Here is a 60948-nt window from a genome sequence, read left to right as displayed (position 1 = left end):
AGATCCGGCAGGGCGACGGCATGCCACACAGGACGCCCAGGTGCAGCAGGGCCTCGGGAAGGGTGGGGGCCATGCAGAGACCCCGGCGGCCGGGCAGGAAGGCCACTGGGCAGCATGATCCCGGGTGGAGGCTGCAGGACGCCAAGGTCGCCCAGGCCCGGAAGAAATCCCTGTGGCAGCTCTGCTCTCCCTGCAGGTTCTGCTTCCTGGTTCTGGCCCCGAGCCCGGGAGGTGACCTGCTGGTGTCCCCGCCCACCCTTCCCCCACTTGGTGTCCAGGCTCTTGGCCCCGCCTTCCCAACCCTTCCCCACAGAGCAGAGGTCACCTGAGCCCCCCCCACCGCACCCACCCAGCGTCCTCAGCCCCCCCGGGCCAGGGGACTCACCGTGGCCTGCCCACAGGGGTCTCAGGGCCCTTCTGGACCCAGCCCCGCCCAGCCTTTTGACGGGCACCCAGCCCCCAGCCCCCAGCCCCCACTGTCCCTGTGCTCACCTTGCCCGGGCATGTGGGGTGACACTGAGGAGGCACTGGCTTTCCCTGGGCCCCCTCTCCCAGGTGTTTGGCTTCGAGGCAGACCAGCAGGTGCAGTGCCCCCCAGCAGTGTGGGGAGGGACCCCCTCTGCTGAAGCTGGAGGGCCCCTCCCCCAGCCAGTCCCGGGCCCCTGGGACATCCTCAGCCCTCCACCAGCACCGAGCATCCTGATTTCGGCCAGTGGCTGGTTGCCATGGAAATGTCCTTGGGACGTGGTGTGGAGAGGGCAGGAGAGGGAGAGGGAAGCCCCTCCACTCCTGCGGAGCCGCTGTCCGCAGCCGGGACTCCCCTTCCCCGCCCACCAAGCCCAGGGACTGGGATGCCAGACTGGTCTCTCCCTCCCTGGAGAAGACCCTGCCTGGGCTGCTGCTGCTGTGCCTGGGCTGCGGCGCAGGTGGGGAGGGAGGGGCCGGGCAAATGAGCGAGTCGATTAATCCTGCTGCAGATGTGTGCGAGCTGGGGCACGCGGCCGCGCAGCCCTGCCTGGCTCCTCTCTGTGCTCAGGGCGCCGGCCCTCTGGGGATTCCTGGCTGTTCCAGACGCCGTCCAAGACGACGCACCTGGCAAACCTTGGGGGAAGCTGGCAGCATGGGGCTGGCTCAGCCCCGGCAAGGAGCTTGTGGCTCCACACCCCGGGCTCGGGCACAGCCGCCCGCCCAACACGGCGGTCCTCGGGCCAAGTCTGGGTTCTGGCAGCCGCCTGGAGATGGCGGGGGGCCTCGCCCGGAGCCCCGGTGCTGTGACCCACGAGCCTCCTCCCGGGAGTCTCCTGGTTCTCCCAGCCCCCCTGCTCTGGCTCCTGCACAAGTCCAAGGTGAACGTCCAGCAGGGAGCCTCCCTGCACCCCAACAGGAGTGGGAGACAGCACCCCATCGTCCCTGTGTGAGCCGGCCAGAGCCCCTTCCCTGCTGCCAGGCCAGGGTACCCACAACTCTGCCTCTGGGATGCGGCAGCTGCTGGCAGAGACGGCCGACGGACCGAGCACGCGTGGCCTAGCAGTGAATGGAGGGTGTGGACTCTGCTGTGGACTGCCCAGGGCCGGTGCCAGGACAGGAGGCAGAGTATGGAGCGGCGGCAGCTGGCCTGGCCTCGGGTGGCCCCGGCCCCGGAGAGGAGCAGCGGTCAGCAGGGCTGGCCTCCTCCCTCCCCTGCACTGGCCACTGACAGAGCCTAGCAGAGGGGTGCCCAGAAGAACCAGGGGGCAGCAGCCTGGCACTGCTAGGGCCTGGGCGCCGCTGAGGAGTGGGCAAGAGGGGGCCTCCCTGGACAGCTCCCCTGCCTGCAGACACAGGGCCAGCAGCCGAGCCCCCAGACTCTCCCCCCACCCCCGCCCTGGAGGGGCACCTCCAGCTGCCACAGGCCCGGCCTGAGGAGGCCAGGAGGCAGCCAGGTGCTGCCCCCAGAGCTGGCCTGTGCTGCCGTGCCCCCCCCTTCCTCCGCTCCAGAACTCAAAGTTGGAGGTTATGGGGGGGCCCACTCGTGTGGGACAGGCGGGGGAGGGGGGCGGGGAGAAGCGTCAGCCCAGCCCAAGCCCAGAGTAGGCCCAACCGGAAGAGGGGGAGGGTCCAGGGCCCGCCCCTGCTGGGGGAGCGCCTTGGTGGGGGACATACGTCCCTCGTCCCTGGTCCCTGTCTCGGGGCGTAGGCATGCGGAGGTGGACACTGGGGGTTTCTGCTGAGCGGGGATGCGGCCCTGCTTCAGACCAAAGACCCCTTGGCCGGCGCCCGGGGCGACCCCCGCAGGATGAGCCAGCCAGGGGGCTGGGGGGGGGGCCCGCGCGAGCTGGGGCGCCCTGCAGGACCGGGGCCAGGGGCTCCCCCTCTGCAGTTTGGCCTGCGGGGAAGACGGCGGGAGAGCGGGGATCCCCCGACAGCGCGAAGTGGCTGGACCACAGCTGACCCGGTCCTCCCCGCGCAACCGCCTCCTCCCCCGCGGCCTCGCTCTCTCCCCCTCCCCGCGCCGCAGGAGGCGGGCAGGTCCGGGCGGGGCCGAGCGCACAGCCCCTTGCTCGGCCCGCAGGACTAGCTGCAAGCCGGGCGAGGACCGAGCAGCCCGCGGGCGCCGGGGACATGAAGTTGGGCACGCGCGGGCCTCGGAGCGGGGGCGCGGTGGGTGCGGGAGCCGTGCGTGTCTAGAATCCGCTCGGTGCGCCATGGAGCTCCGGGCGCCGCCGCCGCTGTTGCTGCTGCTGCTGCTGCTGGGGGCCCGCCTCCTGCCCGGTAAGTTTCGGGGCGCTGGGTGGCCCCCGTTGTTGGGTGCCGGGCAGGCGGGCATCCCCGAAGAGGGGCTGGTAGGCTCCCAGCTGCGGTCCCGAGCTGCCGGGTCGCGCAGCCCGGAGGCACAGGCTGCCCTGAGGCGCGCGCTGAGCCGGCCAGGAAGGAGTTAACCTGCTCGGGTGTCTTCCAGAGCCGGTTTGGGTGGGTGGGAGGGGGGTCCGCCGGCCCTTTCAGGGGCTACAACTTGGTGGAGGTGGGGGCGCCTCTGCCCTGTGCCCTCCCGCCAGACCCCGCCTCCCACCTGCCCTGGTGTAGGGGCTTAGAAGAGTGGCCTCTGCAGCCTTCTGCCCCCCCAAGCTCACAGGCAGGGGAAGTTCCCGCTCCCTCCGCCGCCCCCTCCTTTCCGGTGCCCTGTATGGGTGCAGACAGGGGCTTCCTGGAGGGAGTTCTTCCCCCTGGAGCTCAGTGGGGAGTGGGGAGCATCTTACAGGTCACAGGGGCCGGGACGGAGGAGGGTGGGCTCTGTGCTGGGAGCTGAGAGCTGGCGACTGGGTCCGTGTGGTGGAGCAGGACCCCCAGGGAGAGGGGTTTCCCCTCCTCCCCAACCCCCAGGACCCCAGAGCTCGCGGGGAGATGGGCTGGGCTGCACCGCTGTCCAGGAGAGCCCCAGGGTGCGGGGCTGGTGCTCAGCTCTGCTCTTCAGGGGCCCCTCAGGCGTCGGGCACAGCCTCTCCCCTTCCTCCACCTGCCGGCCGGGCCCCGTCTCCCACGCGTCCCCTGGCCCCACTGGAGACAGCTGTCGCCTCTGCAGTCAGCTGGGAGACGCGCCCGGCCGGTGCTCACGGGTAAATCTGGTTTTATGGCGCCTCACCCAGGGGGCCACATAGGGCCCTGGGGTGCGGGGCCCTCAGGTGGCTGAGGGGGGCTGGCGAGAGGCTGGGGGCACAGCCCGGAGCTGAGCCGCCTCTGCCCGCTGTGCAGCCAGCGGCCGCGTGGAGACCCGGGCCCACGCAGAGGAGCGGCTGCTGAAGAAGCTCTTCGACGGCTACAACAAGTGGTCCCGGCCAGTGGCCAACATCTCAGACGTGGTCCTCGTCCACTTCGGCCTGTCCATCGCACAGCTCATTGACGTGGTAGGTGGGGTGGGCTCCGCGGGGCTGTGTGTCCGGCCCGTGCCTGGTGAGCCGCCAGCTCCGCCCACCTGACCACAGCGATGCACCTGCGTTTGTCTGGACGGCCCAGGCCCTGCCTCTCGCCCTTCTGCATCCAGGAACAGAGTGGCCGGGCTTTCAGCTGTCAGTCACGCTTACAGAAGCCGAGACCCGGAACGGCCTCTGTGGAGGGAGGGGGCAGCGCCGTGGCCTGTGAGTGACAGCCGTGTGCCGCTGCTGTGGCATCCGGGGCAGGACCGGGGCCCCACAAAGTCCCCATCCTCAGCCTGGTCCCTGGAGCGCGGGGTCTGGAGATTCTGCCTCAGTTTCTGTTTACCTGGGGCCTGTTTGCCTTCCTGGTGCGGAACTGGGGAGGATGCTAGGGTCTGGCAGGGGCCCCTCGGTCTGGACAGGAGCCCAGGGAGCCCCAGGTGTGGGAGAGAAGGGGGAGGAGGTGGCCCAGGGGACTGTGATGCCAGCAGCCCGTGCCCTGTGCTAGGAAGAGGTTCTGTCCAGAGCCTGCGTCCTGCCCTCCAGTGGGCACAGCAGCACAGACCTCGGCTGTCCCTGGTCACCTGCAAGGGGCGAGAGCTGTGGATGGGCCGGGCAGGGGCCGAGGAGACAGCCCCCATCTCCTGGTTGGCGGCAGCACAGCCGGCCTCGGGGGCTGGTTGCAGCTTGCCCAGAGCCAGGAAGAGGGGCAGGTAGGGACCCTGGGGGTCCAGCTGGGTGGGCTCCTCCCTGGGGTCCCGCTCACTCCAGCCCCTGACACCAAAGCCTGGCTTGCCAGACCGAGGGAAGGGGGACTTCCCAAAGGCTCCCCCACACCCCACAGGAACCCAGCCCGGGGCCTGCTGGGAGGGAGAGCTGCTGGCTCCAGGCTGCTGCTGCTTTGTTGGGTGGCCACCCTGTGGCTGAGGGGTAGGAGCGTCCCCGGGGCTGTGGGGGCCGTGGGTGACCCCAGGCTGTGCAGAGCCATGTGGCCTCCACCCTCAGCGTCCTGGAACTGCCGCGTGTGGCCACTGTGCGTGAGACACAGCAAGGTGCGCCAGCTGTGCCACCCGCTGAGGGCTGCAGAGCACAGCGCTGGCCGGCAGAAGCCTCAGGCCACGCGGGAGCCCCCTGGCTGCCGCCCTGAGCTCCTGAGAGCTCACCCCATTGCTCCCCACTCTGCCACAGCGCCCCCAGCTTGTCTAGGAGATGCCAAGGCCTGGACCCAATACCAGGCTCCAGGGAGGATCCTAGAGCAGCTCCCAGCCTGCCCTCTGCCCTGCAGTTGGCCCAGGACACCTGGGAACACACAGACACACGTGTGCACACACCTGCACATGCACACACACGCAAGGCCAGGCCCCGGTGCTAGGCCCCGGGTGGGGCAGTCACAGAGTCCGTGCCGGGGCTGTGTGTGCCCTGGGCTGCGTGTGCCCTGGGCTGCGTGTGGGTTCACACCCTCACCCCGGCTGCACCAGCGGCTTCCTGACCTGACGCTGTCCCCATGAAGTGTCCAGACAGCAGGTCAAGGGCAGGAGGGCCGGGCTGCGGCTGGACTCTGCAGCCCCCGTGGGGGGAGGGGGCTGCCCTGTCCCAGCTCCCTGGGGCGAGGCCGTATAGGCAGCAGGAGGGCACGGCTGTGCTGAGGGCGGCAGCCACGTGCTCTGCTCCATGTCCCCCCCACCCCCCGGCGTCCTGAGCAGCTGGGTGACCTGCCTGGGTGGCTCCACTGGAGAGCAGGACCCGAGGCCTCGCCCGCTTTCCCGTCCCCAGAGGCCTTTCCTGCTCGTCCCTGGCCTGGGGCTGGTATCGGGGCAGGGGGAGGGGCATTTTGTGCAGGATGCTGCCCAGGCCGCGTAGCTGGGCCCGTGGGCAGGGTGTGGGCACTAGGAAGTGGGCAGTCAGCACCCCCCCCCCGGTGAGAGGGGTGGGACTTCCTGTCCCTGCAGGACAGGCCATGCAGATGGGGGCCGGGGGTGGGGCCTTGCCGGGAGTGGCCCTGCAGTTGGCTGGTCTTCTGCTCACGACCCCAAGTGCCCGCCCGGGCTTGGTTGCCTCTGGAGACGAGCCGCTCACTCCATCCGGAGGTTCAGGCCCGTGGTCGAGGACATGCAGGACCAGCCTGAGCTCCTCCTCCTCTGTGTCCTAGGACGAGAAGAACCAGATGATGACTACAAACGTGTGGGTGAAGCAGGTGAGTGGGGGCTGCCCCGCCCCTCCCGCGGCCCCGCCCGGCCCCTGACCCTGTGTCCCCGCAGGAGTGGCATGATCACAAGCTGCGCTGGGACCCGGCTGACTACGAGAACGTCACCTCCATCCGCATCCCCTCCGAGCTCATCTGGCGGCCGGACATCGTCCTCTACAACAAGTGAGTCCACCCTGGCCGGCGAGCGGAGGCCGGGGGCCGGCTCCAGGGCTGCGGGCAGAGCCCACGGGGTCCGAGTGTGGACGCTCACCCTCGGCTCGGCTGGCCTCTGCCTCTGTCTTTCTCTCCTTGCAGTGGGGGGGTCAGGCCCCCTGCCCCATTGATGACCTCCAGCCCCAGGCTGGGAGGTTTTCACGACAAGTCAGGTGCCCCCGCTGAGCCTTGCCCGGGGTGGACCAAGAGGGCCCAGGAAGCACAGCCCTCGCTGCCTGACCCTCAGGGCTGCCCCTCCCCTCCCTGGGCCCCCAGGCCGAGGTCCCCCCAGGTGGGGACGCTCAAGCTGGGCTCCTCGGGGTCCCAGGACAACGAGCTGCCATCTGGCCCTGGAGGTTCCCATTGACCTGTGGCCTCCAGCTGTGAGCTCCGCACTCAGTGCAAATGCAGTCACCTCTGGCCCCAGCCATCTGCCCACAGCCCCTCAAAGCCCCCGGGGCACCTGCTTGACCTACAAACCTCCCTCTTTGCTGGAGTGCCAGGGGCCCCTCCCCCATCTTAATTGAGTCCTGGAATGGCTGGGAGAGCATCGCCTTCCCAGGATGCATTAGGGAGGCAGGTGGTGCCTTGCCCTCAGGGCGGGGTCTCTGACTCCGCCAGTGAGTGAAATGAGAGCCCCGGTGCCTCCCTGGGGGACACTCTCAGCCCCCAACCTCCCCCTATCCAGAGGTAGCACTGAGCCCCTGGGGAGAAGGGGGAGTCCTCTGGGTGGGACTGGGCCAATGAACAGCCCCCTGAGGCTGCCCCACAGATCCCCTGCCTGACCCCTGGGAGGCAGTGCGTTGGACCTAGCTTGTGTGGGACTGGGGTCAGCGCCGGGGCCCTCTCTGGGCAGGGAGGCCACGGTCTGGCCATAGCCAGCCAGCACACTGACAGGGTGATGGCCCTGCTGCTGGGTGGGGCGTCCTCTCAGCGGGAGGCCCTGCTGTCCACCTGGGGCTTCCCGAGGGTGGCCTTCAGCCTGCGGTGCTGGTGTGGGTCGGGACCTCAGGGCACTGAGATCTGGAGCAGCCCGTCCGGAGTGGGTCATGGAGGGTGGCTCAGGCCACACACCCGTGGTCCCTGTGCCTCCGGGTGCCACATGCTGGGGTGGGGACCTAGGACCAGAAGCTGTACCTGCTCTCCCCAGCGTGGCTGGGCTGCCTGGTCCCCTGCGCAGGGCGGGGTCATCTCACTGCTCCTCACAGAACTTCCCGGGACTGGGTGCTCTCGGCTCAGGATCGGGAACCACCGGGCAGCAGGAGTAACTGGGTGTCGCGCGCTGGCCACAGCCACCCCCCCCCACACACAGCATAGGAGTGACAGGGGAGGGGGCCCAGCCCTGGAGCAGGCCCCAGGCGGCCAGGGTCCAAGCCACAAGCCCAGGGGTGGGCGCCCTCGGCGAGGCAGGTGGGGTCTCCGCAGAAGCCCCCAGAGTGCACGCGGGAGGGTGAGTGGGGCTGGAGGACCCAGGCCTGGGGGCTGGGAGGTCGGCGGGGGTCTCTGGGCTCAGAGCTGGGCTGGAGGCGCTGAGCGGGTGAGGGATGGGGTCCGGGCTGCCGGGCAATCGAGAGGCACCAGTGCCCCCGCCCAGCAGCCCCGCAGCCTTGGCGGTGGACGTGGCTGAGCAGGTCCTCACAGCGTTTCCCGGCTGGACCAGGGCACCTGCCCAGGGGGGCTCGGTGGCAGCTGTGGCTCTGCCAGCCCGGGGTGCAGCACGGGCGCTGGGCTGAGAGAGGATGCCGCGGCAGGGGCTGGGCTGGGGGCCGTGGAGGGAGAGCCGTGGGGCCCAGCAGGGTCAGGCTCTGTGGGGGCCACTGGGCCTCGTCTCCAAGCTCTTGCACTGGAGATGCTGAGGCCGGACGCTGCTGTCCGGGTCATCCGCTCTGGCCTGCAGGCAGGAGGCCAAGCAGATGGGGACTGCAGCGGGCAGCTTGGGTTTCGTCCAGCCGGCTGTGGCCCTCATGTGGCCTGGGCGCCCACCCTGCATCTTGGCACGGGCACAAATGGAGAACTTGACCCCCGTCTCGAGGTGGCTGAGGCCCAGGTCCCTGCCCCAGAGGGGTGGCGGGGGAAGGACACGCCCGGTCTCTGGGAGGCCTCGTCACGTCCCGCTGTCGGCCGTGTGCTGTCCAGGGACCGTCTTCATGTCTGTGGCCCTTGGTGCGCACAGCTGGGCTGGGCAGCTGCCTGGTCACAGCTCCCTCGTCTCCCCCCACCCCTCCCCGCACTGGAACAGAATGGAGTCAGGCCACGGCTCCCCCATCACCCCGCCGCAGGCTGGCCAATGCCCTGCCCACACTGCTTGCTGGCCGTGTGCCTGGGGTGCTGGCACCTCTGTCTCCCTCCGTGCCAGGGATGCTCAGGGGCAGAAGCCAGGGCAGCCATTCCCAACACACCCAGCCAGGTGCAGGGGGCTTCCAGGCAGGCCTCGGCCCTGCCCCATCCCACAAATTACAGTAGTCACCCACAATAGCAAAGCCCTGGCTGCGTGGGCACACAGGCTCCCAGAGCCCCCCATCCTTCTCTGCTCCACGCCGGGGGCCCAGGTGAGGCTGAGAGGGGAGCACCCGTGTGGGCAGGAGCCAGGGACCTCACTCCCCTGTTTCCATTGTCCCGCCCAGTGCCGATGGAGACTTCGCGGTGACCCACCTGACCAAGGCCCACCTGTTCCACGACGGGCGGGTGCAGTGGACGCCCCCGGCCATCTACAAGAGCTCCTGCAGCATCGACGTCACTTTCTTCCCCTTCGACCAGCAGAACTGCACCATGAAGTTCGGCTCCTGGACCTACGACAAGGCCAAGATCGACCTGGTGCGCATGGACAGCCGTGTGGACCAGCTGGACCTGTGGGAGAGCGGTGAGTGGGTGATCGTGGACGCTGTGGGCACCTACAACACGCGCAAGTACGAGTGCTGCGCGGAGGTGTACCCCGACATCACCTACGCCTTCGTCATCCGCCGGCTGCCGCTCTTCTACACCGTCAACCTGCTGGTGCCCTGCCTGCTCATCTCCTGCCTCACCGTGCTGGTCTTCTACCTGCCGTCCGAGTGCGGCGAGAAGATCACGCTCTGCATCTCCGTGCTGCTCTCGCTCACCGTCTTCCTGCTGCTCATCACCGAGATCATCCCGTCCACCTCGCTGGTCGTCCCGCTCATCGGCGAGTACCTGCTCTTCACCATGGTCTTCGTCACCCTCTCCATCGTCATCACCGTGTTCGTGCTCAACGTGCACCACCGCTCGCCGCGCACGCACGCCATGCCCGCCTGGGTGCGCCGGGTCTTCCTGGACCTCGTGCCGCGCCTGCTCTGCATGAAGCGGCCGTCCACGGTCAAGGACCACTGCCGCCGGCTCATCGAGTCCATGCACAAGATGGCCGGCGCCCCGGGCTTCTGGCCCGAGCCTGCAGGGCCGCCCGGCCGGGGCCCCGCCCCAGCCCCGTCCTTCTACACGGCCCCCGCACCCCCGGCGGAGCCCCGGCCTGCTTGCCCGTCGCCCTCTGACAAGGTCCCCCTTCAGCGGCCCCCGGAGTTGGGGAAGCCCAGCCCCTGCCCCTCGCCTGGCCCCACCCCGGCCCCAGGCCCTGCCAGAGCCAGGTCCCTCAGTGTCCAGCACGCACCCCGCCCCAGCGAGGGGGCAGAGGGCGGCCTGCGGTGCCGGTCCCGGAGCATCCAGTGCTGTGTTCCCGGGGACAAAGCTGCCTCGCAGGCGGCCGGCTCCCCTGGCTCCCCTGCCTCCCCTGCCTCCCCAAAGGGCCTGCCGGCTGCACTCCCGTCCCCAGCCCCGCCCTCCCCGTGCACCTGCACCTGCACCTGCAGGAGGGAGCCGCCTCAGGTGCCCCCCAGCACCTCGCTCAAGGCCCCGCCCCCGCCCCTGCTGCTGTCCCCGGCCCTGGCGCGGGCTGTCGAGGGCGTCCAGTACATCGCTGGCCAGCTGCGGGCGGAAGACGCGGATTTCTCGGTGAGTCCGCCCCGCGGCTGTGGCTGGCGAGATCTCGGCTTCTGGGGAAGATTCCGGAAGCCTGGGCCACCGGGTTTGGGGCGCGCAGTGGCTTCTCTGACACGGTAACCCCGCCCGAGCCTCCGGGGCGGCTGCGGTCCCGGGCCGGGCCCAGGCTGGGCAGGGGAGGGGTCCAGAGTGGCAGGGTCGGTCCGGGCAGCTGCTGGCTACAGTGTTGCAGCACAGCATGAGGTCTTCCTGGGGGTGCCCTGGGCGCTCTGGCTGGGGCTGGGGACGCCTGGGTGATGGGTGAGGGTGGGGGTGCAGCCCTCTCCAGGCCCTTCTTACTGGGGGAGGGGCTGCGGTGAGAGAAGCTGGGACAGGATGGAACAACCTGTGAGGCCTGCTTGGAGGAAGAGGGCACCGCCCAGCCCCCACTCAGTCCCAAGAGGCCAAGCTGGGGGAGGGGCAGGATGCCGGCCAGCTGCCAGGTCCCTGGGGACGTGTGGGTCCCAGACAGGGTCCCGGGCCCGTCCGCTCAGGCTGTGTGTATTGATGGGACAGAGGCTGCAGGCCCCCATGCCCACTGGCACAGTGTCCCCCTCCTCACCTCACTCCTGGGAGCTACAGCACCAGCAGGCCAGCTCTCCCAGAGCCACCACTCGTCCTCCCTGTCCCATGTAGGGAGTCACACCTGGGGGGTCTCGGGGGTCCAGGGCTGGGTGTTAGACCCTGTGGAGCTGGGCCAGCCAGGCTGGGGAGGGGAGGTCCTCTCCTGGCCCACAGTGACCACGCCCGGAACCCCTGAGGCCACCGCTCCTGACCGTCCTGGGTGCTGTCCGAGGGCCCCGCCCCTCCATCAGGCTGGTGTCACACCTGAGACCGTGAGCGTCCGCCCCGCAGCTCTTCTGGTCCCCAGAGACAGAAAGGCCAGGAGGCTCTGGAAGGTCCCTTGTCCCTGAGATGGGGGCGGGGGGGAGCCAGCTCTGGGACACGTTTGCTGCAGCTCTGGGCACAGAAGCAGCTCCTGGCCGAGCCGTGCCGTGCTGTGCCGAGGCCAGTGGCCGGGCCGGGCGGCAGGTGCACGGAGCCTTGGGAGCAGAGCCCGGGCCTCCCCCTCTGGCTGCCCCCCATCTGCCAGCGGCTCCAGCTGCTTGACCTGGTTCTGACTGGGGAGGCAGAGCCGACTTCTCGGGAACCGGCCCGGAGACAGCAGGGTGGCTTTGGTCTCTGACCACGTGTCCTCCCCGGGGTGGGAGGACCTTGGGCACAGGGGGCAGGGACCAAGGAAACTGGGACAGGGCTCTGTGGGGGCTACACCCCAGCCTTTCCGGGAACAGGGGTCCTGAGGGGGTCCCTTTGTGCTCAGATTCCCATAAATAAACTAGCCATTCCCCTTAAAACCATCAGAATCCCAGCGGTCCGAGCAGCCCACAGACAGGGAGGCGGCCAGCCTGACCGCTCACATTCACGCACCTGCTGGCCCAGGGCATGCTGGGAGCTGCTCTGATAGAGCCTGGAGATTATTCCAGGCCCTCGCAGACAGCTGACCGTCCACAGGGACAGGCAGGGCGCTGGGCAGTGGCAGGACACCCGCACGCCTCAGCTGCAGAGGGCAGCGGCTGTGCTGAGAGTGACGCCTTCACCCCAGGCCTGGGCGGAGCTCGGTGCTGCAGGCACATCCCCCCCCCACCCCAAGCCTGAGCCTGAGCCGGTGCTGTCCGGAGATGCCACCATGGGGCGGAGCCTGGGGCTGACTGGGACTGGCCACGGCCACCCGGTCCTCCCTGCTGTGCGAGGGTTGAGTGGGTGGCAGTGGACGGCGACCACCCTGGGTCTGGAGGACAGTGTGGATGTTGGTCTGTCGGCTCTGGGGACCTCACCCACCGTGGGGTCCTCAGCGGCCAGGCCGTGTTGCCCAGCGAGCTCTTGGCCTCCTTCCTGGCCAGGGATTGCGGGCTCCAGTTTCTCACCTTGCAGATGGGCAGGTGGCCCCGGCCTCCACTGGGCCCCCAGCCTGGTAACGGGGGAGTAGATCTGTTCACAAGCCCGGGCCACAGCGTCCCCCAGCAGGCTCTCTCCTCTGCTTCCTTTGTTTGAGGATTTGTTTATTTGAAAGGCAGTCAGAGAGATGGAGAAAGAGAGACAGAGGGGCCTTCCACCCACTGGTTCACCCCCCAAATGGCTGCCACGGCCGGGGCTGGGAGCTCCATCCGGGCCTCCCGCAGGTGTAGCAGGGGCGCAAGCACCCGGGCCATCACCTGCTGCTTCACCAGCCTCAAACCCGTGGTCCTGCAGAACCCAGCACCGCTGCCAGCCCCTCTCTCACCTTCCCTTCCTCCCTCCAGGCAGGTGAGGTCAGGTGGGGACTCCACGCTAGGGTCCCAGGCTCCCGCGGTGACCTGTGGACCATGGGGGCCTCCCAGGGGAGCCCTGCTCTGTCTGAACCCCACAACTCCCCACACGAGTGCCCACGGCGCCCCGCCCGGCACCCGTGGCAGCTCCGCCCTCTCTGACTCTGGCTGGACAGGTTGCTGGCGCCTGCAGGTGCCCTGGGCGGCAGGCGGGAGGCGGGCCCGAGGCTGACGCGCCCCTGTCTGCAGGTGAAGGAAGACTGGAAGTACGTGGCCATGGTCGTCGACCGCATCTTCCTCTGGGTGTTCGTGGTCGTCTGCCTGCTGGGCACCGTGGGGCTCTTCCTGCCACCCTGGCTGGCCGGCATGATCTAGGCCCCCATGGAGGCAGGCGCCCCCATCGCCGGACGCCCACCTGCCCGCTCGCCCACGCCCGCTCCTGCGATGCTCGGCAGCCTCCGGGCGTGGCCGGGGAGGCCGGGCGGGCTGGTGAGTTCCACCCAGCAGGGTGGCATCACAGGTGACTGGGCCACCGCTGGCCTGCAGAGGGGACTTGCCAGGTCCTGACTGCCCCTGCCAGCCCCACACGCCCCCTCGGCCCCCTGGGACCCCACAGGCCTCCGAGGGGTTGAGGTCCTGGCCTCTGCTTCTCCCCTCCCCCCTCCCCAGTCCCAGGCCCATCCTTCTTCCCCCTAACCTGTCAGGAATGAGTTCCTGAGCTCGCCACGCTCTGCCCAGCGGCCCTGAAGGAATGGGGAGGCACCCGGAGGGACTCGGGCAGACCCCGCCCCGGCAGCCCCCAAGGATACTGAGATTTCATGACGTCCCGGGGTCTGGGGGCTGTGTAGCCCAGGTCCCAGGTTCTGCCTCCGGGCACAGCCTGGAGACCCTCTCTGGGGCTGTGGAGATGCAGGAAGGACTTCCTGTCTCACAGGCCAGGGGAGGCCAGGGCTGCCTTGAGCCCAGCTCATGGGAACAGTTGTGGGGTGGGGGCTGCAGATCTAGGGGTCCCTGATCCAGCGTCCTGCCTCGTCTGGGGTGGGGTGCACGTGGGTACCTGCTGCCTGGAGGGGAGGGGGGAGGGGGCCACGCCCCACCCCCAGACAGCATTTGGTGGGAGGAAACCCTCCCTGGGGCCACAGGAGTCTCCGGACCCTCACCAGCCGGGGCCGGGCTTGGGCTGAGCCTAAGGCCTTGGTGATCTCCTCCCTGGGTCAGCACCTGGCTCACAGGGCCCGAGAGGAGTGAGTGAACCTGAGTGACGGCTCGAGGCCTCCAGCACCAAGCCTGGCTGGTGCCGGTACAGTGATGCGGGCCTGCGTCAGCTGCGCCTGCCCACACACGCTCAGTGTCGCCAGCTCTTGGGAGGCAGAGGCCGAGCGTCCAGCTCCCTTGGGCACCGGGGACCCGCCTGCTGAGCTTGGACCTGCCCGCTCCTGGGAGCTGTCCAGGCATCGACGCGCTGCGGACCCTGGGCTCTCAGGGCAAGTTCACCCCAGGACCACGGGGTGAGACTGAGGACACCGGGCCTCAGAGGAGGGCGTGGACACAGACCCCAGACCCTAGTCCGTGCCACGTGGGCACATCAGCCGCCAGCCTCGGGAGGGGCCTCGCTGTGGGCGGGTGGCCGATGCCCCTTGCTGGTCAGGAGACTGTGCCGCGTGGACGCTGGCGGCCACCGCTGGGACCCTCGCTTCTGTCCCTTTCAGAAACAACAGCACCTAAAACAAAGCCATGGCCACCCCATTGTCCCCCCACCCCCCGTCCGTATCGTCCCCCCATCCCCCATCCCTATTGTCCCCCACCCCCCGTCCGTATCGTCTCCCCATCCCCCGTCCCTATTGTCCCCCCATCCCCCGTCCCTATTGTCCCCCATCCCCCATCCCTATCGTCTCCCCATCCCCTTGTCCCCATTGTCCCCCATCCCCCATCCCCATCGTCCCCCCATCCCCCATCCCTATTGTCCCCCACCCCCCGTCCGTATCGTCCCCCCATCCCCCATCCCTATTGTCCCCCCATCCCCTTGTCCCCATTGTCCCCCATCCCCCATCCCTATTGTCCCCCATCCCCCGTCCCCATCGTCCCCATCCCCGTCCCTATTGTCCCCATCCCCCGTCCCTATTGTCCCCCCACCCCCCATCCCTATTGTCCCCCATCCCCCCATCCCTATTGTCCCCCATCCCCCGTCCCCATTGTCCCCCATCCCCACCGTGCTGTCCACGGGCACCGCACAGGCCCTCGGTTGGCTGAGAACTGGCGACGCCGCACCCAGGCCGCCCCTGCAGGCCCCCGTGCATCCCCTCCCCCGGCTCCCAGATGCTCCTGTTCCAGGACCTTGAGTGGTGTCCGGGCCCTGTGCCCCACGCTGTGCCCGGTTCCTCTGCCCCAGGAAGGTGCTGTTAGCCCAGGGTTGGTGCCCGTGTCTATGCTGACCGCGTGGTCTCTGTCAGGACGCTGGCCTCAGGGGGCTGGTCTGTCCCTTGTCCACCTCACAACAGTGTTTCCCACCCTTTAGAGACTGGCTGGGGTGGGCGGGCGGCAGGAGCCTCCTGTGGGACCCCCAGGATGGCACACACAGCCCGGCCCGGCCCGTGGAAGCCCCGGGACAGGGTCCAGGCCCCCCACCCGTCCTGCCTCCTGTCCAGCCCCGCCCCCTGCTCCCTGGAGGCAATAAACCGTGTCAGGAGCTCGGCCTCTGGGGTCGTCACTGTCTCCCCAGAAACCGGGGGACACCCCCGGCAGTTGCCCGGGACTCGGCCAGTCTCCCTGCCGTCCACGTGGACCACGTCCTGGACACCAGGCCCTGGTGGCCGGCTCAGGTCCAGTGCCGAGCCTGCGGCGCTGCAGCACACGCTGTGTCCCTGCGGGTCACTCCCACGACGGCGGCTCCTCGCCATCTGGCTGACCCTGGGTCCATGGGTGGTGCCCCCATCGCAGGCTGCTGGCCCCGCTCTGAGCCGGGTCGGAAGCACTGTCCTTGGCACAGGGCCCAGCCGTGGACGCTGGCAGGGCCGGCAGGAGGAGCCCTGTGCACCCCCTCCTCCTGTGACAGCTGCTGCCGCCCTAATCCTGCTGACTCTTGCTGTCCACACGCAGACCACAGCGCCCACGCGGGGCCGTGCCTGCCCCTCCCCACCCCCGGCTGCACCGGCCGCCCTCATCTGCAGGGTGGACCCTACCAGGCTCTCACCCAGTGCTGCCCTGGCCAGGAGCCAGCCCCCGCTCTGCAGGGCTCCGCCTGTGCCTGGACTGACCCGCCCCCCAGGTGTGGACAGGACGCTGGGCAACATCAGTGCTTCTGGGGGCCCAGGCCTGGGCTCTGGGCTCCTGGAGGGGCGCAGGCGGCGGCTGCCTGGGCTGCCCAGGCGCAGGGAGCCATCAGCCCCGGCCCCTGCTGAACGGTGCGGCTCCCGTCCACACCGAGGACCTCTCAGTGTGGCCGCTGTCCCACAGCGGGTGGAGCCGCATGTGTCTGACCGCGTCCTGCAGGCACTGGTCCTGTGCTCTCCCTGCAACGCCGGTGCCTAGGCGAGCGTGTCGCCACTCAGCTCCCTCACCGCGGGGCCCCTCTGTCCCGGCCACATCCACTGCGGGGGGGGGGGGGGACCCTCTGCCCCGGCCACGCCCCTCACCGCGAGGTCCCCTCTGTCCCGGCCACGCCCCTCACCGCGGGGCCCCTCTGCCCTGGCCACGTCCCTCACCGCGGGGCCCCTCTGCCCTGGCCATGTCCCTCACCGTGGGGCCCTCTGCCCTGACTCAGCTCCCTCACCGGGGGCCCCCTCTGTCCCGGCCACGCCCCTCACCGCGGGGCCCCTCTGCCCTGACTCAGCTCCCTCACCGGGGGCCCCCTCTGTCCCGGCCACATCCACTGCGAGGTCCCTCTGTCCCGGCCACGCCCCTCACCGTGGGGCCCCTCTGTCCCGGCCACGCCCCTCACCATGGGGCCCCTCTGCCCTGGCCACGCCCCTCACCGCGGGGCCCCTCTGCCCTGGCCACGTCCCTCACCGCGAGGTCCCCTCTGTCCCGGCCACGTCCACTGTGGGGTCCTGTGTGATCCTCTTTCCCCAGGTCAGGTTCTTTGCTGTGGTCCCGTAGGTGACAGCTGCTCGCCTGCACCATTCAGGGGCCTTAGCCTGGCAGGTGTCTGGGGGTCGAGAAGGGTCTCCTGGACGTGCCCTCCCCCCACTGTGTGACCATGCATCTCTGCTGCTGGGGTGAGAGCTACCTGCACCTGTAGGGGTCACAGGTCTGTCCTGGGGTCACCACCGAGGGTCCTGCCCTGGGGCTGTGTTCTGGTTCCTTTGGAACCTTTGGTGCTCGGGGTAAGGCGGGGTCTTTGCTCACTCCTGTGTGGCTGTGAGGGGGGATGAGAGCCGAGCGCCCCCAGCCCTGTGCAGAGCCCTGGTGTCTCGCGGTTCTGGGGTCCATCCCGTGACACCAGAGCAGAAGCCTCGCGTGAGTAAAACGTGTGTCACTGCCTGTGTCACTGTGTGTCACTGTGTGTGTCACTGTGTCACTGTGTGTATCATTGTGTCACTGTGTCACTGTGTGTCACTCACTGCCTGTGTCACTGTGTGTCACTGCATGTGTCATTGTGATTGTGTGTCACTGTGTCACTGCGTGTGTCATTGTCACTGTGTCACTGTGTGTCACTGTGTGCCACTGCCTGTGTCACTGCGTGTGTCACTGTATGTGTCACTGTGTGTATCATTGTGTCACTGTGTGTGTCACTGTGTGTCACTACCTGTGTCACTGTGTGTCACTGCATGTCACTGCCTGTGTCACTGCATGTCACTGCCTGTGTCACTGTGTGTCACTGTGTGTATCATTGTGTCACTGTGTGTGTCACTGTGTGTCACTGCATGTCACTGTGTGTCACTGCATGTGTCACTGCGTGTATCATTGTGTCACTGCGTGTGTCACTGTGTGTCACTGTGTCACTGCTGTGTCACTGCATGTGTCATCGTGTCACTGTGTGTGTCACTGCATGTCACTGTGTGTCACTGTGTGTATCATTGTGTCACTGTGTGTCACTGTGTGTCACTGTGTCACTGCTGTGTCACTGCATGTGTCATTGTGTCACTGTGTGTGTCACTGTGTGTCACTGCATGTCACTGTGTGTCACTGTGTGTATCATTGTGTCACTGTGTGTGTCACTGCGTGTATCATTGTGTCACTGCGTGTGTCACTGTGTGTCACTGTGTGTCACTGCTGTGTCATTGTGTCACTGTGCTGGCAGGAGGCACGGGTGTGCCAAGGCCCTGGGCAGGGGTGGCCTGCGGGGATGGGGTGCCTCAGAGTCAGGATGACCTCCTGGGCCCTCCACCGCCCGCCATGGGAGACCACCTGCTGTGCTGGACAGAGCACGGCTTGAGGACCTGAGAAAGGGTCAGGGAATCTGGCGGGAGCAGCTCCTCCCTCACCGGCCACCCACTGCCTGCCCCCGAGGCGGGGTGTTGTGGAGGCCTCCTGGGGCGTAAGCGTCCACGGCGAGGGACACTGAGTGGCAGCTGTCAGTGGTTTATGAGGGCTTGGAGGCTCTACAGAGGGAAGGTCCCAGGTCTCCCCCATCCTCCCCTCAGCTTCTTCCCGAGGGCTCTTCCTGCCGGTGTCCAGCCCAGCCCAGGGCAGATGGCGTAGGGTCACTCGGGCGACACATGGAGGGTCCTGGCAGGACAGAGGGGCGGCAGGTGTGTCAGGGGCCCCGGGGGGAGTGCCCCACCCACCCAGGCCCCGCCCACCAGGCCCCACCCATGGCCCCCTCCATGGGTCCTGCCCATGGCCCCACCTACCCATGCTCTGGCTCCAGCACCCACTGGAAGATGGCGACCTATGGCCACTTGTGCCTGGGCCCAGCCCCTCTGGTGAGTCTGCCTGGGGCGTCACCCCTGACCCCGCCTCACTCTCCCACACACCCCAGGCTTCCCGGGCTCTCCATGCTGAAGCCCCCATCGCCCCTCCCCTGGGCCCCTGCACCTGGGTACATGTGAGCCCCACCCCTGCTGCCACCCCTCCATCCTGGACAGAATGGCCCTGGCTCCTGGCAGCCTCGTGGCTGGACGGGGCTCCCACAGCCACAGGCCATTCGGCTGGGCTGAGTCAGGCTCCCCTCCCGTCCCCAGCTCCCTGAGGCCAGTCAGGGAAGGGAAGGATTCAACAGGCCCCTGACAAACAGGAGACACAGCACATGACACAACACACGTGCTGCATACAACACATGATACATACAACACACATGCAATGATGCAATATATACAACATACATATGACATTCAGCAACACTACACACAACACATGGCACATGACACAACATACACATGACACAGAGCACTCACTACATACAGTACACAGCACACAGCACAGGACACAACATACATACAACACACAACATACATAGCACACAGCACACACTACATACAACACATAGCACATGACATAAACATACATTACAACATACACACTACATAGAACATGCTACATCACACTACACACAACATAACACTACATACAACACATCATACACACTACACAGAAACATGGCATACAGCACACATACAACATGCTACATCAAGCACACTACACACAACATAACACTACATACAACACATCATACACACTATATAGAACACATGGCATACAGCACACATACAACATACTACACACAGCACACAACACACAGCACACCATACACAACACACTACACACAACAGAAACGAGATACCACAACAAACCACATACAAACATATCAGGCACACAACAGACACAAACACACGACACAGACATTGCCCTGGCCCAGGGGTGCAACTCTGGTGAGGCCTGGCCACACCCCCCATCAGTCTCTGCGCTCTCCATCTGGCCTGTCTCTAGCTCCTGCTCCCTTGGCCGGCCCCTCCATCTGTCCACCTGTCAACCCCTCCATCACCCTCCCACCCATGTATCTGTTCATCTATCATCACCCATCATCCATCATCTGTCTGTCCCTCCGGGACGTCTATCCGTCCACCTGTCCATTCTTCCATCATGCATCCGCCATCCACCCATCCACTCATCCATCCGTCCGCCCGTCCGTCCATCCACTCGTCGACCGTCTGTCCCGGTGCCCATGGTGCCTGGGGACGAGCTGACAGGGTCATCTGCATGAGGGGAGGGAGGGAGCATGTGAGGAAGAGGCGGGGAGGGCAGCAGGGCAGCTGGGCTCTCGTGGTCAGGAGGGGCAGCTCCTGCTTCCTGGGGGTTGGGGAAGGGGCCCCTACAGGACCCCCGAGGCCCAGGCAGCCTCGACTCTCCCGTTGTGACCGACTGCGAGGCTGGGCAGTGTCTCAGCAGGGATCAGGCCCCGCCCAGCCCAGGACTGGGCAGCACCTGCTCTGGCACCTCTGTCCACAGAGTGGCGGCGGCCACGGGCACGGGCTGCAGGAAGCAGGGCCTCGCTGTGCACAGCAGGGGGCCCCAGGCGCCCAGGCCCCTCCGGCCTTGCCGTCTCCTCCAAGATGGGCATCGGGGGCCTGGCATTCTCCGGCAGGAAGGAGCTCAGCTTCAACACGTGTGCTGGGGGCGGGGATGCAGTCAGCCGGCCGGTGGGGACGCAGGGACATGGGGACAAGGGGAGGCTCCTGGGCCTCACTCACCCTGGATGGCTGACTCGCAGGCCTGGCTCACCAGCTGGAAGATGGCTGTGAGGGACTGGGGCTCCCCCTGCAGGAGACGGTGCTGCCTGTGGCTGAGCGAGGGCCCCTCCAGGGACCCCCAGGAAGCCCCCAACCCCTAGCCCAGCCTCACCCACCTTCTCTCCTCGCTCCCCTTTGGGACCTGGCAGCCCCTGGTGCAGGAGGCAAAGGGGGGGCCGAGTCAGAGACCCCCAGGCAGTGCCGGCAGCCACAGGCAGCTGAGGGTCCTGCCCATGCTAGGCCGGTGCCAACCGGAGTGACCGTGACCTGGACACCTGTGCCCCCCGCCTGCCCCAGGCCGGACACCACAGCAGGGAGTCCTGCGGGGTTTTCTGGGAAGCTGGCCAGATCAGCGACCCCCATCGTGGGCCCTGGAGCCAGGCCCATGCCGGCCCCTCCAGCTCCCTGGGGCCGGCAAAGCTGCAGGAGCCCCCGCCCTGGGGCTGCCAGGATGGGGTGGGGGCAGAACCAGCCCTGGCTCTGTGGAGTCTCACAAGCCCGACACGGAGCCCTGGCTGGGGCTCCGAACAGGCCTCTGTCTACAGCAGCTGGGGAGGGGACTTACCGTGGGCCCCACAGCCCCTGGGGGCCCTCGCTCCCCACTGGCGCCCCTGGCCCCCACTGAGCCCTGGAACCCCTGCAAAGGTGCAGAAGGGGCTTGGCTCCAGTCCTGGGGCCCCTCAGCTCCCCCTCCCTCCAGACACCCCTCCCTGTGGCAGGGCCCTCCCAGCCCCCAGCCTGGCCCAGGCCCCGCCTCCAGCTGCCCGGCACACTTTCTGCAGGGAGCCCCTCGTGCTCCAGTGACCCAAGTGTGACGAGTGGGGCTCCCCAGGGGCAGCCTGCTGGGTCGGGGCAACATCCCGGAGGCCCTGGCTGGCTCTCAGCTGCGCCCCGCCTCCCACTCCCCAGCCTTTGCACCAGGGACAGAAGAGGGTGGGGGCTGCAACCCCACAGCCAGCCTGGCCCCACCCAGCCAGGAGCCCAGGGGAGGGAGAAAAGGCATCGACCCTCAGACACGAGCAGGGCACTTCCGGGGCAGCCTGGACAGTGGTGGGCACAGCGTCCAATCTCTCCCTCCCAGGCTGGCCCCTGTGCAGCCCCAGGGAGCCCCAGGGAGCCCGTGGAGCCAGCACCTACCCGGGGGCCGGGGGGGCCAGGCAGACCAGCTGTGCCTTCCAGGCCTCTCATTCCCTGTGGGAGAAGAAGGCGTGAGCTGGGGCGGGTCCCCCACAGCTCCAGGGTGGCCGCCACTCTAGCCGACCCCATGATCCCATATGCCACACCACGCCCCCCCACGGTGACAGTGACGACGGACAGGGCCACCTCTCCCTGGCACTGGCCTCAGTCCCTTCCTGCCTGGCCAGGCCTTGGGGTGGGGGGCAGAGGAGGAAGCCCCTCCCCAAACCCAACCCCAGCCTCCACCTCCAGGACCCGTGGGGGCAGAGCCAGTACCTTCGGTCCCTGGAGGCCAACTCTCCCGGGGGGGCCCTGCAGTCCAGGGTGGCCCTGGAACAGGACAGAGGGGGCTGCCAGGAGGGGCCGGGGTCACTCTCAGAGGACAGTCCTGCCCAAGGCCCTCACCCAGCCCCGCACCTGTAAGCCGGGTAGTCCAGGGTCCCCCTTCTCTCCTTTGACCCCTGCTGGACCCTGGGGGTGGGGCAGAGATGGACGGGGCATCAGGGAGGGGGGAATGGCGGGGGAAGGGGTGGGGCCTAGGGAGGGAGGGGTCACGTACCACAGGCCCCTGGACAGTGCGGCCCTGTGTCCCCGGCGACCCCTGCTGACCTCCAGGGCCCTGAGGTCCAGTCTGTCCAGGTGGCCCCGGCTCTCCCTGGAGACACAGGTAGGGGAGGGCCTGAGCAGGCCCAGCCGCCGTGGCCCTCCTGTTCACCAGGAGCGCAGTGCCCGGCTCTGCTCTGGGAGGGTCCCACTGAGACCCGGCTGACGATGGTGGCAGAGGCTCCAGGCGAGGGCGGCTCTACCCAGCCCCTCTGGGAACAGCAAGAAACCCCCAGGGGCTCCAAGAGAGCGCAAACGCAGGGGGTGGGGGTGGAGCACATGAGGGGGACTCCGCAGGGACTCAGTGGGATGGGGGGGCTCCTCCCCTGCAGAGGCTGGTGGCCAGGGACAGGACGCCCTCCCCACAAGACAGGTGCAGGGCTGTGTGCAGAACTCTCCGGAAGCAGGAGCCCACCCAGGCCTGGGCCCCTTGGACATGACTCAGGGCCACGTGCCCAGCCAGGGTGAGAGGTGTCCAGGTCACCCCTTCCATTTGCCTGGTCTCTCAGGACCCCTGCCTGACTGTACCCCCCCACCATGCTCTGGACATGGGGTCCTTGGGTCCTTTCTCAGCAGGCGAGATCAGGCCCCACCCCTGGCTCCCCGAGGGTCACCCTGGGTCCTAAGAGGCAGGGCTGAGCCCCCAGTACCACCCAGCCCTGGGCCCCACCCCCCAGGGCCACGACATCCTGGCCCACCCTTCCCTCTCACTGCCCGGCTCACAGATCTCACAGTTCAGATCCCAGCTCCCTCTAGGCAAAGCCTGTGGACCCCCTGCTCAGTGAGGGGCTTTGCTGATGCCCACGACATGGTCCAGCTCGGAGAGGCCCCTCCCTGGAGGCCTGGGCGGAAGAGGCACCCAGGACGGGGAGGCCACCAGCTCAGTCCTGGAGACCAGCTGCTCCTGGGCCTCCCAACAGGGACACGGGGACATGCAGGATCCCACACAGGGCGGGGGTGGTGGTCAGCGCCCACACAGGGCGGGGGTGGTGGTCAGCGCCCTGTGCACGAAGCCAGGGTGGGGGAGGGAGGCCTGGCCACGGGAAGAGAAGGGCTGGGCGGAGACTAAGGGAGTGAGTCCCAGGGCTGGGCGGAGACCCAGGCAGCTGAGCCTTGGTGGGCGGGCCTGCCCCACTTCCACCAATGGCAGCTTTAGGTCAGGAGAGGTTCCTGGACTCACGGGAGGTCCTTGGGGCCCTGGGGGCCCTGGGGTCTTAGAGGAACAGGTGCAGGCAGAGGGGAGGGCCGGGCACGTCTGTCCATCCCTCTGGAAGGAAAGAGGTCATGCTCACTCGGTGGCCGCTGTCCCTGCTCTGCCGGACCCTGGAGCTCAGCCAGGCAGAGCTGGGTCCAGACCCTCCCTCGGGGAGGGGGTGTGGAGGGCCTTCCTCTCCCCCACTGCCCTCACAGCCCACAGCCAGGCCAGGCTCAGCACCAGGTGTGCCGGGCAGCCGGCGAGGGCCTCTGCACACAACGGCCCACAGCCAAGTCCTTCTGCGGCCTGGCCCTGCTGGCCTCTGCACCGTGTGGCTGGGTCCCCAGAGACCCAGCAGCTGCAGGGCCTGTCCTGTCCCCAGGAATCCCACCCCCAGCCAAAGCCACCTTCCCCAGGAGGCCCGCCCTGATCTCCCTGGGACCGGGGGTGGCCGTTCCCTTTGCAAACACCAGGCCCTGTGGCCAGGGCCACACTGCCACCTACCGCTGCGGGGAGCTCGCAGCACCGGTCCTCCTCGGCCCAGGTGTCGCTGCACACGACCTGCAGGCTCTGGAGCTGGAACTGGGAAGCGGCGGAGTCAGCTGGACGCAGCCCCACCCGTCAGGCCCAGCAGAGCCTGGCAAACGGAGGCCCAGGCTCACCGCGGCCGAGCTGCTCCGGGGGCCCCGGGCCTTGGCCAGCCTGCCCAGGGTGACGAAGCCATTGGCCGGTGGGCTTCCTGCCTCCCCGATGGGCCTCTCGGCCACCTTGCGACAGTCCACGTACAGCCTGACCCTCGAGCGGCCCACAGCCACGTGCACCTGACGAGACAGCACAGCGGGCTCCCAAGGCCAGGCCCCCACTGCCCCCGCACTCTGGGAAACCCCTCCCCAGGCCCTGCCCAGGGACCCCTGCTGCAGGGGCCTCCCAAAGAGAAGGGCGAGGACGCTGTGACCCAGAGCACGGCAAGGACCACAGGACAGAGGGCAGAGGGCAGCAGGGAGAGTGGGGAGAGCAGGTCCAGGGCCCCGGACAGGCCAGTTCCCAGGGCTGGGGTCGGGCGGGCGCTGCGGCCTTGGCAGGACCTTGTGGAAGCTCCCGAAGAAGATCTTCCTGACCTCCTGCAGGTCGAAGGTGACCTCCTGCAGGGCGGCCCGGGTGTCGTGGCTGAAGTAGGTCAGCGACTTCCTGCCGGCTTGGCGGGGGAGGGGCTGCAGTGAGTGCCCCGTGCGGGCAGCAGCCAGCCCAGGCCACACCCTAGCCCTCGGAGGAAGCCTGGGGGTGCCCCAGGCGTGGACAGCAGAGGGAGCGGCTTCCCCAAGGAAGCTGGAGGTGCCCCGGGCATGGATGGTGGCCCCCCCACCGCTGGGGTGGCGCTGACTCCCCTGGGGCTGCCCTGAGCTCCTCAGAGCATGGCCCCCCCCGCCCACCCGGAGGGGACCGGGGGCCCAAGGTCACCGTCCAGCAGCACCCCCAGGACTGGCTGCAGGTCCTCGGCCGTCATCTGCCACAGCGCAAAGGCCTCACGGGGCGTCTCGGGGAGCAGGCGCGCCAGGAACACGACCGTGTGCTCCGGAGGGAGGGCGGCCAGCTGGATGTCGCTGCGGGGCCGGCCGGGCCTGAGTGGCCAGCAGGGCAGCCCAGGCCCCCAGCCCTGCCGCCCGAGGCTGCTCTGCCGGCCATGGGGGACCCCCACACTCCCTGTCCAGCTGCGAACAGAGCTTGGAGCCCAGACTGGTGGGGTCACAGGGCAGGGGTCTCCCAGGACACACAGGGGGTCCCCATGAGTCTCACGGGGCAGGTCAGGCACCCTGGGGTGTCGGGAACTCAGCAGGAAGAGCTGGAGGCACCTGGCCCAGCACACAGCCTCCGCCTCCCCCCGAGGCCTGGCGGGGAGAGGGATGGGGCCAGGGGAGGAGAGCCTGCAGCCCCCTGCCCACAGAGGAACTCCCACCCCACTGCTACCAGACCGAAGGGCCAAGGAGAAGGAAGGGGGCAGGTGATGGAAACCTGGATCTGCCTCGATGTTCTCAGCGATGGGTCGGTGCCCAAGAGCAGGTGGCTCCAGCCACACCTGCCACACTTGCCACACCTACTACACCTGCCACACCTGCCACACCCACCATGCCCGCCACACCTGTGCTGCTGCCAGTCCAGTGGGGAGAAGAGGGACTGGGAGAGATTCCGGGCCCCTGAGCCTGGGGTGGGGTCCTGTGACCGAGCCCCACCTGGCCTGCAGGGTCACCTCTGACGCCTGCCCCCCGGCTGTTTACTGTCCTCGTCTAAACGTGGGCGTCTTCGCTGTGGAATTGCTGCGAGCCAGCGTGGCTCCCCTTTCTGGCCAATGCGCCCTGACAGCAGGTGCGACGTGGGGTTCGAGTTCTGGTTTACCACAGCCCTGCACCCAAGGGGCCCTCGGGGACGTGGAGCTGACAGGCTGCTCCATCCGGGGCAGAAGCAGAGTGGCCCACAGCAGGACGCGCTGTCCACCCCTCCTCCGGCCGCAGTGGGACGCACGCCAGGGTCTCCAGGGCCACTGGGCCCCAGGAGCCGCCGCCTGCCCCGCCTACCAGGGTGGGGTGTCTCCTCCCCACGCCCGTGCCCTGCCCACTGGGGGTCCCAGCGCCGTCCGCCATCGAACCTGGCCCTGCGGGTCAGCTGAGCATCCTTGAAGAGCGTGAAGGTTGGGGTCCCGCCCAGCGCCGAGGGCTCCATGGCCACGCCCCGGAGGGATGCGTACTCCTTCCCCACCAAGCCAAAGGCCACCATCAGGTCGAACCCTGTGGGACTCGGAGGGAATCCAGGGACCACCTGAGGGTGGGGGTGGGGGAGGCAGGGAGCAGGGAGCGTGGGGGAGGGGCGCCCTGGGGCTGGGGAGGGACCTGCTTCTGCCTGGCTCAGCACGGAAGGAAGGCCCCACCCCTCCAAGGCCCCTTTCCGGTTAGCAGCCCCTGGTCCCTGTGCGGGCTCAGAGCAGCTGCGGCCCCAGCAGACTCACGGGGCCCTCAGCATGGGCTCTGGCCACTCCTCCCTGTACCTGGGGCGGGCGCCGCCTCTGCTCAGGGAAGCCCCCCGCCCGCATCCCTGAAGCCAGGTGGTGTCCACTCTCAGCCTCTCCCTGGGGGTGGGGGCTCCCAGCCCTGAAGGGCAGGGCAGGACCTACCTGGCAGGAGGCCGTCTGTGTGCAGTGGGGGGCAGGCTGCTGGGGGGGCAGAGAGCAGGGTGAGTGGCAGGGGCTTGGGCTCCCCATCCTGTGCCCCACTGAGCCACCTTAGGGGGCTTCATGGCAATGCCCACTCCTCCCACAGCCCACGGTAGCCTCTGCGTTGTCCCTATCTGCTGCCCGCAAGGCCTGGAGTGGGGACACAGGGACGGGACGGTGCCCGGCCTGTGCCAGGGAACACAGCCCAGTAGGGTTGAGGCCGAGGCCAGGGACCCCTGGGTACTGCACCCTGGGAGGGTCGTCTGATGGCTGCCGGCTCTGGGGGACTGGGCCGCGTGGGAGGCCAGGGCTGGGGTCCCAGCGCCCACTCACCAGTGCGGCCCGTGGCTGCCACGGCCACACTGTCCCCTGCTGCGTAGACTGCTGAGACCAGGACCCGGTACTTGGTGGCGGCCAGCAGGTCCTTCAGGGTTGTGTTGCTCCTGGTCCCTGGCACAGAGATCTGGGGGCGGGGTCACCTGAGCACTGGGCCTTGATCCCACCTCAGAAGAGCTGTCACTCTGGGTGATGGGCGGCCCCACGCCTCTGGAGACTCACCGACCGCTCTGGCCCTGAGCCGGAGGCCGGCGCATAGGAGAGCCGGTAGTGGAGGACGTGGCCATGGGGTGGCGTCCAGCTGGCCTGCAGGCTGCTGGGGGTCTCGGAGGCCAGGGCCAGGCTGGAGGGGGGGCTCCTGCTCACTGCGGCTGAGGGAGCACACGCTGGGTGGGGCTTGGGGCCTCCAGGAAAGGCTAGAGGACCAGTCCAGCAGCCCCGACCCAGAGCCGGGGGCCTGGAAACTGCTGGCACCATGGGCTCCCCTGAGCCCAACTGCCCGAGAGGCCCCCACACAGTGGTGTGTCTCCCAGGACAGGGGTTTGGGCCCTGGCCCACCCCAGGCGCACTTGGGGGGGTCCCAGGCCTGTGGAGTGGGTGAGTGGGGTCCCCTCGGGGTAGGGGAGGGGTCACCTACAGGGGGTGTAGCGGAGGGACACGGGGTCACTGCGTGCGCCGTTCCTGTGGTAGGCCCGCATACTGATCTGGTGCTCCGTCTGCCCCCCCAGGCCCTGCAGGACGGCGGCAGCCAGGTTCCCTGGGACGGAGAGCTGGGGGAGAGGGCTCAGGGTTCACCTAGCGCACCCCGGGCCTCGCACACAGGTGTCCCCGACATGCATGACCCGGCTGGGTCCACACGGGGCCCTGGCCCTCGGGCTGGGCTGGGCCACCCCGGCCCGCTCCCACTCCACACCTCATGGGCCTTGCCCTCTCCCAGGGGTGTCCACTTGATCTGATAGACACGGACGCCAGACGAGGCTGCAGCCGCCCACGACAGCTGGACCGCACCCCCCGGCAGCTCCGTCACCGACAGCCGGCTGGGGCCAGGGGCCTTCTCTGGAACAGGGAGGGGCTCCGTCTCACACTTGTCTGGGCACCTGCTTCCTACTGCCGGCCCCACCCAGCACCAGCCCATCACTCACTCGTGGTCACGTGGCCGGTCAGTGTGGCAGAGCTGCCCCCAGGGTAGAGGCAGCTGACGTGGACGGTGTACCTGGTGGAGGAGCAGAGGGGCTCCAGAGTGGCTGAGGTGGCGTTCCCGGGGACCTCCACCTGCAGAGGGGACACAGGCAGCCCAGAGGGATAGAGAGCCAGGCCCTATAGCCAGGACAGGCCTGGGAGCCCACGTGCGCCCAGTGGGCAGGAGCTGGCACGGGATCAGCCCCACTGCACCCTGGGCCCAGGCCCGGGCTGCCTCTCCACACCAGGTGCCAGGTGTCCCTCACTATGGCCCCACTGACGGTGACCCCAATTTCTCTGCTCCCGCCTGCACCCCGCCTCAGACACCCACTGCACTTGGGCCCTGGAGGCCGAGCCTAGGGAGACCCCCGTGCAGGATGGAGGGGTTAGGGTGGCCGCAGGAGGGACTCAGGGGTGGGGCTGAAGGCACTGGGCCATGGGTGGACGCCAGGTCCCTCTGTGACCGCCCAGGACACTCGGGCCCCCGTGGGTCTGCTCTCACCTGGCCTGAATGGCCGCCCTCGCTGGAGACGTAGCTGATCCTGATAAGCCTTGGCGGGGCCTCCCAGGACACGCGTGCCCAGGACACGCGTGCTGAGTCGTGGCTCACGTCTGTGAAGCCCAAGTCCCTCAGGGCCGCCAGGGCAGCTGCGGAGCACGGCACGGCCTCAGGAGGGGTCTGGGCCCCAGCCCCGTGGACAGCTCAGGAACCAGAGCGGGGGGAGGGTGCAGGCAGCCTGGGGCGGGACACTCACGGGTCCTGGCGTGGACTGCCTGGGCCTCACTGGCCTCCACCCCACGCAGGCTCTGGACGGTCACCTCGTAGTCCCTGCCTGGCTCCAGGCCGTCCAGCAGCACCTGGGGCTGCGTCACCCGCACCTGGAGGGCACAGCACTGAGGCCACCGCTCCGCCCATCTGCCTGCCCCGCCCCCGCCCGCCCCGTACCTCTCTCGCGGCCTCCTCCTTGCCCTTGGGGGCGGTGGGTGAGCACCGCACCAGGTACTGGGTGGCCCCGGCCGAGGGTTGCCAGGTGAGGTGGAAGCTCCTGGGTGTCACTGCAGCCAGAGTCAGCGCCCGGGGCGGAGGCAGCGGTGCTGGGGGAGGGGCGACCACCGCAGGGGGCCCTGTTCAGATGACGGAAGGGCTCCACCGAGTCCGGGCTGGACACACGGGGGCGGGGCACAGACGCCCAAGTCGCTGGCCCAGCTTCCCCACGGCCTGAGCTTCCTGGGTCACCCCAAGGTCCTGTCTGAGGCCTTTCGCCCTGAGCGGGGGAGGGACGCGGCTTCCGGTGGCTTAAACGGCTGCGTCTGTGTGGACAGAGAGCTGGGGAGGGGTGGTCCCATCTACCTGTGGTCACCAGGCCCTGCAGGCCCTGGCCGACCCCGCCCTCGTGGACAGCACGCACGGAGACCAGATATTCAGTGCTGGGGGTCAGGTTGTGCAGCTCGGCCGAGGACGCAGGCCCCTCCACCACCACCTGGGACAGAGGGACAGAGCCAGGCAGGAAGTGACCGCTGGGGCCGGCAGGACACCTCGCCAGTGCACGGGTAGGGGACGGGGCACTGCCCTCCTTGTCCTGCCCCAGCACCCGACGCACCCCATCCTGTGCTGTGCTCACCCCCGCGCTGGCCCCCGCTGCTTCCACAACCGTGTTCTGGGGGCGTCTGCCTCCGTTCTCACCATGGACGCGGTCATTGGTGACCCCTGCCCAGCCTGGGCAGCCCCCGGCCCCTCTCACCTCCTTGGGGGCCCCGCCCCTGGAAGGCCGCCACACGATCAGGTACTTGAGGGGCGGCTGTGCGGCTGGAGTCCAGGACAAGAGGACGCTGGAGGAGGTCACCTGGGCCACGACCAGGCCACTGGGGCCGGGGAGCAGGTCCGGGGCCGTCTGTGGGACTGGTGTGGAGGCCGCAGTCAGGGGTCTCGGCCGAAGTCCACTACGAGCTCTGCTTGCGCCCCCTGGTGGCCACGTGAAGAGGGACAGGAAAATCGGCCCTCCCGCGGCCCTGGACGGACCTGGGGGTTGGAGGGGCCGGGAGCTCACGGCCCCGCCCTTCACCTGTGCCCCCGGGCAGGCCCCTGGCCTGGACTTTCTGGCAGATGAGACGGCTGAGCAGGCCGGCCAGCGTGCGCAGCTGCGGGAAGTCCAGGACGCTGTGCACAGTGAGGTCCAGCGGTGGGGACGCCAGGAGCTTCAGCTCGGCTTCATCCGCGTTCTTCACCCCTGTGTGCAGGGCCCCCCGGGCTGAGGCTGGGTGTCCAGGGTGGAAGTAGCGGCTCTGCCTCCACAGTGACCCAGGGCACGGGGCGGGTGGGCGGCCGCCACAGGGGCGGCCCTGGGGCTGCTTCAGGGCGAGGGGGACCCCGTGCCGCCTGGCCCTCCCCAGGCCGGGGACACAGAAGCCAAGGCCCAGAGACACGACCAGGCCACAGCAGGCGAGGAGCGAGAACTCCGACCAAGGGCGGGGCCCCCTGGGGCTCACCCACGGCGAAGACATCGACGTCCATCTCCCTGAGGACGCGGGCGGCCGCACGCACGTCGTCCTGGGACTTGCCGTCCGTCACCAGGAGCACCACTGTGGCCGCCTCGGGACGCAGCCCAGCCTCTGGCCTCAGGTTCTGGTCCAGCAGGTGGGCCAGGGCGAGGCCTGGGGCCATCAGGAGTGAGGTCACGGGAGGCCTGGGCACCCCGCCTCTGGGCACCGTCCCACAGTGAGCACGGGTCCTGGGGCACCCTGCCCTGGGCAGTCCTGCCCCCTCATGCTGCGGGCACCAGGGGGGCAGAAGGCCCCTTTCCCTTGGCTGCCGAGGCAGCAGCCCCCGCACCTGCCACCCGCCAGCACCCAAGGGTGCAGAGCCGACCAGAAACTGGATCGCAGGAGAGCGCCCGGCAGAGGCAGGGGGTGTGGCCTGGCGTGTTTTCCGGGCAGGGCGCGGAGCCGCCGTACCTGTGAACGTGTTTCCGCCCTTGTAGCGCAGGCGGCGCATGGCGTCCTGCACCTGCTCACTGCTGCCGAAGGCGCTCAGGGCCCACTCGGTGCGGGGGTCTCCGCTGTACTGGGTCAGGCCTGGGGCAGAGGGGGCAGCTTCCGGGGCTGCCGCACGGCGGGGCACTGCTCCCCAGCCAGCAGAGGGAGGCCAGCCAGGGCAGCACGGCACAGCCAAGGCTGTGGTCTCCGCCCAGGGGGCCGCGGGAGGGGCGGGCCTGGCCGGGAGCACCCACCTACTTGTACCTTGTCCGGCCCAATGTCAAAGGGCGCGATGACACTGGCCAGGAAGGCCTTGACCTGCTGGAAGTGGACGTGGCCGACGCTCCAGGAGCCGTCCACCAGGAGGACGATGTCGGCGGGCGTAGGGGGTGTGCAGCGGAACTGGGAGTCGGCTGGGTGGGGGAGGGGGAGGAGCTGGGCCCGGCACTACCGCAGCAAGACCCCAGACCCTCTGGGCCCAGCTCCAGCCCCCTGGGGCTTCCTGGGGAAGGGGCCAGTGATCCTTGAGAGTGAGGTGAGCCTGGGCCTCAGGGTTCGGGGTCCGAGGACCTCAGGGCTCACCAGGTTTGGAAAGCCCCATGTGGCCCCTGGGCCATCCCCCGGCAGCAGAGGGTGGACACCGATGGCCGACGATGACCCACTGCACATGGCCACCCCCGCCCTTCCACCCACACCCCGGGGGCTGACTCGGGGGTGGGGGAGGGGTCAGCACTGCAGACAGTGCCAGGCACCTTGTGGAGCTGTCGGGAGACCAAGCGCCCACCTCGGTCCAGGCTCCCCAGTGTTGCCCAGACAGATCCAGGGCAGACCCCAGGGAGACCCCAGGCGTGGTCGCAGGGCCCCCTTCCCCAGGTCCACAGTCCAGCCTGCTCTCAAGGCTCTGCCCTGTGTCGCGGGGATGAGGAGGGGCCCAGTACGGTGAGGGGGACACGCCCCACCTGAGGGCCACGAGCCATGGACGTGCCAGCTCTGGGGGACACGGCCCTGCCTGTGGGGTGCCATGGCAGACTGACGCCACCCCATCCGTCTGTGCCCTGCCCTCTCGCCAGGGTCTGGGCTGGCTGGGCAGGGCCCTCCCCCTCCGGGGTCCCCAGGGCCAGCTCCACGTGGGCACCTCTGGGGGGTCCTGTCCATCACCACCCAGCTCCCAGGCCCAGGCTGGGGGTAAGGCCGGGTGTGGGGAGGCCCAGGAGCCTGACAGACAAGCCCAGGTCAAAGCTGGGGAGTGTGGGGTCAGGTGGGAGGTGGGACTTCCTGGCCCACAGAACTCACGCTCGCTCCACTTGGGCCCCCCAAGCGTAGGCGGACCCTTGCTTGGGGGGCCTCCCAGCTCCCGCGGCTGCTCAGGATCTGGGCTGCCCTCTCCAGTGGGGCTGGGCTCCTGGGCCACGCCCCTGCTCACCGAGCTGCTCCTCAGGGCCTGGACTGCAGCCGGAGGGGAGCAAAGTCAGGGGCCCTGGGGCAGCCTGCCCCCCACCCCCCACAGGCCCCGGGGATGCTGGGGGCAGGAGGTGCGGCTGCAGCGGCCTCAGGATCCAGGGCGGGAGTCCAGGGGGGACGAGGACTCACTGACAAACTCCCGCCGAGCCAGCAGGACGGGCCCCGAGCCCGTGAGCCGGAACACCTGTGCGGCATAGGCCTTGGAGGGGCTCAGGCCCCCCACGGTGGCCCTGGGGGTCTTGGCGGTCAGCTTCACCTCCTGCTCCGCGTCCCCTGGGGGTGGGAGAGGGTGGGCATGAGGTGTGCACGTGTGTGCGTGTGCACATACCAGTGTGTGTGTGTGCATGTGTGTGGGTGGGGGGAGGGGCGCCCTCCAGGCAGCCAGACCTCCGGAGCGGGAGGAATGGGCCCTCCAGACCAGGGCGTCCGTGCCCACCACGGCTGAGAGAGCAGGGGCCCAGGTCCAGCTCCGTGCTGCCTGTCGGAGGTGGGGGAGCACAGCGGTCACTGATCGCTGACCTTCCCCAAGCACCTGCTGTGCGCCTGGCACCCCCAAAGGACGTCACCGGGAAACCCATTTCACACACGGGAAGACCGAGGCATGGGGGACCAGCACACAGCTGCTCAGAGCAGGACACTGCCTGGCTCTGCCAGGTTCCCGAGCCTGGACAGTGCCACCCTTGGAGAGGCCACAAGGGCATGAGGCTCCGCCCCTGCCCCCCCCCGGGGGCAACACTGCCATTGTGGTGGGTGTGCAAGGCCACCAGCCTGCAGTGCAGCGTGGACAGGGTGACACGTGTGGGACGGTCCAAGGGCCTGGTGCACCTGGGACAGCATCAGAGTCGCTGTGTACACTCAGAGTCTGGCCTGGACACCGGGCAAGTCAGCCAGCGGGGAACACGGGCGCCACTGTCCCCGGAGACCCCTGGCCGCAGCGTTAGGGACGGGCACCCGGCCCCTCCCCGCAGGCCAGGGGTCCCCAGAGCAGAAGTGAACTCAGCTGGGCAGAGGGGTCGGCGCAGCGCCCCCTCACAGGACACAGGCACCCAGGCCTCAGCACCAGCGCCGGCGGCCAGGCTGGGTGCCTGTGCAGCGTTTGGAGTGAGCAAAGCTGAGGAGCGGTGGCAGGGGTCGGGGTGGACACGGGTGGCAGGGGACGGGGTGGACACGGGTGGCAGGGTCAGGGTGGACACGGGTGGCAGGGGTCGGGGTGGACACGGGTGGCAGGGGTCAGGGTGGACACGGGTGGCAGGGGTCGGGGTGGACACGGGTGGCAGGGGTCGGGGTGGACACGGGTGGCAGGGGTCAGGGTGGACACGGGTGGCAGGGGTCAGGGTGGACACAGGTGGCAGGGGTCGGGGTGGACACGGGTGGCAGGGGTCGGGGTGGACACTGGAGTGGCAGGGGTCGGGGTGGACACGGGTGGCAGGGGTCGGGGTGGACACGGGTGGCAGGGGTCGGGGTGGACACTGGGGTGACAGGGGTCAGGGTGGACACGGGTGGCAGGGGTCGGGGTGGACACGGGTGGCAGGGGTCAGGGTGGACACGGGTGGCAGGGGTCGGGGTGGACACTGGGGTGACAGGGGTCAGGGTGGACACGGGTGGCAGGGGTCGGGGTGGACACGGGTGGCAGGGGTCGGGGTGGACACTGGAGTGGCAGGGGTCGGGGTGGACACGGGTGGCAGGGGTCGGGGTGGACACGGGTGGCAGGGGTCGGGGTGGACACTGGGGTGACAGGGGTCAGGGTGGACACGGGTGGCAGGGGTCGGGGTGGACACGGGTGGCAGGGGTCAGGGTGGACACGGGTGGCAGGGGTCGGGGTGGACACTGGGGTGACAGGGGTCAGGGTGGACATGGGTGGCAGGGTCGGGGTGGACACGGGTGGCAGGGGTCAGGGTGGACACGGGTGGCAGGGGTCGGGGTGGACACTGGGGTGGCAGGGGTCAGGGTGGACACGGGTGGCAGGGGTCGGGGTGGACACGGGTGGCAGGGGTCGGGGTGGACACTGGAGTGGCAGGGGTCAGGGTGGACACAGGTGGCAGGGGTCGGGGTGGACACTGGGGTGACAGGGGTCAGGGTGGACACGGGTGGCAGGGGTCGGGGTGGACACGGGTGGCAGGGGTCAGGGTGGACACGGGTGGCAGGGGTCGGGGTGGACACTGGGGTGACAGGGGTCGAGGTGGACACTGGGGTGACAGGGGTCAGGGTGGACATGGGTGGCAGGGGTCGGGGTGGACATGGGTGGCAGGGGTCGGGGTGGACACTGGGATGGCAGGGGTCAGGGTGGACACTGGGGTGGCAGGGGTCAGGGTGGACACTGGGGTGGCAGGGGTTGGGGTGGACATGGGTGGCAGGGGTCGAGGTGGACACTGGGGTGGCAGGGGTCAGGGTGGACACTGGGGTGGCAGGGGTTGGGGTGGACATGGGTGGCAGGGGTTGGGGTGGACATGGGTGGCAGGGGTTGAGGTGGACACTGGGGTGGCAGGGGTCGGGGTGGACACTGGGGTGGCAGGGATTGGGGTGGACATGGGTGGCAGGGGTCGGGGTGGACATGGGTGGCAGGGGTCAGGGAGCAGGGGAGTGGACATGTGGGGGCCGGAGAGCTGGGCGGCCCCGTCCGGGGTGTCCACGCCTGCACCGCGCTGCGCCCACTCAGACGCTCGCACTGTGGTCTCCTGTGCAGGTTAAGCCTCAGCCCTTGCCGAGATGCAGGAAGCAGCAGCCCTGTCAGCTCGCAAGGCCAGCAGGACCCTCTCCAGCAAACCGCGGCCCCGCCCCCAGACCAGGGCTAGCAGGGGCCAGAGCTCCACCCCCCACAGTCGGGCTGTTCCCAAGCATGCCCCCCCCCCGCATGCCAGGCACGGGGGCGGGGAGAGACCTGCCCCCCTCGCAGGAGCAGGAACAGGCAGGAGGCGGAGACACAGGCCTCGTACCTGCCAAGGGCTTCACCTGCACCAGGTAGCCCAGGCCGCTGCCCTCCACCTCTGTCCACTTCATTTGCAGCCGGTCCTCGGGCAACACAGCCAGCCTCAGGTGGCCACTCGCTACACAAAGAGGACGTGGTGGTCAGCGCTGGCCCTGATGGGCTCGCCTCTGCCTCCACTCAGCCAGCTGTGGGGGCTTCAGGGACACCTGCCCTAGGAGCTGAGAACCTGGCCTCCTGGGGGTGCACGGGCCAGACCCCTGGTGGTCTCTGAGGGGGTCTGGCTGCCCCCAGGGAGGGCCCCTCTAGCCCCAGGAGGCCCAGGCCAGCACCCGGGAGGGGAGCGACAGCCCTGCGAGACCAGAGGCCTGAGAGGCAGCAGCCGCTGGCCCCCGGCTGGACCAGCGTCCACGCAGCTGCAGACCCAGACCCGGCACCGCTCACACCACACAGGAGCTGCCCAGGCCACAGCTGGGGCACGCGGCCCTGGGGGCTGAGACTCCCAAGCTGGTGGCTGCCTGTGTCCCTGTGCACGACGCAGGGCCCCTGTCCGTGCGCACACACACGTGAGCGCTTCAGCAGCACGTGCACAGCTCTGTCCTCGTGCCAAGGCCAGAGAGGGTGGCCTCGGCCATCTGGAGAGAGCAGGGGGCAGGGGTCGGGGCCGGCCTCGGGGAAGCTTCCGGGGGCACGGTGGGGGCAGCTATTTTCAGAAAATGGGGACAGAGCTGGGCTTCTTCCAGCTGCCCCGCTGAGGACCACGGGGCACGGGTACACAGCGGCCCATTCAGAGTGGGAGCAGCTGGGCTGAAAGGCCAGCCTATGTCGGGGGGCCTGAGGAGCAGCCCCCAGCCCGCTGCTCCACTGGGCCCGCCCGAGCTCCCTTCTGGGGCCAGCCCACAGGAAGACCTCACGGGGGGGGGGGGGGGTGGCCACACCCTGCAGGCCATGGGGAAGGGCCGCCTGGCGTGGACCCCGCCCCAGGGAGCCGCACGCCTGCTCTGCCTGAACCCCAAAACTGACCATGGAGGTTCCTTTCTCAGTAGGGCCTGTCCCACTGAGAAGACCCAGGGACCGCCCACCTGACAGGCACAGCGCCAGGGGCAGCGCCATACCAGGGCGACTCCCCCGTTCCTGGGGCCCTGCCCATCTGGGCCTGACTCCCACCACACTCCGCGGACACAGACCAGAGACCACAGTGGAGGCCCAAGAGGCACAGGTGGCCTGGACGCCAGAGCACAGCAGCCTCGGCGGGAGCCTGGCTGTGAGGGGTCCCGGGACCCAGAGCCACTGACCAGAACCCACTGAGCCACTGCTTCTCAGTGCAGACCCCACCCCACCCCTGCCTCTGGGGGCTCGCGCACACAGTGGACGCGCGTCACCCTAAGGGAAGCCACTGAAAAGCCCAACAGGAAGTGGCCACGTGGAGGGGATGTCCAGAGGCCCTGACCGAGGACGAGGCGTGCATGGGACGTGCGGGGGAGGGGCGGGCTCTCCTCTGCTGACCAGTGCCTGGGGTGGCTCTCGGCAGGGCACCGGGACAACACGGAACTGCACACAGGCCAAGTTTACAACAGAACCTCCCCCAACACGGCCCGGGTCAAGCCCAAAGCCCAGTAGGGAGGGGGCTGGGCCACGGCAGACCTTGCCTGGCGTCCTGCCCGGAGCCTTTGTCAGCGCTGCTCAGAATTAGCTTGGTTTACGGGGAAATGGCCGGGGCCCAGGCAGACGTGGCCAGCCCCCCACTCACCTCGTCCCCCGTGTCCCAGGGTGGTGGCCAGCCAGAGCCAGAGGCAGACGCCGAGACAGAGGCAGGGGCTCATGACAAGGCCTGCGAGGAGAGGAGTCGCTGTGGCCCTGTGGCCGCCGCCTGTCCACCCGCCAGACCCGTCCCTGAGCCCAAGCCACAGCTCCTCCTCCATGCCCACAGCTGGCCAGGGCCGAGGGCCTGAGGCTGGAGCTGGAGCTCAGCAGGAGGGCTGCCCACACCCACGCAGCTGGAGCGGCTGCGCGAGGACAGCGCCTCCTGTGCGGCCACCCCATGCCCAGCGCGGGCGGCGGCCAGAGGGCCTGTCCGTGGGCTCTGGTTTGTGGGTGACCCGGGGCTATGGAGGGCTGGGAGTGGAGTCCCTGCCAGCCCGAGCCTCAGCCCAGCAGTTGAAGGGACCTGGTTCAGGTGCCGGAGAGCTGCCCAGTGACAGGATGGGCAGGGAGGCCCAGAGACCAGCGCCTCAGGTACTGCAGTGCCTCTCCACTGGGCTGGGGCATGTGGGAGGCCAGGTGACCCGACTCCCACCTGCACCTGCGCTGCAGGGAAACACCGGGGGCGGGCTTGTACCTGCCTGTGGGGTTCCCTGGCCAGCTGCGGCCATGCTCCCCTGGCCCTCCCAGGCCCCATCTGAAGGCTCCTCGTAGCCTGTGCTGTGTGTGCCCCCTCCCCAGGGGCCCCCTCAGGCCCTCAGTGTCCACACCAGGGCAGGAACCCCTCCCTGAGGGGGCAGGAGCAGCCACCCGCCCCCAATGTGAGCTTCCTTCCAGAGAACTCAAATCAAAGTCCCAGAGGGCCCAGTGACTAGCGACGGACAGGACAGACCCAGGCCCTGGCGTCCTGGCTGGGAGACCCTCACCTGTGGGCACATCTCTAGATGACCAGAGACCCCGGGTGCACGCCCCTGAGCACTCGCTGGGTCCGGGGCCCCTCCCACCCAGAAAACTTTCAGGCCACAGTGGACATAGCCATGAAGACAAGCCGGGCACTCTCTGGTGTTTGAAACCCTAGGGCTCAGCCAGAGCCTGGGGCAGCCCCTCGGGGAGTTCTCCCAACCCTCCGCAAAGGTCAAGGTCAGCCTCAAATCACAGACCTGGCATCCCACCCCCACCCCACCAGGCCCCAGGCCTGCAGGTGGCACCGACCTCCTCCGTCGTCCATGGGCGGTGTCCCTGGTCAGCTTGGTCCTGCTGTGGCCGCAGCGAGGCAGGGGCTCTAGGGAGGCCCCTCAGACGTCACAGCTCAGCCCAGCCCCCGCCTCCTCCCCAGCCCTGGCTCCACCCTTCCTGACCGCTGCCCAGGGCGGTATCTTGGACAAGGAGGGACACAGTGGTCCCAGTGTGACAGCAGGCCGTGGCCCCAGGCCTAGAGCGGCAGACACCTGGCGCCACCTGGAGGCAGCAGGTGGGGGCTCCTCTGGGCCCCTGGCCAACGGCGGCAGGGGCCGCTCCAGCCTCCCTGTCCTCCAGGGTTTTCCACAAGCCCTCGACGGCCCCACCCCGGACACCTTGCAAGGGGTGTTTCCCCGAGAGCCACCGTGTGCCCCACCCTCCCCCAGCTCCTTGCGCCCACTGCTGCCACAGACACCGGGCTCCGGGCAACAGCTCCTGCCCAGGCCTCACTCCACACCGGCCCCTCCCGGCCAGGTGGTGGCCCAGGGACCCACAGGGCAGAGACTGGGGCCCCCGCAGGCTGGCCTCCTTGGGGACAGCCGGGAAACCTGTCCATCCCCTGCATGCACCCCTGGCCCACCTTCTGCTAAACTGGCTGCTGCGGCCACCACAGCACACCCAGCCCTCTCACAGCCGAGCCCAGGGGTCAGCATGGCCCTGTCAGCTTCCCCGACAGCCCTGGGGAGCACCCAAATCGCCACCCCAGTCCCGGCTTTCACCCGAGCCCACCCCTGATGCTGCCTCGGTGCCGGCCTGGGAACTCCATCCTCACAGCCCCGTCCCCGCCTGACTGCAGCAGGGGAAGACAGTGGGGGTGGGATGGGGGCGCCGCTCCCAAGCCCCACCGTGGGCGGTGGCCAGTGGGAGGGGCCGGCCTGATTCAGCCTCCGGAGGCAGAGGTGGGCACGGCAGGAGAACCCTGGGTGGCAGGCAGAGGACAGACCATAGAAGTGACCTGTGCTGGAGGCAGGAGGCCCGGGCCTGGGACCATCACTGGGCAGCACCAGGGTGAGGACAAGTCAGGCCACCCAGGGCCACCCCGCCCAGGCCCGTGAAGACAGAGGACTGGGCATGGGCTCCTTGCCTGGGTCACCCCTGCACGTCCATCTCAAGCCTGCACTGTGTACCAGGACGCAGCAGGGCCAGCCCTGGGGCGGTGAAGCTGTGACCCCCACTAGGTCAGTCCCAGGACCCTGGAACAAGCTCGTGCCAGTGCGTCTGGTCCACCATGGGGACACCCAAACACCCCCACAGCGCTCTCAGACCACCGGCGATAGCAGGGCCTAGACAGGGAGACCCTGGGGCCGGGGGGGAAAGCCTTGCAGCCCCCAAACCCAGAGCTCTCCCCCTCGACGGGTGGGGTCAGAAAGGGCAAGGCAGGGACCCACGAGACCCGCTGCTTCCCTGCCAGGCCACACTGGATGGCTGGGAATGGGCGCGAGGCGGGGCAGCCACACAGCGAGGCAGCTCCCAGGCCAATGTCCACACACGCTCCCGACGGGCAGGGCTCCGTGGCTTCAGCCTGGCCTGTGACAGCCACCTCTGCCTTAGCGTGTCCTGCAGCTCATCCACCCTGAAGTGCTGACCAGGACAGGACCCTCGGGTGGCCACCGGTGGGAGACATGGGTTCCAGACACGGACTGGGGTGAGCACAGGCCACGCTCTTCCACCACCGCCGCGGCAGGACCCGGCCCAGGGGCTGACGCGCACTCCAGGGGGAACCTGGGCCTCCCGGGAAGGCCAGGGAGGCAGCGGCCCCTGCCACGTGGGGCGGCAGGACCCGGCCCAGGGGCTGATGCGCACTCCAGGGGGAACCTGGGCCTCCCGGGAGGGCCAGGGAGGCAGCGGCCCCTGCCACGTGGGGCGGCAGGAGCAGCAAGGGCGCTGGCTCACGCCTCTCTTGGCTCCCACACATGCACAGGGCCTGCCCCACCCGGCCCAGCGCTGCACCCGCCATGTACACCTGTGCTGGCGGCGGGCCCCTGGGCTCGGCAGGTGTCTGTGTGTTCCTGTGTGCGTGTGGTGCTGCCCCGGCACAGCCCAGGTCCTGCCAGGCCCCCACAGGACTCAGCCTGGCAGCCCCGCCCGCCCTCTGCCACAGGGACCGTGTCTGAGCCCTGCCGGTGAGGCTGGGAGTGCAGAGGCCTGGCTGTGGGAGCGGAGGCTCAGCACACGCAGCACCCACACCTGCGTGGGCCCAGGAGGGCTCTGCTTCTCCCCGCAACATAGCCGGCGCTGGCCGTGCGGAGCCAGGGGCTGGTGTGGGGCAGCAGCGGGAGGCCCAGCACACGCCCTGGACAGCCAGGGGTGGTCGCCACCTCCAGGCCCCTCCCACCCGTTGCCCCGCCCACACTTGGCCCTGGGTTTGCTTCTGAGACAGCTGAGTGCAGGTGCAGACGGCTCCGGTGTGGCGGGGCCGCGCAGAGCCGGGTGCAGCCGCTGGGGAGGGCTTGTGGGTGAAGCTGGGGGCTGGACAGGGCGGACGGAGAGCCCCTGGGGGGGAGTGGACGGGAGGTGGGAGCCGGCCGCAGTGGCTTTCGGTTTCCCGCCTCTGAAGCCCCCGGCGTTCTCTCCAGGAGGAAAGATGAGCGAGCGCAGACTTTCAAAGTTAAAAACATTTCAACGACACCAGCACGGCTGACAGCGCTGCCCGGGCCGCGGTCCCAGCCCCCGGGGCCGCCCGCGACGGGGCCTCGCGCCCAGCCCCACGGAGTCCGAGGGCCGCTCTGGGTCCAGCGGGGACGCACGGACGCCTGCCCACGCGCCGAGGCGCTCCATGCCAGGCAGGCGGTGCCGAGCCCGGTGTCCCCCGAGACAGTCGCTGGTTCTGGGGTCAAAGGGGAGGAGGAGGATGGGGCAAAGTGCACAATGGCGGGCGCCTGCGGCTCGCCCTACCAGTTCTGGTTGTCCCAGTCCTCCTCGGCGGGGGCCGGCACTGCCTTCTTGGCGGCCTTGGCCCTGCCCTCGCCGCTGGCGCCCTCGCCGCTCTCCCAGCCGTCGCTGTTGCTGTTCCTGGCGGACGAGCCCCACACGTCCCAGCTGTCCGAGCTCCGCTTCTCGGCCGAGGCGTCGGCGCAGGTCCAGCTGTCGCTGCTTGGGGACTTGGCCTTGGGGGGCTCGGGGCTGCCGAAGGTCTCCCAGAAGCTCTGGTCCAGGGCACTGCCCTGCACGCCGTCCCCACCGCTGTTCTGGGAGCTGCGAGGGGCAGAGAGCTCTGGTGATTTTCGCAAAACTTCACAGCTGGCTGCTCTGGGCCCCAGCCCAGTCCCCAAGGGCCCACCCACCCCGAGCCCTGCCCCACCCGGCAGGGGCCAGCGCCCCGCGGAGCTGTGCCAACACCGGGACAGAACACAGGGTGAGGGCAGGGGACAGAGGCCTCCGCAGCCACTGTCCCCGGGGACGGCACTCGGATAGCAAAGCCTAAACGCTGGGCTCTTACAGGGATCAGGACAGAAAAGCCCAGAAACACGCAGGCCTTCCCACCAGCTCCAGCCCTGACGGTGATGGGAGGGGCGGGGCCCGGGCCTGTGCCACTGGGAGCCGAGCAGCCGCTGCCCGAGGCCGGGGGCAGTGCGCCAGCCACAGCCATGGCCGGGCGCCTGGGGACCGCCTACCTCTCCTCTGCTCTCCCAGAAAAGAAGGTGGTGACGTCCCTCCAGCCTTTGCTGCTCACTCCCTGGACCTGGACGGGAAAGGGGAGGGCTGGTTAGAACCTTCCGAACACACGTTTGCACGTGCCACACAAACACGCATGTACACACACAAGATCCTGCTAAGAAGACGTGGACAGGATTCAGAAATAAGGGTGTCCGACGTCACACACAACACACACGCATGTGCAGGGGGACACAGCTCTCTCAGGCAGGGCCACTTTGTGCCCAGCTCACCACACGCAGGGGACAAGGGACAGCGCAGGTCCCGCCCAGAGCCCTCCCTGCGAGTCAGCTCCATGACCACCCCCCGAGGCCGTGCAGCAGTGGCAGGCGTGTGGGCACTTACCACGGGAAAGGCCACGGCAGCAAGGGCAGAGGGGGCGACAGGTTAGCGGCTGGCAAGTCCCCGCCAGGCCAAGCTGCCTCCATATTCCGCAAGCCAGGGGCAACAGGCACATCCCTGCCACTCGGCTCCGCCTCGAGGACGGTGGTCCTGCCACAGCTGGCTGAGGCCGCCAGCCCTGCCCTCAGGGCGGCCCGGAATATGGAGACTGGCTTGGCCGAGCCCACGCCAGGCGGGGCTGCCCTACCTTGGACGCCAACTGAGAGACCCCACTGGACACATCGTCAAAAATCCTTCCCTCCTTCACCTGCGTGGAGCAAACGTCCCTGTTGGAGCAGGTGCCCAGGAGCGGGCTGGGCCAGCAGCGATGCCGGCATCAGGACACCGCGTCCCCAGGGCCCTGCGCCATGGTGACAGATGAGGGACAGCAGGGGCCCGTGGCTCCCCCGGGGCAACATCAGGATCCCAAAACCCCCACCTACACCCTCAAAGCGGGAATCACAAAACTCCCAGGGGAGGAGAAAGATCAAGGAGGGGGAGAAGGTGCTGCAGGCACCCGGCACCGGCACCGGCACCGTGCAGCGGAGAGCACAGGATGGCCAGCTGGGACCTGGCACAGCAGCGCCATGTGCGTGGATAGCTGGGACCCGTGTGTGTGAGGACAGCCTGTGCCGTGTGTGTGAGGACAGCCTGTGTCGTGTGTGTGTGAGTGTGAGGACAGCCTGTGCCGTGTGTGTGTGAGGACAGCCTGTGCCGTGTGTGTGAGGACAGCCTGTGCCGTGTGTGTGAGGACAGCCTGTGCCGTGTGCGTGTGAGGACAGCCTGTGCCGTGTGTGTGAGGACAGCCTGTGCCGTGTGCGTGTGAGGACAGCCTGTGCCGTGTGTGTGAGGACAGCCTGTGCCGTGTGTGTGAGCACAGCCTGTGCCGTGTGTGTGTGAGCACAGCCTGTGCCGTGTGTGTGTGAGGACGGCCTGTGCCGTGTGTGTGTGAGGACGGCCTGTGCCGTGTGTGTGAGGACGGCCTGTGCCGTGTGAGTGAGGACGGCCTGTGCCGTGTGTGTGTGAGGACAGCCTGTGCCGTGTGTGTGTGAGGACAGCCTGTGCCGTGTGTGTGAGGACAGCCTGTGCCGTGTGTGTGTGAGGACAGCCTGTGCCGTGTGTGTGTGAGGACAGCCTGTGCCGTGTGTGTGTGAGGACAGCCTGTGCCGTGTGTGTGTGAGCACAGCCTGTGCCGTGTGTGTGTGAGCACAGCCTGTGCCGTGTGTGTGTGAGCACAGCCTGTGCCGTGTGTGTGTGAGCACAGCCTGTGCCGTGTGCGTGTGAGCACAGCCTGTGCCGTGTGCGTGTGAGCACAGCCTGTGCCGTGTGCGTGTGAGGACAGCCTGTGCCGTGTGCGTGTGAGGACAGCCTGTGCCGTGTGCGTGTGAGGACAGCCTGTGCCGTGTGCGTGTGAGCACAGCCTGTGCCGTGTGCGTGTGAGCACAGCCTGTGCCGTGTGCGTGTGAGCACAGCCTGTGCCGTGTGTGTGAGCACAGCCTGTGCCGTGTGTGTGAGCACAGCCTGTGCCGTGTGTGTGAGCACAGCCTGTGCCGTGTGCGTGTGTGTGTGAGGACAGCCTGTGCCGTGTGCGTGTGTGTGTGAGGACAGCCTGTGCCGTGTGCGTGTGTGTGTGAGGACAGCCTGTGCCGTGTGCGTGTGAGGACGGCCTGTGCCGTGTGCGTGTGAGGACGGCCTGTGCCGTGTGCGTGTGAGGACGGCCTGTGCCGTGTGCGTGTGAGGACGGCCTGTGCCGTGTGTGCGTGTGAGGACGGCCTGTGCCGTGTGTGTGTGTGAGGACGGCCTGTGCCGTGTGTGTGTGAGGACGGCCTGTGCCGTGTGTGTGTGAGGACGGCCTGTGCCGTGTGTGTGTGAGGACGGCCTGTGCCGTGTGTGTGAGGACGGCCTGTGCCGTGTGTGTGTGAGGACGGCCTGTGCCGTGTGTGTGTGAGGACGGCCTGTGCCGTGTGTGTGTGAGGACGGCCTGTGCCGTGTGTGTGTGAGGACGGCCTGTGCCGTGTGTGTGAGGACGGCCTGTGCCGTGTGTGTGTGAGGACGGCCTGTGCCGTGTGTGTGTGAGGACGGCCTGTGCCGTGTGTGTGAGGACGGCCTGTGCCGTGTGCGTGTGAGCACGGCCTGTGCCGTGTGCGTGTGAGCACGGCCTGTGCCGTGTGCGTGTGAGCACAGCCTGTGCCGTGTGCGTGTGAGCACAGCCTGTGCCGTGTGTGTGAGCACAGCCTGTGCCGTGTGTGTGAGCACAGCCTGTGCCGTGTGTGTGAGCACAGCCTGTGCCGTGTGCGTGTGTGTGTGAGCACAGCCTGTGCCGTGTGCGTGTGTGTGTGAGGACGGCCTGTGCCGTGTGCGTGTGTGTGTGAGGACGGCCTGTGCCGTGTGCGTGTGAGGACGGCCTGTGCCGTGTGCGTGTGAGGACGGCCTGTGCCGTGTGTGCGTGTGAGGACGGCCTGTGCCGTGTGTGTGTGTGAGGACGGCCTGTGCCGTGTGTGTGTGTGAGGACGGCCTGTGCCGTGTGTGTGTGTGAGGACGGCCTGTGCCGTGTGTGTGTGAGGACGGCCTGTGCCGTGTGTGTGAGGACGGCCTGTGCCGTGTGTGTGTGAGGACGGCCTGTGCCGTGTGTGTGTGAGGACGGCCTGTGCCGTGTGTGTGAGGACGGCCTGTGCCGTGTGTGTGTGAGGACGGCCTGTGCCGTGTGCGTGTGAGGACGGCCTGTGCCGTGTGCGTGTGAGGACGGCCTGTGCCGTGTGCGTGTGAGGACGGCCTGTGCCGTGTGCGTGTGAGGACGGCCTGTGCCGTGTGTGTGTGAGGACGGCCTGTGCCGTGTGTGTGTGAGGACGGCCTGTGCCGTGTGTGTGAGGACGGCCTGTGCCGTGTGCGTGTGAGGACGGCCTGTGCCGTGTGCGTGTGAGGACGGCCTGTGCCGTGTGCGTGTGAGGACGGCCTGTGCCGTGTGCGTGTGAGGACGGCCTGTGCCGTGTGCGTGTGAGGACGGCCTGTGCCGTGTGCGTGTGAGGACGGCCTTTGCCGTGTGCGTGTGAGGACGGCCTGTGCCGTGTGCGTGTGAGGACGGCCTGTGCCGTGTGCGTGTGAGGACGGCCTGTGCCGTGTGCGTGTGAGGACGGCCTGTGCCGTGTGCGTGTGAGGACGGCCTGTGCCGTGTGCGTGTGAGGACGGCCTGTGCCGTGTGCGTGTGAGGACGGCCTGTGCCGTGTGCGTGTGAGGACGGCCGGTGCCGTGTGTGTGTGAGGACAGCCTGTGCTGTGTGTGTGAGGACGGCCTGTGCCGTGTGTGTGTGAGGACGGCCTGTGCCGTGTGTGTGTGAGGACGGCCTGTGCCGTGTGCGTGTGAGGTCGGCCTGTGCCGTGTGCGTGTGAGGACGGCCTGTGCCGTGTGCGTGTGAGGACGGCCTGTGCCGTGTGTGTGTGAGGACGGCCTGTGCCGTGTGTGTGAGGACGGCCTGTGCCGTGTGTGTGTGAGGACGGCCTGTGCCGTGTGTGTGTGAGGACAGCCTGTGCCGTGTGTGTGTGAGGACAGCCTGTGCCGTGTGTGTGTGAGGACGGCCTGTGCCGTGTGTGTGTGAGGACAGCCTGTGCCGTGTGTGTGTGAGGACAGCCTGTGCCGTGTGTGTGAGGACAGCCTGTGCCGTGTGTGTGAGCACAGCCTGTGCCGTGTGTGTGTGAGGACAGCCTCTGCCGTGTGCGTGTGAGGACAGCCTGTGCCGTGTGTGTGTGAGGACAGCCGGTGCCGTGTGTGTGTGAGGACAGCCTGTGCCGTGTGTGTGTGAGGACAGCCTGTGCCGTGTGTGTGTGAGGACAGCCTGTGCTGTGTACGTGGACGGCTGGGACCCGTGTGCGTGAGGGCACGAGGGGAGGACGCGCCTCCTCCTGGGCGGTGGTGACTGACACTGGAGGCCAATGTCTCCCTGGGAGCTGGGCTGGAGGTCCTGTCTCTGAGGCGGCCCCCTGCCTATAAGACCCCTGGGGGGTGTGAGACCACCTCTGACCTCGGCCCTGCAGGTGCCTGAGTACACGCAGCCATGAGTTACCTGGCCACGCCCCTCAGCCACGAGCCGCCAGCGCCCAGCCCCAGCCGAGGACACGCACGGCGACACCTGCCTGTCCGCCGGTGGTCACGCTGGGGTGGCCCAGGGTGCTGTGCCCACACCTCCCGACCGGGACCCCGAAGCGTAAGCAGCGTCTTTTACAGGATTTTCAATTACTTCTCCAGAGTCCTGCTTTTAGGATTTTGGTCTCAGAGTTTCAGACTTGAGGGGTTCCAGCACTCACCCGGGACCTCGGAAGCAGCTCATGCAGAGGCCCCTGGCCACAGAAGCCCCCCGCCCCTCCCCACAGGCCATGGCGACGGCCCCGTTACCTTCTCCTGAGCTGGTCGGAGAATGTTCTCGTTCAGGCTGTGGCCCAACTCAGAGGCCTGTGGGAAGGAAGCCGCAGAGCTCACGGGTGCCCACGGGGGGTGGCAGTGGGACCGGCGTGCCCAGGGCCAAGGTCCTGGGGCCACCCCACGGGCACGTGGCTGCTGCCCGCCCCAGGAAGGGCCCCCACGACAGCAGGGGGAGCCCAGGCTTGTCCCCACAGCTGCTGGCGGCTCAGCTTACACAGACACATCTGGGTGGGCCCAGGCGCCCTGGCCTGAGGACAGAACTGACCTCACTCCCGCCCTGCCGGCCGCACTGGGCTCCCATGAGCGCCCTGACCCAGGCCCTGACCACCTGGACAGAAGGGAGGACAGAGGCCGGGGCTCCAGCAGACGCTGCTAGGGAAAGAGCCACGTCACGGTGACAGGAGCACAGGCCGCCTCCCCGTGGGCACCCAGGGCGACAGGGAGACCTCCCCAGCAGCCCCATCTCGGCGGCCAGCGGGGACGAAGCCATTCTCCGCGGCCGGCAACAGCATGCACCGCGCGGGCATGCACCGAGCACAGGGCTTTACCGGCTCTGGCTGCTGCCTGTGACCCCAAAACTCGACCCAGACAGCGAGGAGGCAGGTTAGGAGAGAGAGAGAGCGAGGTGCTGCACGCGGCTTCCACAGCACCCAGGAACACCTCCAGATCTCAGCCCTCGGCTGGACTGGGGCACCCCCGAGGCAGGGCGTCCCAGCCTCCCCCCGGCTCCCGCCTTCCAGACCTGGGCGAGCACCGGGGAGGCAGCAAGGGGGACAGCATGGCGGGAAGACAGCCCTCCTGAGGAGCTGTGCCTGTGGCCGTGAGGGACCGGCCTCACTGCAGGGCCTGGAAACTCCCCAGGGACAGAGGGGGCCCTGGGCCCCAGCCCTGACCACGTGTCACCCACGGGGGCCACCAACCAACAGGAATGCCATGGTGGACCCCACCGCCACCCGCAGCAGAGCCGCACCCCAGGGGCAGAGCCCCCCGCCCCGTTCACCTGCTCGGCGAGGAGGCGGCTCCCGCCCAGAGGCAGAGGGGGCCCACCCTACCCTGACTCCCCGCTACAAGTGCTGGCTGGGGGCCCTGGAAGAACCAGCAGCGCCCAGAGCACGTGGTGGCACCGTGAGGAGGCCTCAGCACGCGCCAGGGCAGAGCCCCTCGGTTACCTTCTGACTGGCCTGGGATCCGAACTTTGTAGCCTGCGAGGGAAACAGGGCTGGTGAGTCAGCCGGCTGGGCCTGGCCTGCACTTCCTGCCCGTGGGTGCCCATGACTCCGTCCCAGGACCGGCTTCTCACAGCTCGACCAGCAGCGACTCCCAGGGCCGCGCCGGAAGAGCGCCCTAGGCCTTCCCACCCAGGGCCCACCCACTCATTTCCTGTGTCACTCTCTGTCCCGACCAAGGGGGAGGCAGACACGAGAGAAAACCCAGCCCCTTCGTGTTCTGAAAGGGCCAGAGGCAGGGACTCAGGGACTCAGGAGCCCACGACCTGTCCACCAGGTGAGCCCCGTCTGCCCCGCCCACAGGCAGCTGCTCTCAGACCCGTGGACAGACACCTGCCGCTGCACCTGCAGCTGCCAACGCCGCAGGCCACTCTGCTGGGGGCGTGAGGCCCTCGCGGGAGGTGGGGGGAGCCCCAGGGGTCCCGACACAGCCCGGCCCCCAGGGCCAGACGTCACCAGGTACTTACGCCCTCCTTAGCCGCTGAGGCAAACTTGCTCGCTCCGGTGGTAAAACTGCTCCAACCCTGAGAGGCATGAGAATGGCAATGTGGCAGCCCCACTGTGACCGCCAGACCCCGCTGACCGCCTGACCCCACTGACCACCAGACCCTGCGTGAGGCTTTGAGGACCACACCTGCTCGCCGCCCACAGCCCATCTCTGCACCTTGCTTTAAGTTAGTCTAAAAAGCCCTCCCTGGGAGCCGGCGCTGCAGCTCACTGGGCTAATCCTCCGCCTGCGGTGCCAGCACCCCGGGTTCTAGTCCCGGTTGGGGTGCCGGTTCTGTCCTGGTTGCTCCTCTTCCAGGCCAGCTCTCTGCTGTGGCCCAGGAAGGCAGTGGAGGATGGCCCAAGTGCTTGGGCCCTGCACCCACAGGTGAGACCAGGAGAAGCACCTGGCTCCTGGCTTCAGATCTGTGCAGCGCCAGCTGCAGCAGCCATTAGAGGGTGAACCAATGGCAAAAAGGAAGACCTTTCTCTCTCTCTCTAACTCTGCCTGCCAAAAAAAAAAAAAAAAGCCCTCCCTGGGGCCAGCACTGTGGCACAGTGGGTAAAGCCACCACCTCCAATGCTAGCATCCATGTGGGCACCTGTTCCAGTCCTGGCTGCTCCACTTCCGATCCAACTCTCTGCTATGGCCTGGGAAAGCAGTGGAAGACGGCCCAAGTGCTTAGGCCCCTGCGCCCGTGTGGGAGACCCGGAAGAGGCTCCTGGCTGTGGCCTGGCCCAGTCATGCCCCTGGCAGCCATTTAGGGAGCGAACCAGTGGAAGATCTCTCTTTCTTTCTCTCTAACTGCCTTTCAAATAAATAAAACATAAATTTTTAAAAAAGAGCCCTTCCCCTCGTCCAGGACGGCTGCGCCACCGGCACACGGTGGCCGCCGTGGGCATCACAGATGTCACCACAGCAGTGAGAATCCGTCCTCAGAAGCAAAGTGCCCTCAGGGAACAAAGGTGACGCCTGGCGTCGCTGGCACCAGCACAGGGCAGTGAGCGTGTTGCCACACCCTGAGCTCCGGCCTGGGTATCTCCAGCCTCAGCAGGTTCCAGCTGCCGGCCACCATCCCCACATGGAACCTGGCTCCGGGGAAGCCAAGAGGCCAGGCCGGCTCCCCACGGTGCCCAGTGTCCCCGCTGGAGAGAGGATGGCCACGTGGCCTCCACACGGGACCTCAGTTCGTGGGAGGAAGGCGCCTTGTTAGACAGAGTCTGTGTGTCAGGGGCCAGCCGGGGCGCGGCTGCCGCCTGCGACGCTGGAATCCTGTAACAGCGCCGTGCCCAAGCACGTCCCGGTGCTCTGCTTCCGATCCAGCTCCCTGCGGACGTGCCTGGAAAGGACTTGGGCCCCTGCACCCCCGTGGGAGACCAGGATGGAGTCTGGGCTCCTGGCTTTGGCCTGGCCCAGCCTGGCCGTTGCAGGCATCTGGGCAGTGAACCACGGATGGAAGTCTCTGTGGCTCTGCTTTCAAACAGGAACAAACACACCAGGGACTGAGCTGGGGCCCAGCTGGGGAGGCCTCTACTTGCAGCGCCGGCATCCGGATCACGGCACCAGGGAGTCCCGGCTGCTCCCTGCGCCTGGGAGGGCGGCGCAGGATGGCCCCAGTGCCTGGCCCCTGCCACCCACGAGGCAAACCAGAGCTGCCGGCTCCCAGCTCCAGTCTGACTCAGCCCTGGCAGTGACCTCGCAGACAAAGAGCTCTCCAGCTCCATTCCCCTCTCTGTCACTCTGCCTGTCAAATACATCAACCCTAAGAAGAAGAAACCCCAACGCAGATACGTGTTTTGGCTAGACGGCACTGGAGGCGGGGGAGGGGCACCCACCGAGCAGAGCGAGGACATGGCACTGTTCAGGAAGTCGTCCTCTCTCTTCTGAGGCGGCACCGTGTTCCCAAACCCCACGTAGCGATTCTCCTGGGCCCTGAAAGTGAGCGCCGACGTCAGCCCGACGGCTGCAGCATGGACCCCGACGGCGCCTGCGCCCGACAGAGTGCAGGGGGCCCATGGCCACAGCCGTGCTGTCCGTCTCCCGAAGGTTCCAGCAACCAGGACAGTTCACCCGGCGACTCCCTGACAGGCAGATTCCAGGGGAAGGGCCCTGCCCCTCCACTCAAACCTGGGCTGGCCAGGGCTCGCCAGTCAACCTCTAACCCCACACCCTCCACAGAGAAACCGACCCTGCCCGTGGGACCCCCAGCCGGGGAGCCCTCACCCCTGGTAGGAGCTGAGGTCGTCGTTCAGCCAGTCCTCGAAGGCCTTGTCTGCGGATGCGGCCACGTTCTGAGTCTGCCCGGAGGCCCTGCGACCGAGAGCCAGTGACACCGACAGCCCCAGCAAGGCCACGGGGACGGGGACGGGGAGGGGGCGGGGCTCACGTCACACCGGCCCTGCTCTATCTGAAAGGCTGCTCGGGCTCAGCTGTAGGGACCTGAGGGCCCAGCACTGTGGCACCTGTGCTGCCAGCACCTGTATCGGCTGCTGGGTCAAGGGGCACAACTACCCGAGTCCCTGCACCTGTGTGGCAGACCTGGCCGGAGCCCCTGGCTCCTGGCGCCAGCCTGCCCCAGACCTGGCCACGGCGGCCATCCGGAGAGTGACCCACGGTCTCTGTGTCTCTGCTTCTCCAACAACCTTTTTAAAAACCATAGCGCTGGCTGCCCGGCAGGCCCTGTACCAGCGTGCACAGGAGGCAGGGGAGAGGGGAAGGGGCGGCCCCAGCGCCCACTGCAGCCCCCACACAGCAGGACGTGGGATGCAGCCACTCTGGGGTCAGCTCAGCGGTCACAGGGCCGCCCCAGAGGATAGTGACTCTCAGAGGGACAGGGCGCTGGCGACACACAGCCCTGCTCCCCAGGCTGCAGGGGGGCAGTAGTCTATCTGGGAGGGAGAGCAGCGCTCACACTGGGCAGGGGAGACGCTGCTCTCACCCCACTATTTCGCGTGGGTCTTTCTTGGCCGCCTTCTTGCTAAGGGCTCGTCCTGCTTCGGGCATTTTGGTGGCACCACAGCAGCGCGGGGATCCTGAGCTACGACTGGGGCCGGGCCAGGAAGAGCTAGGGGCGTAGCTACCGGTGGGCAGTGGCCAACGACGTCCTGGGCTGGGGTGGGGTCCAGTTCTGGGCAGGCGACGACTCCAGAGACCACGCTCTGCCTTCAGCCAGGGTGGCCACCTGACGGGGAGCGTGGGAGGTCAGGGCGCGCATCACCTCCACGCGCCCCACACCTCCCCCAGGCCCCAGCATCGCCCAGCGTGGCCCATGGCCGTCTCAGTCTGGCCGTGCTCAGGTGAACAGTGCAGCCCCAGAGCACAGGGACCCCACGTGAACTAAGCCACGGCTCCACCGCTTCTCCGAGGTCCTGACCCGAGAGGAGGGGCGGCCCCGCACGCCGCGGTTCCTCGTTTCCCCTGCGATCGCGCCCCAGGCCGCCCGCTGCCGTGGCCAGGACAGGGGCCACGCGAGCCCCACGGCCGGCGCCGTGAGAACTTGCCTTGTCCCTGAAGAGGGCCGCGGCCCTGCTCTCGTACTTGTCCTGCAAGGACCAGCAGGGGTCGTAGTCGGCCTGGGACTCCAGGAACTCCCGGAACTTGGCGTTGCCCCCGACCTTCATCTTCTCCAGCTCCAGGTCCTTCCACTTGTCCATCGTGACCGAGCGCACGAAGCTGGAAGCCGGAGGTGGGCGCTGGCCTCGTTACCAACCAGGGGGCATCGGGGCAGCCCCCGCCCCGGCCCCCACAGACACGGGTGCAGGCGGGGCGCTGACCTGAGGTGCACGCCCAGCCCGCGGTGTCTCCCCGAGCACTCCAGGCAGATCCAGATGCCGTAGGTCACACTGACCCACTGGGGGTTGAAAGCACCACACTCAAAACAGACCTGCAGAGGGGGCCACACACGGCTCGCCAGGGGATCGGGGCAGGGCCAGAGAGCCCAACGCCACACACAAGGACCCCGGGGAGGAGGGAGGCCCAGGCGGCACGGCAAGTGGCACGGGGTGGCCGCCGATCCTGCCAGGAAGCCGGCACGAGGGGAGAGCAGCCCCACGGGGAAACCGTCCAGTAGGAAGGCCAGGCAGACGGCCCCGGGCGACAGGAGGGCCGTGGCCCCACGACAGCCACAGGCGGCCCCACACTCACATTGTTCTCGTCCCGCACCCTGACCTCCTTCAGAACTTTCCGGGTCCTCGGGCTGGCCATGACGCTGTGGAGACAGAACGGCGTGTGGCCCGATTAACTCACAACCAGAACACACACAATCCAAGCTTCCAACTGGAGAAAGGGGTGGAGCCCTGGTTCCGCGCACCCCATGGTGGGGTGAGCCCGGCCTGGTCCCGCACACCCTGGGCCCCAGGCCCCCTGCACACACACACCCCGTGTGGTCCCTGCTGTGTCCACTCCTAGTCACACGGCAACGCCGGCTGCGAGGACACGGGCACCCAGCGAGCAGACAGCCCGGCAGGTGCCACTTCCTGTCCAGATGCAGCTTAGACAGAACCACGATGGACCCGCCCACTTCATTCTAGCTCCCTGACCCCTGACCCCTGACCCCTGCACCAGCACCCAGCTTGACGCCATCTGAAGTTAGGAAACAGACACCGGATTCTGGGGTCCAAGCGGGAAAACCAAGTTTGCGCCGGGCGCCCTCCTGCCTGCCGAGTCTGGGCTGGCACCGCTCACCAGAGCCGCCGCCGCCACAGGTCTGCGGTCACAGTGGCCGCAGTGGGGGCCCGGGGCGCAGCTGACGGCGCGCGCCTGGGCCGGGGTCGGGAAGTCCCAGGCCAGGGCTGGGGCAATCGCCACAGCGGCCGGTTCTCAGGCTGACGTTACCGACGTGCAGACGGCCCTGCGCAGGAGCGCGGGGAGCCGCGGCGGGGACGCGCGCACGGCTCAGGGAGGCCCCCGGGGCCCACGCCGGCGTCCGCAGCGCCCCCGCCCACTCCCCGGAGCGTCCAAGGACCCCGCGTCCCCTCCTGCGGGGCCGAACGCGGGTGCCCGTCTCGCTCGGAACAGCGCACGCGGCGGGGCCCCGCGCCCGAGCGCCGCGGCCCCGGTCGCTCCCACGAAGCGGATCGCGTCCGAGCCCGGCCCCCGCCGCCCCGCAAGCCCACGCACGCGAAAGGCCGCGTGAGGAGCCCGCGCCCGCCCTCTCTCCCGCAACACCGGCGTCCGCACCAGCGCGGGGGCCGGCAAGGCGGCTGCCACTCCGCGGGTCCGCGGCCCCGGAGGCTGCGCCCCGCCCGGCCCCGGGCCCACGCAGAGCCGCGGGCGGACTCAGGCTCGCGAGGGAAGGGGTGCGGGGGTCCGCCCGGGAGGGCCCCGCGCGCCCGACAGCGATGTCGCCCCGACCGGGCCGGGAGCCCGCGCCGCGGGACCGGGCCGCGCGCTCACCTGGCGAGAGGCCGGCCGGGGCTGGGGTCCACGACAGGCTTGCTCCGCCACCCGCACCGCGCGCGGATCGCCCCCCGCGGCCACCGGCTTCCGGCAACGTTGCGCGTTGCAAGGCCTCACGGGAGGCGGTCAGCGCGGCGGGGCGGGACTTCCGGCCGCCACCCCAGCCGGTCGCCATGGAGACGCACCTTCCTTGCGGTCGCCGGGGTCCGGGCAGGAGGAGGGTCGCGGCTGCGCGGGGGCGGGTCCCGGGCACCGTGAGCGGGGTGTCCCCGCGGGTCGGGGTCTCGAGAGGAGAGCGGGCGAGTCCCCGGGTGCCCTGCGTGTGTCCGTGGGGCGGCGTGGACGCCACTCAGGTTCCAGGCCCAGGCAGGCGAGCGGTGGAAGCCGTGGGCTCGGTGACCTCTCGCTGTTGCTGTCCGTGGCTTTTGCTTTGTTTTTGACTGTGTGGTGGCGGCGTCGCCCACAGCAGGAGTCAAACTCAGGGCTGGCGAGTGCCAGTGACCTTGGCCGTGAGCGTGGCCTGCCCGCTGGTGTCCACCCCGGTCTCAGCCGTGGCTGTCGCTCGGGGATGGAACTCTGCACCTTCCTGGTGGCGCCTTTCACCTCCGACAGGTGTACTAATTTAAAGGGCGGGAGTTCCGGAGAGATCACCCTCCCTTCCCCGCTTCATCCCCCGGATGACAGGGGCTGGGCCAGGCTGGAGCCGGAGCCAGGAGCTTCTCCCGGGTCTCCCACGTGGGTGCGGGGCCCAAGCACTTGGGGCATCGTGTGCTGCTTTCCCGGGTCGTAGCAGGGAGCTGGGTTGGAAGTGGAGCGGCTGGGACTGGCACTGGTGCCCACACGGGTGCCATAGTGGCAGGCGTCGGCCTTACCGGCTACGCCGCGGCACCGGCCCCTTGAGGTGACTTTCTATTCCCGTCAGCCTGCAGCGCCCCAACCACAGGAGCCCTGGGTCTCCCTTGGGACTCTAAGCTCACCTGGATAAACACCACGCCCATCTCAGCCCCCAGGGCGTTTCCCACGGGTGTCTAGGGGGCTGTGGACCAGACAGGCCCTCAGCAACCTCCAGGCAGTGGCCAAGACCCCTGGGGCTCCATTGGAAGTAGCCATCCTCCCGTGTCCTGGGGGTCATCAGACCATGCCAGCAGGTGGGCCAGGTGCGAGGCTCCCAGCAGGAGGCCACGGTCAGCATCCTATGTCCCACAGAGCAGCACAGGGCTGCCTGCCTGGGCGGCCTGGGTCCCTGACCTCACCCGTGAAAGAGGGAAGTTCCGTGACAGGGGGCTGACGGTAGAGGCCCGTGTGGTCTGGGGATCCAGGCCTACCTGGTCAGAGGAGGAACTGGGCTCCTCTCCCCCATGCCAGGCCGGTGGCGCCTCCAAAGGAGCAGCACGGGACAGCAGGTCCTTAGTCCACTCCCTCCCTCAGGCCCCTGTCCCATGCAGAGCCCTGAGGGTGCGGAGGCAGCCCCGCCCCCAGGCTCTGTGCCCACCTGGACCTGCTTGCCCTGAAGGGGCGGCGGGGGCTCACGACGTCCCCTCTGGGGAGCGGCCATTGTGTGGACGGGCCCCTGTCTGTGGGGCTCCTGCCGCAGCCCTGCTGTGCCTTTAGGTTGCCACAAAACCAAGCCCCAGGCGGCCTCGGCAGCAAGTTCCTGATCGGCGTGGGCGGGGAGAGGCTTGGCCTGGCAGCTCAGCTCACCAGGTCTTCCTGCCGCCTCTGCGGAGCTGTCCTCGCGCCCCGGCCCAGACCCTGATCTAGTCTCCCCCAACCACTCACGGAAGTGAGCTCGGCGAGTGGAGGGAGGGGTGCGGCCGGCCCCACAGGTCCCCGATCGCTGGACCCATGAGGTCATTCATGCCCCTACAGGTGACATCATGGTTGGTCTGTGCTCGAGGGGTTTCTCTCACAGGAACTCGAGGTTCAGGGCAAAAGATACCTCCCAGCTGCATGTACACCCGGCCAACCGGAGCCCACGCTGCCCTCAGAATTCCCCAGAAGCCTTGGCACCTGACCCCGGAGCAGCTCTGCGGGCCCGGCTTCCGGGGGAGGCAGGAGCTAGGTCCCCGCTCCCTGCACAAAGTCCTGCTTCCTCTCCCCACCCCGGGCGGTAACTGGCTTGCTGTGTGTCACCGAGTGGGCTCCCTTTTGGGGGCTCTGCAGCAATTTGTGAGATGGGTGGCGTCTTCCTGATGCAGCCCAGCGTGGGGCTCGGTTCCCACCTTTGCCTCCTCACCTGGGAGCGAGGCTCAGGTCGCCTGCCCAGGGCCCACGGGAGAGGGGAGAGCTCACTGGACCAGGAGCCCGGGTTTGCTCCGGCCCTCTCCAGGTGAGGCCCGTGGCTAGGGTAACCTTGGAAGCACAGCTGTTACAGTGTAACGGGGGTCTGTTCCCAGAAGCAGGGAGTTGAGAGCGCTTCCCGCTCCCAGACTAAAATGGGACCCAATGCCCAGGACCTTGGGCTGGAGGCAAAGAAGGCGAGATGTTGAGGGAGTCGGTGTCAGGGTGCAAGGTTGTGGGTTTTGTTGAGGGGACCAGAGAACGCTGCCTGGGCCCCACCCTTGCTCCCCTTTGCTGAGGCAGGCCCTGCGAGGAGGGGCAGGACGGGCGGGTGCCCTGGTGTCGGGGACGGAGTCGGAGCTCAGGGCCGCCATCCCAGGAGTCAGGCGGCCGTGCACACAATGTCCAAATGGCACCCAGAGCCACGGCTCCCAGCTGCAGGCCCTCGGCCCCTCGTGCTGGCCCTCGGCTGCAGCAGGCCCTGGGGGCGGGGGGACGAAGGGGCCGTGCCTGCCGGTAGCTGCAGCACAGAGCCACAAGCCCACAACTCAGAAGCGCGTGAGCTTTGCCCAGCTGGCACCCCCTCTGCGGTGGGACGTGGCCTGGGGGGTGGGGTGGGGCTACCTCAGGCCTGTCCTGCACCTGGGACCCCTGGGGCTCTCTCAGCCACTGGGCGACGTGGTGTCGGCCATGACCTTGGCCGAGGGGCTTGCTCTGCATTCCGCCGCCCTGTCCACGGCTTGGGTTTATTTTATTTGAGTCGATTTTTCAGTCGATTTCCTTGGTGGATTTGATCCAGTTTCTCTCTACCATGACCATGGAAAGCCTCCCGGCCGCTCATCCAAGCAGGCGGACTTGTGTGAGCATGGCCTGCAGCAGACATTGTACGAGGCCTCGGGGGCCTCCCCGGGTGGCCTTCCATCCACCTGTCTGTCCAGCCATCTGTCCGTCCCTCTGTCCACCATCCACCCTCCCTCCCGCCCTTTCTCAGGTCAACTTCCTGCCCCTCCAGTGGCCCTGGCCGGCGTGCTGCAGGCTCCCTGCTCTCTGTCCATAAGTGAAGGCCCCCGCGTACTCACGGCCAGCCCAAGGGGCACCACTGAGGTTGCTGAGGCCTGCCACAGTCCTGCTCTCAGGACAAAGGGACAGCAAATATGGACCTGGGGAGGGGAGGGGCCTGCACGGCTCCCAGCCAGGGCAGTCATCAGTCGCCCGCCCCCACCCTGGTGGCCAGAGCTGGCCATATCATATCTGCAGTGGGGGCTGGGGCGGTCAGAGGGCCCAGGGTGAGACCCTCCTCCAGCTGCCGGTGGCCCAGACCCCACTCCGATAGTTGTGGGTCCTGCAGACAAGATCCCCGCCCACCCGGGTCCAGCCCACACTTGCCAGAAAGCCCAAGTTCTCCTCTTCCTTCCCCAGCCTAGGGCCTTCTCTGACCCTACTCTGTCCCCACAGGCCTGTGGGGTGACCGCCATCCTCAACAACGATGAGAGGACCCAAGCGTGAGGGTACAGCTCACCTCCCTGGGGACACGGCTCACCTCCCTGGGGGCACGGCTCAGCCCCCTGGGGACACGGCTCACTTCCTTGGGGACACGGCTCACCTCCATGGGGGCATGGCTGACCTCCCTGGGGACACGCCTGACCTTCCTGGCTGGAGGCACCTGCCCAGCTTGCAGTGTCTGGACACATCGAGGGGCAGTGGGGTAGGGCAGCTCTGGGGGCAGCTGCAAGGTCATGATTTTCTTTTTCCAAAAAGAAAAGGGAGAGAAGACAAGAGATGAGAAGCGCGCCCCCGGCAGGGCAGGCCCCGCAGCAGGCCTGGCTGCAGGTCCACGGCGCCCGGGAGGCCAGTGGCCCTGCAGACCGCTGCTGGGGTGGGGCCGAGGCGGGACAGCTGGAAGGGCAGGGGCCAGCCACACGGCCCTGCAAGCACTGGGCACCTCCTCTCTCCACGACTGCCCTGCCGCCCAGGCCGGGCAGTGGTGTTGTGACAAGTGGGTGGCACCGTCCACCTGGGAGCCTGGCTGTGCCCAGGGTGGGGAGAATCAACAGGTGCACAGCCCTGCAGCCCCCTCCCCCCACCACCTGCCCACAATGCACGCAGAGGCCGGTCCACTCTGGGGGTCCCTAGAGCACTGGTGTGAAGCTAAGAACAAGGGGGAGGGGGCAGCGCTGTGGTGCAGTGGGTTAACGACCTGGCCTGAAGCACCGGCGTCCCATATGGGCGTCGGGTTCTAGACCCGGCTGCTCCACTTCCAGTCCAGCTCTCTGCTATGGCCTGGGAAAGCAGAAGATGGCCTAAGGCCTTGGACCACTGCACCCACGTGGGAGACCTGGAAGAAGCTCCTGGCTCCTGGCTCCTGGCTTCAGATCGGCACAGCTCCAGCCGTTGCGGCCAATTGGGGAGTGAACCATCGGATGAAGGACCCCCCCCCCCCGTAATTCCTACTTTCAAATAAATAAATAAAATCTTTTTTTAAATTTCATTTTTAATTTTTTTTTAATTTATTTGACAGGTAGAGTCAGAGACAGTGAGAGAGAGACAGGTCTTCCTTCCGATGGTTCACCCCCCAAATGGCTGCCATGGCCAGTGCTGTGCTGATCCGAAGCCAGGAGCCAGGTGCTTCTCCTGGTCTCCCATGCGGGTGCAGGGTCCAAGCACTTGGGTCATCCTCCACTGCCCTCCCGGGCCACAGCAGAGAGCTGGACTGGAAGAGGAGCAACCAGGACTAGAACCCAGTGCTCATATGGGATGTCGGTGCTGCAGGGGGAGGATTAACCAAGTGAGCCACGGCACCAGCCCCAAATAAAATCTTTAAAAAACAAAGAACAAGCCGGCGCCGTGGCTCAACAGGCTAATCCTCCGCCTTGCGGCGCCGGCACACCGGGTTCTAGTCCCGGTCGGGGCACCGATCCTGTCCCGGTCGCCCCTCTTCCAGGCCAGCTCTCTGCTGTGGCCAGGGAGTGCAGTGGAGGATGGCCCAGGTGCTTGGGCTCTGCACCCCTTGGGAGACCAGGATAAGCACCTGGCTCCTGCCATCGGAACAGCGCGGTGCGCCGGCCGCAGCGCGCTACCGCGGCGGCCATTGGAGGGTGAACCAACGGCAAAGGAAGACCTTTCTCTCTGTCTCTCTCTCTCACTGTCCACTCTGCCTGTCAAAAAGTAAAAAAAAAAAAAAACAAAAAAAAACAAAGAACAGGGGGGAGGAGGGGAGGGAAGTGGCCGTCCCCAGATGTGAGCGGGAGCCTGGGAAGTGGCCTGGGCGGGGGCAGGTGTGGGGACCTTTCAGGGTTGGGGTGTGGTGGGAGCGACCGCCCGGAACAAAGACTGCGGGTGCTATCCTGGGGAAGCCGGCACTTTTATTGATCGCCCAAAGCATCCAAATGGGAAAGGAAAAGCCCCCGCGACTTCCTGGGCTGAGGCTGGGAGTGAGGGCGCTGGGTGGACAGCAGCTCGGCCGTCCGGGGCAGACCCTGGGATAGGCTGGAGCGGGCAGGTGTCAGTCAGCAGCCCACAGCGGCACAGAAGGCGGTGACGCGTCTGAGGTCCCTGGGGAGCTGCAGCTTCGTCCCTGGAGAGGCAGACACCAGCGAGGGCACCGAGGCCTTCAGTGCCCAGGGAAGGCTGTGACACTGCCTGTCGGGGACAGGAGGCCCCGTCCCCGCCTTCCCGCGGGGCCTCTATCCAGCCTGCGGCCCCAGCCCTCCTGCACTCCCTGTCCCGCCCCAAAGCCGCCCCCCTTGGCCTGGCTGCAGTCCCGTCACCCAGGAGGGCCTGGGACAGAGGCTGCCAGGCTGCTGTGTGGCCTGGGGTCCAGCCCAGGGTGGGAACCCTGCGGGAAGGTGACGGATCCGCCCAGGGCAGCGTCCTGGCCACAAGGGGGGGGCCTGCTGGGACACTCACCCCACCTAAGACAGGAAGGTGCGCACACAGCTGTGGACAGGGGCCCGGCAGATGGGGCACAGGTGCAGGTTGGGGGCGCACTGGGTGCAGACCAGGTGTCCACACGGCACGAAGACAACAGACACGGCCTGGTCCAGGCACACCTTGCACGTCCTCTCCTCCTGCAGCCGCCGCAGTTGCTCCTCCATGGCCACGGCCCCAGCTCCTGGGGACCCCGAGAACACGCTGGCACCCTCAGGCCAGGCGCACCTGGTGCCTCCAAGGCAGGGGGACCTGTGGCCCCGATGCCTGGCATCTGCCAGCCCCCCAGGTGCCGTCTGCCCTCCCGTGCAGCTGGCCTGGGATGCAAGCGCCCCCTCCCCCACTCCCAGGTGGATCCTCACCTGCACCTGGTTCCCGGGCACTTTCAAGCCGGGGCTCTGTTCTGGGTGTGAGCTCAGGGGCCTCGTGCACAGGACCTGTGGGCAGGTGGGAACGGGTTCAAGGCCCAGCCCCAGGGAAAGCCAGGTCTGGCCGCCTCAAGGCCATTCTAACCAGGAGACGGGGAGGTGACCACGGAACAGCCTGGACCCATCACAGCCTGGCAGAATGTAGAGGTTTCCCGGAGGGTAAGCGAGGGGCTGCCCTTCTGGCCGGGGTGCTCCGGGCATCCCACCCCTCGGGCAGTGCTGGGCTCTGTGCCCAAGGGGTGGGTAAGGTGAGAAACCAGGGGAAGGTAGGCAGTGTCTGGGGGCGGGGGTGCCTCTGGCCCTGGCCCTGGCTGCCCCTGCTCTCCTCCTGGAGCAGACTGGCCACCCGCCACAAGTGGGACACGCCCACTGTGTCCACCCAAAGCCCCCCAGCGTGGGCACTGGCTCCACATCAGCTGCTCCAGGCCACCCCTGGGGGCTGCCGGGCCTCAGGGTCATGGGAAAGAAGCAGGTGGCCTGCTGGTGTCCACCAGCACCCGGCTGGGGTTCCTGGCGTGA

At 68.1% G+C, this 60948-nt stretch overlaps 4 protein-coding genes across 9 annotated transcripts in view; 1 reads left to right on the top strand and 3 right to left on the bottom strand.

The window, feature by feature from the left end:
- Positions 1-506: 506 nt before the first annotated feature.
- Positions 507-12956, top strand: CHRNA4 (cholinergic receptor nicotinic alpha 4 subunit). 3 transcript variants are annotated; one of them, XM_062202425.1, is made up of 6 exons: positions 507-524; positions 3768-3881; positions 6040-6084; positions 6149-6258; positions 8913-10248; positions 12831-12956. In XM_062202425.1, the coding sequence occupies exons 3-6, from the start codon at positions 6055-6057 to the stop codon at positions 12954-12956; spliced, it is 1602 nt and encodes a 533-aa protein (XP_062058409.1). In that variant the 5' UTR covers positions 507-524; positions 3768-3881; positions 6040-6054. The 3 variants fall into 3 exon arrangements, with proteins under 3 accessions (XP_062058409.1, XP_062058408.1, XP_062058410.1); XM_062202424.1 differs by lacking the exon at positions 507-524 and adding an exon at positions 2685-2751 and having other exon boundaries at positions 3730-3881; XM_062202426.1 differs by lacking the exon at positions 507-524 and having other exon boundaries at positions 3768-3836.
- A 5136-nt stretch (positions 12957-18092) lies between these two features.
- Positions 18093-38240, bottom strand: COL20A1 (collagen type XX alpha 1 chain). Of its 2 annotated transcripts, none has more exons than XM_062202422.1 (35): positions 38210-38240; positions 37047-37127; positions 35307-35417; positions 32503-32646; positions 32206-32358; positions 31167-31325; positions 30892-31011; positions 30427-30591; positions 30003-30167; positions 29682-29839; positions 29291-29420; positions 28886-29064; positions 28695-28818; positions 28442-28587; positions 27903-28032; positions 27674-27816; positions 27398-27530; positions 26983-27131; positions 26758-26887; positions 26386-26424; positions 25864-26002; positions 24681-24823; positions 24308-24417; positions 23885-24043; positions 23727-23804; positions 23208-23294; positions 21984-22079; positions 21842-21895; positions 21701-21754; positions 21386-21439; positions 20814-20885; positions 20365-20400; positions 20210-20276; positions 19944-20129; positions 18093-18248 (listed from the first exon to the last, which is right to left on the bottom strand). In XM_062202422.1, the coding sequence occupies exons 1-35, from the start codon at positions 38223-38225 to the stop codon at positions 18160-18162; spliced, it is 3999 nt and encodes a 1332-aa protein (XP_062058406.1). In that variant the 5' UTR covers positions 38226-38240; the 3' UTR covers positions 18093-18159. The 2 variants fall into 2 exon arrangements, with proteins under 2 accessions (XP_062058406.1, XP_062058407.1); XM_062202423.1 differs by having other exon boundaries at positions 26386-26421; positions 28886-29034.
- A 2662-nt stretch (positions 38241-40902) lies between these two features.
- ARFGAP1 (ADP ribosylation factor GTPase activating protein 1) lies at positions 40903-53878 on the bottom strand. Of its 3 annotated transcripts, XM_062204472.1 has the most exons (14): positions 53792-53878; positions 52541-52604; positions 52171-52280; positions 51898-52069; positions 51478-51578; positions 50621-50707; positions 50233-50329; positions 48378-48434; positions 47854-47886; positions 47233-47262; positions 46658-46714; positions 42480-42539; positions 41851-41918; positions 40903-41431 (listed from the first exon to the last, which is right to left on the bottom strand). In XM_062204472.1, the coding sequence occupies exons 2-14, from the start codon at positions 52598-52600 to the stop codon at positions 41128-41130; spliced, it is 1236 nt and encodes a 411-aa protein (XP_062060456.1). In that variant the 5' UTR covers positions 52601-52604; positions 53792-53878; the 3' UTR covers positions 40903-41127. The 3 variants fall into 3 exon arrangements, with proteins under 3 accessions (XP_062060456.1, XP_062060458.1, XP_062060457.1); XM_062204473.1 differs by lacking the exon at positions 47233-47262 and having other exon boundaries at positions 40907-41431; XM_062204474.1 differs by lacking the exons at positions 47233-47262; positions 47854-47886 and having other exon boundaries at positions 40904-41431.
- Positions 53879-59510: 5632 nt separating this feature from the next.
- Positions 59511-60948, bottom strand: part of BIRC7 (baculoviral IAP repeat containing 7) — an 11476-nt gene continuing 10038 nt past the window's right edge. Inside the window, exons 9-11 of the mRNA XM_062202588.1 lie at positions 60364-60438; positions 59981-60185; positions 59511-59648 (exon numbers count right to left, since the gene is read on the bottom strand). Of these exons, the coding sequence (XP_062058572.1) occupies positions 59986-60185; positions 60364-60438 (275 nt within the window). The 3' untranslated portion in view covers positions 59511-59648; positions 59981-59985. The remainder of the gene's footprint in view (positions 59649-59980; positions 60186-60363; positions 60439-60948) is intronic.

Source organism: Lepus europaeus, chromosome 10 (assembly GCF_033115175.1).
Source record: "Lepus europaeus isolate LE1 chromosome 10, mLepTim1.pri, whole genome shotgun sequence".
NCBI classification, from domain to species: Eukaryota; Metazoa; Chordata; class Mammalia; order Lagomorpha; family Leporidae; genus Lepus; species Lepus europaeus.
This window is presented reverse-complemented; position numbering and strand designations above follow the sequence as displayed.

Bases quoted from the DNA above. Each gene is read 5' to 3' on its own strand.
- CHRNA4 (XM_062202424.1), top strand. From the start codon at position 2,685: ATGGAGCTCCGGGCGCCGCCGCCGCTGTTGCTGCTGCTGCTGCTGCTG. The intron at 2,752-3,729 runs GTAAGTTTCGGG...CCCGCTGTGCAG, and splicing joins GGGGGCCCGCCTCCTGCCCG to CCAGCGGCCGCGTGGAGACC. The intron at 6,085-6,148 runs GTGAGTGGGGGC...GTGTCCCCGCAG, and splicing joins CAAACGTGTGGGTGAAGCAG to GAGTGGCATGATCACAAGCT.
- COL20A1 (XM_062202422.1), bottom strand. The intron at 30,168-30,426 runs GTGAGCCCCAGG...CCCTGCACACAG, and splicing joins CGTCGATGTCTTCGCCGTGG to GGGTGAAGAACGCGGATGAA. The intron at 21,755-21,841 runs GTGCGGGGCTGG...GTCCTGTTCCAG, and splicing joins CTGGACTACCCGGCTTACAG to GGCCACCCTGGACTGCAGGG.
- ARFGAP1 (XM_062204472.1), bottom strand. From the start codon at position 52,600: ATGGCCAGCCCGAGGACCCGGAAAGTTCTGAAGGAGGTCAGGGTGCGG. The intron at 52,281-52,540 runs GTGAGTGTGGGG...CCCCCTCTGCAG, and splicing joins GGGTGCGGGACGAGAACAAT to GTCTGTTTTGAGTGTGGTGC. The intron at 47,887-48,377 runs GTAAGTACCTGG...TTTCCCTCGCAG, and splicing joins CCTCAGCGGCTAAGGAGGGC to GCTACAAAGTTCGGATCCCA.